The 72,089-nt window shown below is 33.3% G+C and overlaps 2 protein-coding genes across 2 annotated transcripts; both read left to right on the top strand.

Annotated features, from left to right (window-relative positions):
• The first annotated feature begins 44,369 nt into the window (after positions 1 to 44,369).
• LOC139902519 (uncharacterized) lies at positions 44,370 to 44,996 on the top strand. Its single transcript, XM_071885133.1, has one exon. The coding sequence runs from the start codon at positions 44,370 to 44,372 to the stop codon at positions 44,994 to 44,996; it is 627 nt and encodes a 208-aa protein (XP_071741234.1).
• An 8,399-nt stretch (positions 44,997 to 53,395) lies between these two features.
• Positions 53,396 to 53,991, top strand: LOC139902518 (uncharacterized). The gene is made up of 2 exons (XM_071885132.1): positions 53,396 to 53,474; positions 53,606 to 53,991. The coding sequence occupies exons 1-2, from the start codon at positions 53,396 to 53,398 to the stop codon at positions 53,989 to 53,991; spliced, it is 465 nt and encodes a 154-aa protein (XP_071741233.1).
• The last annotated feature ends 18,098 nt before the right edge of the window (positions 53,992 to 72,089 follow it).

The raw sequence follows: 72,089 nt of genomic DNA, 5'->3' as shown, positions 1-72,089 counted from the left end.
ATTTATATACATAGTATACTCGTAAATTTTTTTTTCCGTTGCGTCGAGCGTTGAGAGTTGGTTCATGTACCGGTTCCGGATTTTCGAACGTTCTTGCGTACGCTGAGATATTTTGTACTTTGCGTTTCGTAACTTGTACTCTTGTCATTTTTAGACGTTCCTTATCAATAAATTGAACCTTTTTAATTGTATCTTGTACTTTTGAGCTTTTTGGACCTTTGCGTCTTCAATTCGTTGTTTTCGCCTTTTGTCTTCGCACTTATTTAATATAAATGAATATTACATGAAAATGGAACAATTGCAACTGAAATCTTTACATATCGGAGGGATATTGATACTAAATATATGTTCATTTGGAGCACTATCAATCGCATATAAAGTGGATCCTAATTTCCTTGATTACCGAAGAATCAAATCTTATTACGAAGATTTTCTCCAAATCCCGTGAACTCTGGAAATCAATCCTATCTACGTCAAAAGATATGACGAATCTACACTTACTCATTTCACTCTTTTGTGATAACTTTACTCGTACGCTTCACTTACGCAAAATATTTTATCCATAGTACTCACTGATGATAAAACTCTAATTTTCAGCTCATATGCATCATGAAAACACACTTATCATCAGCCATGACTATCCCAATCAAATTTCGGGACGAAATTTCTTTAACGGGTAGGTACTGTAACAACCCGGAAATTTCCGACCAAATATAAACTTTATCTTTATATGATTTAATATTTCCGACACGATAAGCAAAGTCTGTAATGTGGAAATCTTAAAAACTTTGAACTATGTTCATGTAATCAATTACCCTTCGACTGCTCTTGACGATTCATGAACAATTATGTGTAAATAGATATGTATGAATATATACATATGTGTGATTATTAAATTGAGATATATTAACAAAATATTAAACGGTTTGATTGGCATGTAAATATATTAGAAAATCTATTTTATGACTTGTAAATGTTAGCAAAATATTAAACGTATAACGTTATACTTATTCGTTATAGATAAACGTCTACGTAATATTATGTGTTATGTAAAACGTGTATATATATATATAGATATATATATATATATATATATATATATATATATATATATATATATATATATATATATACAAGTATAGAGAGCTTATATATAGGTGGTTTCGAATACAATTAATAGATATAAAACGTACTATGATATGAAAGATTGTACATTTTACAATATGCCAAGATGTAAATTATTAAAGTTATTATCATTATCTTTTACTGTTATAAATTTTAGAAATTATATACAATGATTTGAGTGTCACGTCTTCTTTAAAAAGGAATATAACTTTATAAATGTCTGGAACCACTTTTGACAAATTGTTACGGAGTCATTTTAATAAGGATAAAGGTTTTAACGTTATCTTAAAATTTAGAATCTTTCTAGAAACCTTTTGACAAGTTATAAATGATAACGGTCCGTGATTTAATTAAATATAAATATATAACTTGCAACGTATAATTAAAAACGTGTTTATATTTCGAATTATTTATTAAACGATACTAGTATTTGATTATTGAATCGATTGATATTTAGATATGTTAATTAAAATAAACGTTGGCACATAAAGGAACTATATCAAATTATCTATTAAAGCGTAAACATTATATGATATAATATTTTCTATTATGGAAACGATTTTAAATTATATATATTACGTTTTGGAAATATATTTAACTTTTTGAAAAACTAAATATTATATTAGTAAATAGATATTTCTAAAATACATAAGTTTATATTTCTAAATGAGAATATATTTATATTTTACAAAGTGATAACATATAATATTAACTTAGTCATAAAACGTTTTGGGTTAAAATAATTTCTATTAATACTTTGATATATAACGAGACGATGATATATAGAAGCAAATGACCAAAACACTTAAATGATTAAGTTACACTTTGAGTGATATAGTCAATGGTGAATTAAGTCTAATTATTGATATAGGTACGTGTCGCGAAACGTAAAGTACAAGTTTTTTAAGCGTACGTAATGTTGTTTGATAAACCAGAACTGGGACATTAGTCGAGTGACAACGTACAAGTTTTTGGAACAAAAGTTGTAACATCTCGTGTTTTTCCGTTAAATTTATTTTTAATACCGTCTTTTTTTTTAGATAATATCTTTCGTTATCTAAATTCGTACCTTTCGTTGACTAACGTTCTAAATATTTCAGTTATTTGGTTATAACATCTCCCGGTTACTCTAGCGTTTTTAAAATATTCGTTCGGTTAATTCACGCACCCGATTTGAAACTCGAGGGACCAACCTTGCCAATTGACCAAAAATATGACTAAGTCAAATAGTCAAAGTATCAACTCCTCCATTCATTTCACCTCTTTCCTTCTTCATACTTGCATCTTTTTCTCTCAATCTTCAAACAAGAAATTCTCATCCAAATCCGAAACAAGAAGCAAACATCAAAATAAATTGCATATTCGTGATCCTCTCTTCATCCTCTTCGATTTGGTATCAATTTCATCTCGTTTGGGTAACATTTCTAAAACTCTAGATTTCTCAAATTCATTTTATAGACTTGAAATGGTGTTAGTTAGTGTCTATGACTCTTGTCTAGCATGAATATGTGAATTATAAGCTTGATCTTGTTGTTTTACATAAACTAGCATGAACTTGAAATGGGTTTGTTTAATTTTGAGTTTTGGATGATTAAATGTTGTTTAAATGCTAAAGTTCATGTATTAAATGTGTTACTAGCATCATTAGCTTCAATTTGATGTGTAGGTTGATTTGGAAAACATCACTAACATGATTATTGATTTTGTGATTCTTGGTTAGGGTTTGATAGCTTTTAAAATGAACTTTTGATGCTTTGAATGCCATGAAATGTTATTAGTAAGTGTTTAGTTGTATTTTATGTTTAATTACCTTCGAAACTGCCTATCGTATGTGTAGATTGGATTCCCGAGTCAAGAAATGCATTTTATGAACTTAGAACTTTAATTTTGAACGTTTAACGATCATTTGACGAGGTTTTTGTTTTGTAAATGATGTTTTTGTTTGATGAAATGTGTTTAGTTGTATTCCTCGTCAAAATACCTTTCCAACGATATAAGATACGTGTTTTGAATGTTTACGGTTCATAAGTTATGGTTGTTTGAATTTGAAATCGTTTAAGTGTTTAAAACTGCCCAGAATTGCTGAAACAGACACAGATGCGGCGCATCACCTCTGGATGCGGCGCATCAGTGACAGATACGGCGCATCTGGAAGTGATGCGGCGCATCTGATGCTGACTGCCCAAAAATTTTGATTTTCGTTTAATTCTAGCTATGCTACGCACCCCCGATTGACATGAAACTTGGCCAACATGCTCATATATGATTTCTAAGCTTAGGAAAATAGTTCGGGACCCGACCCGAACGTGTTGACTTTTTCGTTGACTTTGACCAAGTTTGACTTTTAGTCAAACTTAACCAAACACTTATGCAATCGTTCTAACGTGCTTTTATACTTGATTCTTACATGAAACTTGATAACGTGACTCCCATGCTATATATTCGAGTCGTAACGAGCCATAGGACTAATTGAACACATTTCGCCTGACCTTGTGCCGTAACCGGTTAATTTATACAACTTACTTGTTTAGGTCAAGGCTAAGCAACTTTCATGCACACGTTTACTTTGTGAAGTACTTTTATACTCGTGCACTCGAGGTGAGATCATAGTCCCATCTTTCAACAACTTTTATACTTTAAATCATGGGATGAGAAACATATACAGTTTTATACTACATACTTTTATACTTTGAACACAAGTACGGAAAACAAACATTCCACAGCGAGTTAGAACAAAAAGCCTCAATTCGATTATCATTAGTTACACTTGCAGGGTGTAAGCAAGAACTTATATTATGTGATCACATGGGCTTGACGAGCCTCATTCGGACGGTTCGCTACCGTTAGCTGATGAAATATATTTTCGAGTTTAGTGTATGTTCTAACACTACGCAACAGGGTGCAAAACAGTTAAGTCTTGATAATTGGGTGCTCACGAACATACTTTTGGAATGCAAACGATTTGGATAATCAACTATACAAAATCTTGTGGTTCAAAATACAACGTTTACAAACACCTATGATTTCACCAACGTTTTTGTTGACAGTTTTCTATATGTTTCTCAGGTTCATGAATGGCTATTTGATACATGTTTCCGCGTACACTCATACTTGCTTGGATTCAAGCATACATGCATATGCTAGTGATAGCAACTTTGGATTCAAACAAATGTTTACATACTCATGCTATTTATAGCAACCGTGATTTTAAACTAATTATGTCGCAAGTTATTTCATTTATACTTTATACTTTTGTAAACTAAACTTTGCAAGTCTTGTACGTTTCAAATGAATGCGACATAATTTTGGTCAAACGCATCTCATATAGGGACTATGACCACGCAACGGGACCCTAGTTAACGGCGCCGTCAATGGCAATTTTGTCGGGTAGTTACAAAAGTTACAAGTTACCTATGCCCGTGAATATTATATATTATATAAATAAATATATAGATTATTAATTATTAATTAATAAATATATATTATATAATAAAACCGTCGGCAGCCTTGAAATCATTGAGGATGAGTTGGAAATAGAAGGGCCGCGATCGCGGAGCAGTGTGCATGTGACCATCGCGATTGCGGAGCAACACAGTCCAGAATTTGACTATAAATATCGAACGCGTTTTTGATTCAATTCATATATCGATCTATCTCTGATCTATATTACTTCGTAAATATTTATTTCATTTATTATTATTATTATTATTAATATTATTAATATTAATCGTATTATTATTATTAGTATTATACATAAAAAAATATTACGACGAGGTTATGAACGAGTCATTTCAAAAACGATTTTTCCGAGCGGGAAAGAGCTAAGGAAATTATGGGTTATAGCTATGGAGGTTATGGGTAATGTTCGGGGGTATGCTCGTGAGTCAAATCCAGTGTTTATCATCTTCGTTGCGTGTACGTACTTTCCTGCAATATTGAATCTCAATATTGATTCGTGAGCATTCATAACTTAACTTTTATATATTATTAATGTATCCCTGACTAGTGCTCGAGTATATTTGATTATGCATGCTTGTACGTTTAATATTGTCATTAGATAGTTTATGATGAATCCTGAATTTAATACATATGCTACTAGGATAAGGTATATAATATGCATGTCATTAGAAAGCTGACGAAAAATTAATAACTTTTCATTTAGAAAGCGTATGATTTCGATTAACGGATTAAAAGATATCGTCAATTGAATTATCTATAATTGTAAGTATTATTGTTAAAATGATTATTATAATTATTATCGTTATCGTTATCGTTATCGTTATCGTTATTATCGTTATTATCGTCATTATTATTATTTTCTAATAACCAGTATTATTATTATTATTATTATTATTATTATTATTATTATTATTATTATTATTATTATTATTATTATTATTATTAACATTGATATTATAACTGAAATTATCGTTATTATTAAAAATTAACATTTTTATAAAAACTATCATTTTATTTTTTTATCATTATTATTATTAAAAATATCATTAATATTAAAATTAGCACTTTTATTAAAATTATCATTTTTAATAGAAATATCATTTTATTATAAAATATTATCATTATTATCATATTAGGATTATTGTTATTAAAAATTATCATTTTTGATAGAATTATTTTTATAACATATTATTATTATTATTATTCTTATTATGATAATTATTATATATAGTAAATATTATTATTAAGATAAATTATATTTTTACTAATATTAAAGTATCGATACTATCAATTATCATTTAAAATTTATCATTTTTATTAAAACTATCATTCTATTAAAAATTACTATTATTATTAAAAATTATCATTTTTATTAGAATATATTATCATTAAAAAGTATAGAATTTAAAACTATCGTTTTATTTAAAATTATCGTTACTATCAATTTTATTAGTATTATTAATATCATCATCATTATTATTATTAGTTATATTATATTAAAATACTTTTAATAACATTATCGTTATTATTATTATTATCATCATTATTATTATTATTACAAAATAATACAACTTTTACTCATTATTATTATTATTATCAATATTATCAAATAAATATGTGATAAAAAGATATTTTTACCACACGTAACATAATTACATTAATAATACATACTACTATATTTTTATGATATTAAGTGAACTTTATTACTTGAGATATATAAAAGTATATTTTTATCATATATAAATTTTAATATAAATTTTATTTATTAATAAATGACTTGTATTATTTACTCTAATAAAATCTGATAAATATATTTAAATATATAAAACAACTATATTTAAGTTATAAATCATTTTGAGTCAAATTGACTTTTGTCAACTTTTGCATATTAGTCTCGAGCATTAGGATTGTGATACACTATGACTTGACCTAAATTGTTAGACAGATATTGACCAACATACAAATATACATACTTAATATAGGTTCGTGAATCCAAGGCCAACCTTGCATTGTTCAGTGCCGTCATTTGCATTATTGCTACGAAATACAGTATCGTGAGTTTCATTACTCCTTTTTTAAATGCTTTTGCAATATATATTTTTGGGACTGAGAATACATGCGCTGCTTTTATAACTGTTTTACGAAATAGACACAAGTACTTGAAACTACATTCTATGGTTGAATTATTATACTGGATATCACCCTTTTAGCTTGGTAGCCTAAGAATTTGAAAACAGACCCCTAAATTGACGCGAATCCTGAAGATAGATCTATGGACTTTGACACGTCCCATCCGGGTTACGGATGCTTTATTACTTCGATTTTATATACAGATGAGTGTACCTGTATATTGAGGATATTCTAGATGCATTTGTTAATATCAGTTACCAGGTGTTCACCATATGCATGATTTTTAATTCGCAGGTTATGCGTACTATTTTGTACTCGGATTACGTGTACAATTATATATATGAAATCTTATGGTATATTAAAATGATAGAAATGAATGTTTATGATAAACTAATAAACTCACCAACCTTTTGGTTGACACTTGAAAGCATGTTTATTCTCAAGTTTGAAAGAAATCTTCCGCTGTGCATTTGCTCATTTAGAGATATTACTTGGAGTCATTCATGGCATATTTCAAAAGACGTTGCATTCAAGTCATTGAGTTCAATAAAGATTATTATTAAGAAGATAACAGATTAAGTCATTTATAGATTGGATATATTATGAAAGGGTATGCATGCCTGTCAACTTTCAATGAAATGAAAGATTGCCTTTTAAAAACGAATGTTATTGTATTCGTCCTTATGGATTAGGACGGGTCGCTTCATCACTCGGTCGATGGTCTTTCACAGACACACCCGGACGTGGGTCATACACACTCGGTCGATGGTCGAGTCGGTCGGTCGAGTGTCAGGAGACACTCAGCCGACTGTGTTTATCTGCAGAAGCTGAAGACAAAGTGACGGGTTTCACCCAAATTCATCCAATTCTTGCTCTAGAGCTCGATTACGACCTCAAAACTGACCAAATCGAAGACACTAAACATGTAGAAACATAAACCCACAAGATTTGGACTCAAACAACATCAAATCTAACCACTTTGACCCAAATTACTCACTTTGTAAAACTTTACACAAAAACCCAATTTTCTCATAGATTAAAGCATGAAAACTTGTGATTCTTACCTTGTTAGAGTCAATAAATCACGAAGAATACAAAGATGTAAAAGATTTGAGCTCAATAACAAGGATTCAAGATTAGGGTTTTGATGTAGGTGAGAGTGAAGGTACGGTGTGTTGGGAATAATCTGGAAAGTGCAAGAAATGAGCTGCACTAGTGATCATAATTGGGTTTAATCCCTACACTGTGCAACACACGGGTATTTATCAGTTATCTGATATCTTTCGTATATCATTTGACAACCAAAATGAAGTCCAAATAAAATAAAAAAACCTATTCTGTGATCCTTGTCACAAACTGGACCTAACCACATCATCAAATAATAAAAAATATTAAATAAAAATAAAAGCATATAATAATACAATACAACTTAAGGGCAATCTAGTAATCTTACAACTAGGCTCGATTGAGGATGTTACACTCGGGATGTGAATACATGTTGTTGAAACAGATTTACAACCAGACACGATGATTTAGAAACAAACTTTGTATTGCGTGACTCTACATTCCCATACACTTTTCTTTTTGGGATGAGATAACATGTTGTTTTTAAACTGCTTTACGAACTATACACGAGTATTAAAATGAATATACATATGAGTTTGATCAAAAATCCCTTAGCTTGAATATCTTAATTACATACGTAAGCTCGAATAATAGGGACGGATCCGTTAGGTCTGACAGCCTCACCCAAAGAACGGGTGCTTATTACCTCGTAACTTGTACACTTGATCAGTGTATGCTATCATAGGGTAAAGGAAGTCGCGTAGCATTTAGCTATTTGCAGGTTAAAGCTTTATATTTAAGTGCTCATAACAAATGTATAAACTTTTTTACAACACTTGGGTTGTACGCAGAAAATCTCGTGGTCTAAAATAAGGAATCATTACTCTGAATACTGTTTTTTCAGACTGTGCTTTATGCTACTTATACATGTGGTTTAAAAATATTTGAAACAGGACATAGTTGTTGTCTACAAACATTTGAAACAGGACATAGTAGTTGTCTACAAGCATTTAAAACATGACATTTTGTTGTGTACAAACTTTTGAACTACGAAACTTTTCTGGTCTATCTTTATTACTGTTGTCTATAACTCACCAACCGTTGTGTTGACCTTTTTGCATGTCTATTCTCAGATACTTATTGCTTCAGTTGTAGAAATTTGATGTTACATAGACGTCAAGCCAAGCACTGGGACCGGAGTTAACATCGCCCTTAACGGACTTTGACGGGGTGTTAAATTCGTCTTTTTACAAAAGCTTATAAGGGCCCTTTCGTCTTCACACTCTCATGAGCTATTGATCAGCCATGGTTTCTTTGATTCATCCATTAGCTTACCACTAAACAACCTGGATGCTTCTGGCGAATCTTCCACTGTTCTTCATCGCCCGACTTTATTTTTTAGTTACTCTCAAAACACTATAATGCAACTGTTGGGGGAGAATGTGGGTTAACATGGGATTATGCTTAATGACTATACTAATCTTAACCCATAACAATAAGTGTTTTGATGATGACATATGCACATAACTAAAGGTGATGGTAGACATTTTAACATAAATAAACAAGTTCACTAATCCACACTTACTCTAGCAAAAGACCAAAACCAAAGAAATCTTAAAATGAAAACTGAGGTACACGGCTAGACCCACGGTCGACCGCAGGGTCAGACCGTGGAGACTTTCACCCAAATTTATGAAATCAGGGTTGTGCCGTGGATCACCCGCAGAATCCTACTGTCTGAATTTTGATCAAAAAATGTTTGACCACTTCCGAGCATCTATAATTTATGAAACATGTTCAAACATGCTTAGGATAGTTGCCTCCTTCATTCCCAAAGGAGCTTTGGTCACTAAAACACTAGTCTTGGTTAATCACACCTAAGGACACCTTAATGACGATTAAACCTTGATTAAGGATAACACATAAGTGTTATAGGAAAACATGTACATCTAAAATGTATCTAGACATACTTAGGATGGTCACCAAGTCCCAATCAAGAGTTGCTCTTTCCTTGTACATGTGTTGGACATTAATGTATACTTATACATTAATTTCGCAAATGCCACTTTGCAAGTAAAACTTACATAGCCTTAGTTTAATGCTATGTTATCACTATATGCTTAATTCTAAGATTATTTAGTGATCTCTTGCTAGTCATTACATGAATATTACTTGACTACTTGCTATTAGTACATGTGTATTATTTGACTATGTGTTAAGTGCTAAATGATAAGTAGTTAGTTAATATGTATATGTATCAATCTTGTCTTGCTATTTGTTACAAGATGAAACTAGTATTTGGACTACTAATATGTCATAATCTAGTAAACTTAAAAGACAATGAAACATTAACACACATAGGTTTGCTTAAGTCTAAAATTAAGTTTATGAATAAGTTTAAACTTGATTTAACTTGATGTCTTGCAACATGCTTAATTGTTATTACTTGATTAATTTGTCAAGACATCATTAACACACTTAATTAATTACAAACAAGTTCAAATATGAATACTAGCATGCTTTGTGATTAAATTGGGTTTGTGTCATCAATGACATGTTGACCAACAAATAGAGATTTAGCAAATATGTTAATTACAAATAATGGATTATGACAAAACTGAGATTGCCTCAAATGATTATTGTGACAACCCGGAAATTTCCGACCAAATTTAAACTTAATCTTTATATGATTTCAATAAGATAAGCAAAGTCTGTAATATTGATTCTCAAACTTTTTGAACTAATGTTATATATTCAGTTAACCTTTGACTAATGACCGATGATTCACGAATATCTATTTGTGTGTGTATATATACATACATATATATATATATATATATATATATATATATATATATATATATATATATACACACAATAAGTTAGAATATTAATTATTCATAAATAACTTGCAGTGTGTATTTAAAAACCGATTTATGTATATTAAATAAAGATATATACATATATATATATATATATATATATATATATATATATATATATATATATATATATATATATAATTTCAAGTTATTAAGTAAACAATAGTAACATTCGTTTATTGATTCGATTGATATTTAGATAAGTTAACTAAAACGTTTAAGATGAACAAGTAAAACACTAATTTACTACAGTATTTTCGAACTGCTACAGTACCCGAAAAGCTACAGTGTTTTCGAAAATCACTATTTGCTACAGTAAAAATGACTTTGCTGCAGTAAAACACTATTTGCTACAGTTAACACTATTGCTACAGTGAAAAATATGTCGACAAGCAAGAAAACGAAACATATTGGGTGCGTACCAGCTGGCCGTGCGATCGCATGGCAAATGGGCATGAAACCCACGCGATAGCATGGGGCTTGAGATCAGGAAATGTCTATAAATTGATCGAATTCTCGCGCAGTTCTTCACACTCTATCTCTCTATCTTACTGATATACTCCGTAATTATTTATTTATTTTTATTATTTATATTATTATTATTATTATTATTATTATTATTATTATTATTTTTATTATTATTATTATTATTATTATTATTATTATTATTGTTATTATTATTATTAGGATTAATATTATTATTAATCTTATTATTGGTATTATTATTAGTAGTATTATGCATAAAATATTACGACGAGAGTATGCTCGAACGATTTCAAAACGAGTTTTCAAACGGGTTTAAGCTAAGGAAACTATGGGTTATAGCTATGGAGGTTATGGGTAATTTTCGTGGGTATTGTTCGCAAGTCAAACTTAGTGTTTATCATCTCCGTTGTGTCTACGTACTTTCCTACAATATTGAATCACAATATTGATACGTGATCATTCATATCTTATCTTTTATATATTAATAGTGTATCCATGTCTAGTGCTCGAGTATATATGTTTATGCATGCTTGTATGCTTTAATTTTGTAGTTAGATAGTTTATGATGAATTACGAAATTGATACATATGCTACTGATATAAAGTATATGATATGCATGTTTTTGGAAAGCTGGCGAAAAATTATTAACTTTTCATTTAGAAATCGCGTGATTTCGATGAACGGATTAAAAGATATGATCAACTGAATTATGTTTGACGTTAATTGAAATTGTGTTTGAAACTGTAAATTAATATTTAAACAACTTGTCTATGAGATTGATAAATTGAATTTTTAGATATTACTAATCGAGTAAATGAATTTCTATAAAAGGCACGTCTCGTTTTGGTAAACAATTGTCAAAATTGACTGTCTTATCAAGTTTTAAAGCTTTATAAACACTATAATCTAATTTTACAAGTATTGGAAAAACTATGTGAAATAATAAAATATGTTCGATTGTCATGATAATTCAAATATAATATAGCTCCTGAAAAAAATAATATTTTGAGTTTGATAAACTATAAATTCGTTCAATTATCGAGACTTATATTATGTTAATAAACATGTATAGATTTAAAGATCATATTGGGTCAGGTTGACTTTTTAGATGACTTTTGTTAACTTTTGCATGTCGGTCTCGAGCATTAGGATTGTGATACACTATGACCTGACCTAGCTTGTTAGATATGTATTGATCAACATATGTTCTCTAGGTTGAAATCTACGGTTATTTTGCATTCCGAGTTTTGGTCACATTTCGGTGAATGACCTTATGTGCTGCTAAGGTGAGTTTATAGATCCCTTTTTAATTGCTTTTTCAATATATATTTTTGGGCTGAGAATACTTGCACTTTATTTTAAAAGCAATGGATACAAGTACATACTAAATTCTACACCGAGTTTGAACCAAAAATCTCTTAGATTTGGTAACTAGTAACTGCCGGTTATAAGAACTGGTGGGCGCGACTAGTTATATATGGATCCATAGGGCTTGACATCCCCATCTATTCCAGGTATAGAAACCCTAGCCTGAACTATAAAACAGACGTATGCTATTTGAGTTTAGTACATGTTGGATTGCGTGTATTGTACATGTTGGTTGCATTTATGTTAAAACAGGGGTACTTATTATAACGTTAAAGTTTAGTTACCAGGGTGCTCAATTTTGTAGAATCTTTTGATAAACGTTTTGGATGAAACAACTGAAATCTTGTGATCCACCTTCATATACAGATTATGTGCGACATTAAAGCTATGAACTCACCAACTTTTGTGTTGACACTTTTAAGCATGTTTATTCTCAGGTTCCTAGAAGTCTTCCGCTGTTTGCTTATACGTTATACAAGCTATGTGCATGGAGTCATACATGCTTTATTCAAGAAAACTTTGCATTCACAAAATCATCACCATGTATCTTATTTGACTGTATTGTCAATGAATGTATTGTTAGAAACTATTATATACGATGATTGTCTATACGTAGAAATCATCAGACGTCGAAAACCTTGGATTTATATATTCATTTATGGTGTACCTTTTCAAAAGAATGCAATGTTTACAAAACGTATCATATAGAGGTCAAAACGTCACTATGAAATCAATGAATGATGTATTCGTCCAAATGGATTTGGACGGGTCATCACAGTTGGTATCAGAGCTTGAGGTCATAGGGAACCAGAATTTGCATTAGTGTGTTTAACTGGTAATTGTTAGGATGCATTAGTGAGTCTGGACTATGACCGTATCTGTTTTTATCGAGTTTTGCTTATCATTTTTGAATCTAGACTCGTTTTCCTGTACTTATTGCATAGATGGTATACAGACGAATTCATATCTTAACATATCTGTTACTGTTAACTTTTCCTGACATCTTCCTAAAATTTCTCCGTAATTTATGGGATTTTGGTATTATATATACATATGTAAATTATGTGTTGAAGAATACCAATCTAAGTCCTATAATCTATTTCATATCAAAAATCATTCCCCTGATTATACAAAATGGATCCCGCATCTAGTTCAAATTCTTCGGATTTCGACAGCTATTCCGATATGGATATCCACCTGAGCTCCGAAAGCAGTGTAACCGGAATGGATCAACCCATTAGCCATCATCTATTCTGGATGGATTGGGGATGGGTTTGTAGCCGACTCAGTCAATGGAGACAAGAAGAAGGCGATCCTTTCCACCCACCAAATTGCCCTATTGGCGAAGAACCTGAAGCACTTACCAGTGAACCAGTCCGAAACTCCATTTTCTCTCTCATTTCCAGAGTATCTCGCCATGATTATATATTATCTAAACTTCTAGATCTTATTCATCCGCTCGTCCGAACCAACAATCACCCCGGTGTAATAAAAGAAGTTAACGAGCTTCGCGCTCGGGTAGTGACTTTAGAGAATATGGTGCAAATGTTACAAGCACCAGCAGCATCACCGGCATCAACAGTACCACCATCATCAACACCAACAGTACCATTACCACCATCAACAACATCCACATCCCATGATTCAACATCACAAGATGTTCCACGAGCATCAACGTCATACGCACCATAGATACCAAGGAGTACCAACAACAATAACCGATGAAGTATTGATTCATTACTTCATTGGAGAAATATTCTACGGCGATTATGTAATATCTAAAGTTTTAGAGATTATATTCTAGTCCTAATCAAAAACCAGATGAGATTAATATTATGTTAACTCATTAAATCCATGATTACATATAAAGAAAATATATATGTAGGTATATTTTCATAAAGATTGTAATTAAAAATCCTTTTGTACAAACTGTTAATGGTGAGAATATTTTAACGGGTAGGTAATACCCGAGAGATATATAAATTCACAACTAATATGTTACATTCTTCGATTCTGATTCAGCAATCATCAACTATACTCACTACTTTCACAACGATATACATTATTTCATAGAAATCAAAACAACCGTTCTCATCCAAACTCAATTTCATATTCTGATTTTGACAGATCAGAATCCAAGTCAAGACTCAACAAGAGACATCACTATTAAATCTCTACATCTTTTAAAGCTATACTTTGACTTCAAAACTGTAATAGAACATCACTTCTACCCAGAAAAATATTTGTATCATTCAAAATTCTAGAACATCATATGTATATTAACAATTACAATCTGTGTTCAAACCCTTCGAAATTCCTAAAGACACTTTAAATAATGAATAATCGAGATGATGATCCAACCACATATTACCCAAAGTCTTGCACCTAAAAAACTCTCGAAACCAAAGTCATAGTTTAACACGTATCCGTGTCAGATCCTTTGGCATTTATTAGCAAAAATAACTTTTCAATCCCTTTTTTAAGGAAGACAGTTTTGTCACAGCTCCTACAAATCAACTTCAATTGTTCATTCGAATAAGCCTTATTATAACGATTACCCCTTCATCATTGTTACTGAGGAACCCTTTATATCTCGCCACATTAGCAGTAAACTTACCAATAATTTCATTGATCTTTAAGCCTCTCTGAAAAATCACTATACTTATTCATTGAAACCCTATCATGTACTCATCTGCAATTGTAATGGTAGTTACCATACCAAAAAGCTTGAATCATTATTCGCGAATCTCGCAGCAATTCTACGCCAACAGTTATATATATACATATAACGTCTACCTCCAAGACTTACATACTTCGAATGTGAAGTTTCTGAAAAACACCCTGAATTGCGAACTAGTTCTTGAAATTTTGAAAAATGCTGATGAAGCTGAAAAAACTGCAAATGACCTTAACAGCCAAAAGTTCGATGATAAAGAATAGTGTGTTGGCAAAGCTCAGAAAAAGAGAAGATTTGGTACTGAAAAAAGGATTGAGCAAACCCTGAAGGAGGCTGTGGACAAATCACAAAGACTAAACCTGCCTTCAAAGAATCCAAATGATTCAGTATCTGCTGAAGTCTTTAGCGAATACATTACTCCTGACTCTAAACCTTTACGGACAAATCTTCTTTATCATCTTTCGATATTAGAAATTCTAAGATATCATCGTATCTTTCATTATAAATATCCTCGATATTTCTGAAGATATTTTCATAACTATTCTTATCTGAAATCATTTGTCTCCTTGCGTTTTCTGTATTACATCATAAAGGAAAATGTTTAGTTTCTATATTCTGTAAACCTTCGAGTTTAAATTATGAATATTTTTGAAGTAGTGTTGGGAACTGAAGCATGAGTTAGTATAATATAATGACACTTGATCAACGTGATTATATTACAGTAAGTCATGCTGAGTTTCTAATGGAACGTGATAAAGGTTCACAGATTATATCCTCATCGTGAACCATGTTACATAACTCTTTCATTCTATTTAACCTCTAAACATATCAAGAAAATAATTTTCTTGATGATTCGGTCTTTTTCAGATATTTTGGTAATTTGACAAATCAAATCATGCTATTACCTTTCCTTTCTGCTTTGTATATTATGATCATTCGAAACTCCATACCTACGAATTCTGGACCATTATTCGCTTAACTTGAAGTCAGGAAGAAGAAAACAAAAGCATGAAGCTCCGAAATAGAAATGGGAGTATAAATTGCAGCAAATAGGAGAGAGCATTAACTGTGGATGTCAATGATTATAGAAAGACAGAAGCAAAGACATCGAAATATAAGGAAAAATATAAAACCCAACAACAACCCAAAAATTACAAACCATATATATCGATGCATATTGCAACATAAAGACACGGGAGAACTAAAAACACTATAAAACCAAGAGTATAGTAGAAGTGAATAGATTCTTCCGGCGGCAGATGAAAAAGAAGGATGACGGATATGAAAGTTAGGAGTATATCAAGAATCAGAATTGGATGGAGCATAGTGACAAATGCTTTAAAGTATGAATTGAGGGAGAAAGAATAGAAGGTGTGAGCTGTGGAAATAAGGAAACAATGAGGGTGGATTTATAGTGAAGTATCAGACAGAGCAATCGAGACAGATCAACGCATTTAACCAAAGAGGATTCTAATTTCCTTAATTACCGAAGAATCAAATCTTATTACGAAGATTTTCTCTAAATCCCTTGAACTCCGGAAATCAACCCTATCTACATCAAAAGATATGACGAAACTTTATTTTCTCATTTCACTCTTTTGCAATAGTTTCACTCGTACTCTTCACATAAATGAATTGTTTTATCCATATTACTTAATGATGATAAAACTCTAATTTTTAACTCAAATGAGTCATGAAAACATACTTATTGTCAGCCATGACCATCTCAATCAAATTTCGGGACGAAATTTCTTTAACGGGTAGGTACTGTGACAACCCGAAAATTTCCGACCAAATTTAAACTTAATCTTTATATGATTTCAACAAGATAAGAAAATTCTGTAACATTGATTCTCTAACTTTTTGAACTAATGTTATATATTCAGTTAACCTTTGACTATTGACCGACGATTCACGAACATCTATTTGTAAATAGATATATATATATATATATATATATATATATATATATATATATATATATATATATATATATATATATATATATATATATATACAACAAGTTGGAATATTAATTATTCATAAATAACTTGCAATGTGTATTTAAAAACTGATTTATGTATATTAAATAAAGATATATACATATATATAATTTCAAGTTATTTAGTAAACGATAGTAACATTCGTTTATTGATTCGATTGATATTTAGATAAGTTAACTAAAACGTTTAAGATGACCAAGTAAAACACTAATTTACTACAGTATTATCGAATTGCTACAGTACCCGAAAAGCTACAGTGTTTTCAAAAATCACTATTTGCTCCAGTAAAAATCATTTTGCTACAGTGTTTGTCGAAAAATCACTATTTGCTACAGTAAAAAATGACTTTACTACAGTAAAACACTATTTGCTACAGTGAAAAATATGTCGAAAAACAAGAAAACAAAACATATTGGGCGCGTACCAGTTGGCCATGCGATCGCATGGTAAATGGGCATGAAACTCATGCGATCGCATGGGGCTTGGGATCAGGAAATGTCTATAAATTAATCGAATTCTCGCGCAGTTCTTCACACTCTATCTCTCTATCTTACTGATATACTTTGTAATTATTTATTTATTTTATTATTTATATTATTATTATTATTATTATTATTATTATTATTATTATTATTATTATTATTATTATTATTATTATTATTAGAATTAATATTATTATTAAGGGTTTAAGCCATAAATAGGTCATATACTTTCATTTTTGTCCCAATGTAGGCTATATACCCCAAAAAATATCAATGTATGTTATATACTCTTAAAAGTTGTATCGATGTACACAAATTTAACAAGTTACCTGCTGAACCGGTAAAGTTAATTATTTAACAATTTTTTTGCATTTTATATGGCTACAAATAGGTCATATACTTTCAGTTTTGTTCCGATGTAAGATATATACTTTCAGTTTTGTTCGGATGTAGGCTATATACTTTAAGTTTTGTTCCGATGTATCACCAACGTCATTCTTCACGTTGGATGCCACATCATCGTATAGTTGTTTATCCGGTTAATAAGTTTTGTCCGTTTATATTAGTACACTTTATGAAAGTATATAGCATACAATGGTATTTTTTGGGGTATATAGCCTACATTGGGACAAAAATGAAAGTATATGGCATATTTATGGCATTAACCCTATTATTAATCTTATTATTGGTATTATTATTATTAGTATTATACATAAAATATTACGACGGGAGTATGCTCGAACGATTTCAAAACGAGTTTTCAAACGGGTTTAAGCTAAGGAAACTATGGGTTATAGCTATGGAGGTTATGGGTAATGTTCGTAGGTATTGTTCGCAAGTCAAACTTAGTGTTTATCATCTCCGTTGCGTCTACGTACTTTCCTACAATATTGAATCATAATATTGATACGTGAGCATTCATATCTTATCTTTTATATATTAATAGTGTATCCATGTCTAGCGCTCGAGTATATATGTTTATGCATGCTTGTATGCTTTAATTTTATAGTTATATAGTTTATGATGAATCACGAAATTGATACATATGCTACTGATATAAAGTATATGATATGCATGATTTTGGAAAGCTGACGAAAAATTATTAACTTTTCATTTAGAAATCGCGTGATTTCGATGAACGGATTAAAATATATGGTCAACTGAATTATGTTTGACGTTAATTGAAATTGTGTTTGAAATTGTAAATTAATATTTAAACAACTTATCTATGAGATTGATAAATTGGATTTTTAGATATTAATAATCAAGTAAATGAATTTCTATATAAGGCACATCTCGTTTTGGTAAACAATTGTCAAAATTGACTGTCTTATCAGGTTTTAAAGCTTTATAAACACTATAATCTAATTTTACAAGTATTGGAAAAACTATGTGAAATAATAAAATATGTTCGATTGTCATGATAATTCAAATATAATATAGCTCCTGAAATAAATAATATTTTGAGTTTAATAAACTATAAATTCGTTCAATTATCAAGACTTATATTATGTTAATAAACATGTATAGATTTAAAGATCATATTGGGTCAGGGTGACTTTTGAGATGACTTTTGTTAACTTTTGCATGTCGGTCTCGAGCATTAGGATTGTGATACACTATGACCTGACCTAGCTTGTTAGACATGTATTGACCAACATATGTTCTCTAGGTTGAAATCTACGGTTATTTTGCATTCCGAGTTTCGGTCACATTTCAGTGAATGACCTTATGTGCTGCTAAAGTGAGTTTATAGATCACTTTTTAATTGCTTTTGCAATATATATTTTTGGGCTGAGAATACATGCACTTTATTTTAAACGCAATGGATACAAGTACATACTAAATTCTACACCGAGTTTGAACCAAAAATCACTTAGCTTTGGTAACTAGTAACTGCCGGTTATAAGAACTGGTGGGCGTGAGTAGTTATATATGGATCCATAGGGCTTGACATCCCCGTCTGTTCCAGGTATAGAAACCCTAGCCTGAACTATAAAACAGACGTATACTATTTGAGTTTAGTACATGTTGGATTACGTGTATTGTACATGTTGGTTGCATGTATGTTAAAACAGGGGTACTTATTATAACGTTAAAGTTTAGTTACCAGGGTGCTCAATTTTGTAGAATCTTTTGATAAACGTTTCGGATGAAACAACTGAAATCTTGTGATCCACCTTTATATACAGAGTATGTGCGACATTAAAACTATGAACTCACCAACCTTTGTGTTGACACTTTTAAGCATGTTTATTCTCAGGTTCCTAGAAGTATTCCGCTGTTTTCTTATACGTTATACAAGCTATGTGCATGGAGTCATACATGCTTTATTCTAGAAAACTTTGCATTCACAAAATCATCACCATGTATCTTATTTGACTGTATTGTCAACGGATATATTGTTAGAAACTATTATATACGATGATTGTCTATACGTAGAAATCATCAGACGTCGAAAACCTTGGATTTATATATTCATTTATGGTGTATCTTTTCAAAAGAATGCAATGTTTACAAAACGTATCATATAGAGGTCAAAACCTCACTATAAAATCAATGAATGATGTATTCATCCAAATGGATTTGGGCGGGTCATCACAATTATCATGACTTGTATCCAAGAATGTTAGACTTTTCACTTTGAGCATGATAAGTCACTATCAAGACAATACATCCAAGGTAAATAGACATTTAATGCATATAGTACTTGTGTAGGATGTTGGGTATCTTTTGCAGGTGTTAAATGAAGTAAAGTGTCCAAAGAGTGATGTCCAAAACTGATTCAAACGGCTATACAACGGATAGGATTTTGGACTGGACCACGTGCGGTCGACCCACGATTGACCGTGGTCCAAGCCGCAGATGTGGCTGACTTGTTTAACTCTCCATGTAAATACCAGGGCTTGGAGAACTTTGAAGACTTGGACCTCTTGCATGCTACAACTAAAAATCATCATAGAATCACAAGAACATAACTCTTCTACATATGTTTATGATTAGCAAGAGAAGTTTTATAATCTCATAGATTATACAAGGTGTCTTTGTAAACTTACTTTCAAATTCCTATCTTTGTGAGTTTACATATTGTTGTATTAATACTTAGAATTGTCTTAGGATTGTCATCACTGAAAAGGGAGAGTCATTGTACTTTGTAATTAGAAGCATATCATAGCTTAGCTCTCATCTTCTTAAAGGGAACTAGGGGCTTGATTAATCTCATTGGGGATTAATACTTGTCCAAGGTGAAGACAAGTTGATCTAAGTTGGAGGTAATCCTTCAAGGGGATAGAAGAATTAGGTTTGTTGTCAAAGGAGAAGTACAAGGCTTGTAAATCGGATCTCCACCGGATTTGGAGAAAGGTGCTTAGTGAAGCAAAAATCCCGATTAGTGAATCGGGTAGTGATTAAGGTGGATTAGTTAACATCCACCCGAACCACTATAAATTCTTGTGTTTTTGTTCTTTACTTTACTTTTCGCATTATTACAAACATAAACACACCACACATTGGTTTGAGTTGATTGACGTGATCAAGTATTGTTAAAATCTTATTGATTATCGAAAAAATTTTAAAAATCGTATTAAATAACTATTCACCCTCCCTCTAGTTACTTACAACAACATCTATTTGAAAATCTTAATTTTCTTCTCAAACCATCTTTCGAATATGAAGATATCATTTAATATAGTGTCAATATGCCATGAGGAGCATTGTAAAGGTGAAACATCAAGGCTAAGTATACCACAAAACCACCAATTTATATTACAAGCAATCGTGAAGGTGTCAAAAAAACGTTTGTATGATGACTAGTTTTTAACAATGCCAACATACGCTTCACATGTCTTTAAAAGTCGATTTCCAATGTATTGTTAGTTGTTTCTCAGAATTGCACAAGGTATTAACTTTAATGACTCTATTCCAAAACATTTTAGATTTTTTTCAGGAACAGCCGGATGCACTCGGTCGAACTTACCATTTTCAAAAATGCACATTCTCCATCCGCCAACTGGCATATAGAACGTCTACAGATATGTTTGATAAATATTTATAAATGAGTTAAAAAATAATGTACATCTTCCTAAATAGTTTTTGTAAGTGTGTAAATGATATTGCCTCGTTTATACATGTTTTCACTCGCAATATCGGTTCATTTTTAGCGATTTTCGGTTTAAAGATTAAGGAATCATGAAGATAATTGTTATAGTTCGAGCTTTTAGATTCCTTTGAGGTGATTTGAAGAGTTAGTATGTTTTGAGGTGATTTCGGGGATATTTTCATGTAAAAATCAGAAGACCAACAAGTTTTCCAAGTCTAGAAATAACAACAGAAAAATATTGTTCGTAACAGTAAATCTCGCGACCGCAATACGTCTAAATGCGATCGCGATTATGTGGGTTGACCGTAATATTTTTCTCGCGCTCTCATTTTATTAATAGAAGATCAGATTTTGTAAAAGACCAATCTTGCGCTCGCATAAGAATGAGATGCGGTCGCGATTTTTTCGGAGTATCGTGGTCGCGAGGCCAAGAGATGCGGTCACGAGGTGCTCCAGCCGACTTCAGACTTTTACCTATTATAAATACGCGTCTTTAACTCTCTTTTTAGATGATGAGTTTTTATATTACGAACTTTTTGTCCCACAGCAGATAGGTTACGAATTTTATAGCTTTCTTTCATACTTTTCATTGGGTTTACATTATTGCAACAATTTTGGTTAGTTTTGATCTTTCAGTTACTTTTATTTAGATTCAATTTAATGGTTTCAATAGCTATCTTTTATTCTCTTGTGTTTCTTGCTTTAGTATGAGTAGCTAAATTTGTTGTATCAACTTAGATGATTGAACTGAGGTGAAGGAATGCTATCTTTATGAATTAAACGATTAGATCTCATTATTCATATATTGTTTGGCTAAGAATGACTATTATTTATGTTAATTAATTGGTTGAAATTACGGAGATTATTAACTATTCAACGAGAGTTGAATTAAGTTGTGATCTTTACTAGGTTATTGAACGTGAATAACTTAGGCCTTTGGTTAATTATATAAGGGAGACGGTATAATTAATTAACTAGTAATTAAACTGTGAGAAACCTTGATAATTGTGGAATTGTTAGGGAGACCAAAGCAATTCAAGCTAGATTAATATATTGATTAATATCTTGGTAACTAGATTAGAGAATTAGGATCAACGAGAGTCGAGCTAAGGATTTAGTTGATAATCTGTGAGAATCGGGAGATAATTACAGTGTTACCACCATTACAATTGTTTAAAAGTGGACTTAACAGCAATCCTGATCAAAGGGAATTGATTCTAAGTGGATACTTTCATCTTTATTGAATTAAGTTAATTTTAATTACCCGATGTTTTCTAAACAAAAACCCCCCATTTTTACTAGAATAATTACAAGTTAAAGTTTATGATAAAACTGCTCTATGTGGACGAATTGGTCAACATTACTTATAAATTACTCCACGATCAGGATTAGTTGCCTGTATTGTGTGATAATTATTGGGTAGTATTTGCTAGTTATTTTTAGAGTATAAAATTACACATCAGTAATCGACCTTTAAGCTACATATAATATTGGAGAAAACTGACGACAAAAGATATTGCTCGGTCGTATAGCGCACGAAGAGAAACATGATTATATAGTGACGCTTAGTAGTATATGTTGTATGCATTGGAAATGTGCATGGAAAGATCAATATACTAGGGGAGATCATTGTCATCTAACGAACATGTTTGAAGTAGTTGCTACATACGATATGTGAATATGGCATGCATTTTTGGCATGTCCAGTTCTAGCAATGATATAAATGTTTTTGATCATTTTTCGTTGTTTGATTCGTTAAAAATGACACGCATCCACCATTACTGTTTGATTTGCTTTTCTGAAGATATATATACAGACTGAGTAACTAGAGTTAAATGGTATTAGGGTCCCACTGATGAACTACCTGCTAAGTATGAGGTTCTAAGAAAGTGAACGAAAGGATGTCGAGTGCACATATGGTGTAATTCAAGGTAGGTTTTCTGTTTGAATAACTACAGCGCAATGCATGAGCGTAAACAAAGTGACAATACAAATGTATACTTTTATCATACTCTCTCCGTCCCACAATAATTGTTCCATTTGACTTTTTTGGTCTTTTGTTTACAACTTTGACTGTAATTATTTCGATTTGTATTATGCAATATTTGATGAAATTTATACTAATGCATTTGATTTTTAATTGTGTTTTTATTGGTATAATTTTCATCAAGTATTATATAACACAAAGTAAAATACATATAGTCAAAGTTCTAGACAAAAGACTCAAAAAGGTCAATTGAGACAACTATTATGAGACTGAATGAGTATTACACAACATAATAGAAAAGTATAACAACTTCATAATTTGTTCATGGGAAGAAGATATGGTTAACAAGGAAGAAAAGACCCCAATGGGATGCATTTCAAGTAGATAATATCATAAAAGATGAAATGTGAGGGATTGTGCATCAAGACTTAAGGAAATACACGATAAAGATGTATATGACTAATTACGAAAAAATCAAAATGAGGACATACGAAACCTTCCACCAACCTTTCGTACTCTACATTAGAAATCATCCACTAATTTTTATATTTCTAAAAGAATTTCTAATTATCTTATTTTTAATGATTATTTTTAATATTATATTCTTCCTATTAAATTATTGTTTTAAATTAAATAAACAAACAAATAAAATTTTATAATATAAAAATTAGAAATATGTAAGACCCTAATCTTCATTGTACAGCAGTGTAAATAGAGTACATAAAGTGTGGGAATGATTGTGCAGTTAAACAGAAGTCAGAGACGGATCTGAGCTAGGTGCGTTCAGCGCACCCTTAATAGTGCGCGTGGTGCATTAACACTGTAGCCGTGTTTCTGCTCTTTTATTCAGATATTTTGATGGGCATTTTGGTAATTGCACTTGTGGACGAGTTAAAGGTCAGTTGGTCAGTTTGTGGAGTATCATTAACTCCATTATCAACAACCTTATCCTCTTTACTTAAATTTTAGAGAGAGAGTGTGATTCTTGAGTGAGAAAGCTTAAATCCAAGAGGAAGAAGTTGTTCTCGGACCAAAGTGCGGGTATTAAAGTTGTTCATCTCCTCTCTAGCTCCGTTGTGGTTGTAGTGGTATGTTCTAACTTTAATTTCCTTACTTTGATTTTATGTAAGGGTTAGGGTTTGGGGTAAATGAGGAACATAAAACCCATATTTGGTGATTTTGGGTGTTCTTGGGTAAGATGGAGTCATGAAGACTCAATGGTGACTAACCTAGGGTCTCAAAATGTTAATTGATGTTTATGAGTCCTAATTGGTTAGTTAATTACTAGCACACCTAGTTAATTAGTAAATGGGTGTTAGATGGGTTAGTAGATAACCCGAAATGGGTGTGTTGACTTTAAATTAGTCAAAGGGCTAATGATTGACCTAATTGGGAAATATGGGTATGAAATACCCTAATTGTGTAATGGTTAGTGTTGTTGGACCTTAATCACTAGCTTTTAAGTGATTAATGATGGTCTTGACCCTTAAAGGGCGGTTTTGGTGAAAATGGGGCATTTAATGCATTTAAGTCATTAAATGCACATAAGTAAATAGTTGGTGTTTAGTCCAACAAGTTTGTTTGTTGATCAAGTACTTATTATATTAGGTACTTTGCTTTGAAGCTTGCGGAGTTATAAAGTCGTCACCAAATTGTTAAGGTGAGTGGAATAAGTATACATGTACGTATATGACGTGTTATTTGTATGAGTGGATATGTGTTGTCCAAGTTAGTGATATATGCGTTGTACACTAACGGTTTCATAGTTGGATATGTGTTGTCCAAATTTAGTGATATATGTGTTGTACACTAACGAATGTATAAATGGATATGTGTTGTCCAAATTTAGTGATATATGTGTTGTACACTAACGAATGTATAAATGGATATGTGTTGTCAAAATTAGTGATATATGTGCAGTACACTAACAATTTTATAAACGTATATGTGTTGTCCAAGGGTTAGTGATATATGTGTTGTGCACTAACGGTTGTTATGAACACCGGTGGGAAATTTGAGTACCATTCCTCTTACGATTGGTTAACCATGGTTGTGTGATTTGGATATTAGCATATTTAATTGTGAACTATATGCTATTGTTGTCGCTAGCTCATAGTTGTTGAATTGCTAGCTTAAATCTGGTATTGTGTAAGTAAATGCAAGTAGATAGGTTATATATGTATATGTATAATTATTGTATTCACTAAGCTTTGCTTACCCTCTCGTTGTTTAATTTTTTATAGGCTCCGGCGTTGACAAGGGTAAGGGCATACGGTTGGATTAGAGATCCCGCTTGTTGTTTAGGGGACGCTTTTGTGATGTGATAGCTTTTGGAGTTTGACCGAGATTTGGGTAGTTTAACCCCAAACACCATGCTCATAGTGTTGTTTGGAAATTAAACTAATGTGGTCGAAACTCATGATTTGTACGAAACTCGTAAAACGGCCGATGTGGGCCCCGTTTTGTAAAACTCATTTTATGTTTGAATCGTATGATTTGTTCATATTAGAACACGTTGTGAAAAGCATTGCGTCTAATTATGTCGGGAAGTGGGAGATCTTTAATTAAAATTTAATGATTTTGGACAGAAGCTGTTGAGGGCCTGTGCGCGCCGCGCACCCCAAGGGTTGCGCGTGGCGCACTCTACTGTAAAAAAAATAAAAATTTTGTTTCGCGTAATCGGTTGGTTATTGGTTTGGGTTGTTACAAGTGGTATCAGAGCATGGTCTAAGGGATTTAGGCGACTTGAGATAGGTGCCTAGACATAGACTTAATTGTGTATGCGCTTTATGCGGGACTTGTAGGAGACGGGTCGGACCGGAAGTTGATTAGTGTTTAGGTTTATGTGAACTAACCTTGCGCTAATTGTTTTGTGTTGTGTTAGCAATCATCAAGCAAGATATACGTTGTACTAGCAAGTTAATGCGACGTGCTCGCGTAACAATGATTAGCTACCATTGTTACGGGTTCAAATCGTGTCAAACAAGCGGTGTACGACGATTGTTGAGAAAGATGGGGTAGTGTGGTTTATATGTATAAACATAGGTGTTAAGTTTTCTCGTTCGTTGCTTAACCTTTTCCGTTTTATAGAATGAAGATGAGAAATGGACACGACACCAATGATGGAAGTACGAGTGAGGACGTTGAGTTCACGGCCAAGGTTGAGGCCATCTTTAAATGTCAAAAAGCAGAGTTTCTCGAAGATGTTAAAAAGATGTTCCTAGACACGATTGACGAGCAACTAGTCAATGTGGTAAAGGAGCAAGTTAAGGCCGTTCTTCAAGAGGATAATGTGGGGAGATGGGACTTCTTCTATAATAATTTCAAGGACTCTCAACCTCTCACCTTCGATGGTGAATGGGACCCACTTAAGAATGCCCGTTGGATCTCCGATATGGAGGGGGCTTTTCGTACATGTGAATGCCCTCTCGATAAAAAGACGAGATATGGTTGTAGCATGTTAAGGGGTGATGCTAAATTGTGGTGGGACGCGAAGATCCGACTTTATGGCGAAGAACAATGCATGAAATTCACTTGGGATGAATTCAAGAAGGAGTTTTTCGACGAATACCGAACTTCGGTAGATCTTACTAGGCTTAAGGACGAGCTACGTTCCTTGAGGCAAGGGTTAATGGATTTGAACACTCTCAAATCCGTTTTCTTGTCAAAGACCCAATTTTGCCCGGAGTATGTCGGGAATGATAAAATGTTGAACGAAGATTTTTACCGAATCTTGAACGATAACTATCAAGAAAAGATTAGTGTAAATGTACTAAAAAGCTTTGATGAATTGTTGAACATGGCAAAGGGTTTTGAGGCGCTTGTGATAATAAAGGGTGGTTTTACTTTTGGTAAGAGGAAATTCGAGAATTCGAGTCAATCAAACTTTTCAAACAAGAACAAGAAGGGTTCCGAAAGTGTAAATGGCATGAATAAGGGTGGATCCGGTGGTTATGTGGTCACTTGCTATACTTGTGGGCAAAAAGGACACATGGCTCGTGATTGTCCAAATGCGCCGAACAAAGTTACATATTACAATTGTGGTAAAGAAGGGCACAAAAGGTCCGAGTGTCCCGATTTGCACAATGATAATGTTAAGCGGCTAGAGAAGGTGGAGGGTACGGCTATGGGTCGTAATTATTTGATGACCAATGAGGAAGCCAAGCAATCTAACGAAGTTGTCTAAGGTACCTTCATGGTTAATTCTAATCCGGCAAGGAAACTATTTGATAGCGGTGCAAATTTGTCGTTTGTGTCTCCAAAATTTGTGCCTAGACTTAATAGACTGTTAGCTAAGTTAAGTCGTCCGGTAGAGGTCGAAATAGTGGACGGCAAGACGGTGCTAGTAGTTGATGTGTGTAAAAATTGTAATGTTGTGTTTGGTGCCGAAAATTTTAAAATCGATCTCATTCCGATGACTTTGAGTGATTTTGATATCGTTGTTGGTATGGATTTGCTCGATCATAATAGAGCCGATATTGCATGCCATGATAAGTTTATTAGGGTAAAGACCCCAAGTGGGGGAGCGATAATTATTCACGGCGATAAACGAAGAAGACTTGTGCCGATATGCACTTTTGCACGGGCACGTCGTTTCCTTGTTAGTGGTGGCATGGCTTTTCTTGCCCATGTTGTTGATACTCGAGATGAGCCACCATCCATTCGTGAAATTCCGGTGGTGAATGAATTTGAAAACATTTTTCCGGATGAGTTACCGGGTGTCCCGGCGGAAAGACAAGTTGAATTTCGCATTGAGTTGGTTCCAGGGGCTACCCCCATTGCTAAAACTCCTTATTGTTTAGCACCAACGGAAATGCAAGAGTTGTTAAACCAAACCCAAGAGTTGCTTGAAAAGGGTTTCATTCGACCGAGTGCTTCGCCATGGGGCGTCCGGTTTTATTCGTGAAGAAGAAGGATGGTAGTATGCGGATGTGCATCGATTATTGGGAGTTGAACAAAGTGACAATCAAGAATCGTTATCCATTGCCTAGGATTGACGATTTGTTCAACCAACTTCAAGGTGCAACGTATTTCTCTAAAATCGACCTACGGTCCGGCTATCACCAAATGCGGGTCCGTGAGGAAGACATCGAGAAAACGGCTTTTCGAACGCGTTATGGGCATTTTGAATTCGTAGTTATGCCTTTTGGTCTTACTAATGCACCAGTGGCATTCATGGATCTTATGAACCGAGTGTGCCAACCTATGTTGGACAAGTCGGTAATTGTGTTCATTGACGACATACTTGACTATTCGAAGAGTATGAAGGAACATGAACATCATTTTCGGGGTGTGTTAAAGACGTTGCGGAATGAGAAGTTGTATGCTAAATTCTCCAAATGTGAATTATGGCTAAGGGAAGTTCAATTCCTTGGCCATATTGTGAACGAAAATGGTATTCAAGTAGACCTGGTTAAGATTGAGACGGTAAAGAGTTGGGGACGACCGACTACGCCTACGAAAATCCGAAGTTTTCTCGGATTGGCCGGTTATTATCGTCGGTTTATCCAAGACTTTTCTATGATTGCTTCTCCATTGAAGAAATTGACGAGAAAGAACGTGAGGTTTAATTGGGAGAACGAGCAAGAAATTGCTTTTCAATTGTTAAAAGAGAAGTTGTGTCAAGCTCCGGTGCTTGTTTTGCCGGAAGGGGTGGAAGACATGACGGTCTATTGTGATGCTTCTTTAAATGGGCTCGGTTGTGTTCTAAAGCAAAGGGGTAAAGTCATCGCTTATGCCTCTCGACAATTAAAGGAACACGAAACGAGATATCCAACTCATGATCTTGAGTTGGCGGCGGTTGTTCATGTGTTGAAAATTTGGCGCCATTACTTGTATGGTGTCAAGTGTACGATTTATTCGAATCACAAGAGTTTGAAACATCTTTTTGATCAAAGAGATTTGAATTATCGTCAACGTAGACGGATGGATGTGGTGAAAGACTACAATTGTGAAATACTTTATCATCCAGGCAAGGCAAATGTGGTCGCAGATGCGTTAAGTCGAAAGAGTCAACATCCGGCATTACGATTGGGATTGTTACGTATGATTATTACTAACGATTTTTTGGAAAAACTTGGTGTGATTCAAATAGAGGCTTACGTTCACAACAAGCATGCGGAACGAATTGTGGGGCAATCGGAGTTCATTACTATGGGCTCGCGTGGTTTGTTGTCTTTTCAAGGAAGAGTGTGGGTGCCTAAGATGGGTGATTATCGATAAGTGCTGCTTGATGAAGCACATAAGTCAAAGTATTCCATTCATCCGGGCGCGACGAAAATGTATCTTGACTTAAGGAAAGATTATTGGTGGCCGGGCATGAAACGTGATGTTGTAAAGTATGTTGAGCAATGCGTCACGTGTTTGCAAGTTAAGGCCGAGCACCAAAAGCCGTATGGTAAGTTACAACCGTTAGAAATCCCGAAATGGAAATGGGAGCACGTTACCATGGATTTCATCACAAAGTTACCTAAAATGGCGAGAACCCAATTCGATTCGATATGGGTGATAGTTGATCGATTGACGAAGAGTGCCTTGTTTCTTCCCATTCGGGAAGCGATATCGTCGGAGACCTTGGCTAAGTTGTTTATCAAGGAAGTCATCTCTCGACACGGAGTTCCTATATCTATTATTTTGGATCGAGATACTCGATTCACATCTCGGTTTTGGGAAAAGTTTCATGAAGATATGGGCACACAATTGAAATTGAGCACGGCGTATCATCCTCAGACGGACGGTCAAACCGAACGTACGAATCAAACTCTGGAGGATATGTTACGGGCGTGAATTATTGATTTCGATGGTAGTTGGGATGAGCACTTGCCTTTAGTGGAATTCTCGTACAATAATAATTATCATACTAGTATCGGTATGCCGCCATATGAAATGCTTTATGGGCATAGATGTCGAACTCCTATTTGTTGGGGTGAAATTGGTCAAAAGGAAATCGGGAGTACCGATTTGGTTTTAGAGACGAATAGCAAGATTGATATGATTCGGGCTCATTTGAAAAAGGCTCAAGATAGACAAAAGTCGTATGCCGACAAACGTGGCGAATGATCGAATTTCAAGAAGGTGACATGGTGATGCTTAAGGTTTCGCCATGGAAGGGTATTATTCGGTTTCGAAAGCGGGGAAAGTTAGCTCCTCGGTTTAGTGGGCCATTTAAGGTTTTAGCTCGTGTCGGTGAAGTCGCGTATCGTTTGGAATTACCCGATGAGCTTGCGGGGATCCATAATACATTTCATGTTTCCCATCTCCGTAAGGTTTTAGCTCGTGTCGGTGAAGTCACGTATCGTTTGGAATTACCCGATGAGCTTGCGGGGATCCATAATACATTTCATGTTTCCCATCTCCGTAAGTGTCTTGAGGATGATTCATCGTGGGTACCATTAGACGAGATTGAGCTAAACAATAAGTTAGAGTATATTGAGGAGCTGATTGCCATACTCGATGAGCAGGTCAAAAGGTTGAGACATAAAGAGGTTAGGACTTTTAAAGTTCGATGGAGTCGTAGTAAAGGTTCCGATTTTACTTGGGAGCCCGATGAATTCGTGTTGGCTTATCTTCCCTCTTGTCATGCGGCTTGGATCGCGAGGACGCGCTCCGATTCAAGTGGGGGAGAGTTGTAAGACCCTAATCTTCATTGTACAACAGTGTAAATAGAGTACATAAAGTGTGGGAATGATTGTGCAGTTAAACAGAAGTCAGAGACGGATCTGAGCTAGGTGCGCTCAGCGCACCCTTAATAGTGCGCGTGGCGCACTGACACTGTAGCCGTGTTTCTGCTCTTTTATTCAGATATTTTGATGGGCATTTTAGTAATTGCACTTGTGGACGAGTTAAAGGCCAGTTGGTCAGTTTGTGGAGTATCATTAACTCCATTATCAACAACCTTATCCTCTTCACTTAAATTTTAGAGAGAGAGTGTGATTCTTGAGTGAGAAAGCCTAAATCCAAGAGGAAGAAGTTGTTCTCGGACCAAAGTGCGGGTATTAAAGTTGTTCATCTCCTCTCTAGCTCCGTTGTGGTTGTAGTGGTATGTTCTAACTTTAATTTCCTTACTTTGATTTTGTGTAAGGGTTAGGGTTTGGGGTAAATGAAGAACATAAAACCCATATTTGGTGATTTTGGGTGTTCTTGGGTAAGATGGAGTCATGAAGACTCAATGGTGACTAACCTAGGGTTTCAAAATGTTAATTGATGTTTATGAATCCTAATTGGTTAGTTAATTACTAGCACACCTAGTTAATTAGTAAATGGGTGTTAGATGGGTTAGTAGATAACCCGAAATGGGTGTGTTGACTTTAAATTTGTGATGACCCGGAAATTTTTGACCAAATTTAAACTTAATCTTTAACGTTTCTGACACGATAAGCAAAGTCTGTAAAGTTGAATCTCAAAATTTTTGAACTATTCAATTACCTTTCGATTGTTCTCAACGATTTTCGAACAATTATAGGTAAATAGATACATATATATACCATAACTTGAAAACGTAACAAAGTGTTGAGTATATGATATTGTGCATTAAACTTATTGGTTTGATTATCTGATTGATATATTTAGATACAGAGTTAAAAGATTATGCCAAACGATTGAATTAAAAGATAATTATTGAGTCCCTTAAGGATTATGATATTATTACGGGTCTTTGTTGAAAGGTCCACGTTGATTTGGGAAATCATTCATTCTTAACGGTATTCGGAATAAATGGTAAAGTGTTTGTTTAAATAACGTAATTTGGACACATACAATAATAAGGAATATCAACTGTTGGAATTAGATATATGAATAACTTGCGATATGTATTTTAAAACGTGTTTATTAATATCGAAAATATATATTTAACAATACGATAAAATATAATATTAACTTGGTCATAAAAACGAATTGTTATTATATATATATTAACAAATAGCGAGACGATAATTTATAGATGTAAATGATCAAAATACTCAAAAGTTTAAGATATACTTTGAGTGGTATAGTTTAGGGATAATTTAAGGCTATATTTTGACAAATGTACGTGACACGAAATGTAAAATACAAGTTTTCTCAGCGTACGAAAGGACATTTGAAAAACCGGAACTGGGACATAAGTCGAGTGATGACGTATGACTTATCGGAACAAAAATTACAAGTCAACTATGCATGTGAATTTAATATAATATATAATTAATTATATAAATTAAATATATTATATAAAATTATGTCGACAAACAAAAAGTTAAAAGTTTGTGAGCTGGATCAGAGGGCCATGCGATCGCATGGCCTTGAAGCACAAATCCCATGCGATCGCATGGGGTGCTTTTTCAGAAAAGGTTCTATAAATTGCACGATTTCAGTTCGCACACTCTTAATATTACTCCTAAGTATTTATTTATATTATTATTATTATTATTATTATTATTATTATTATTATTATTATTATTATTATTATTATTATTATTAAGATTAATATTATTATTAATCTTATTATTATTAGTATTATTAATTAGTATTATACATAAAATACTACGACGAGGTTATGAGCGTGTCACCTTCAAAATGGGTTTTCGAGCGGGATAGAGCTAAGGAAATTATGGGTAATGTTCGGGGGTATATTTATGAATCAAACCTAGTGTTTATCATCTCCGTTACGTCTACGTACTTTTCTACAATATTGAATCTCAATATTAATACGTTGAGATCTACCATTATTTGATATACCGAGTTTCGGTCACATTACGATGAACAACTTTATGTGCTGCTAAGGTGAGTTTCATTGATCCCTTTTTAATTGCTTTTGCAATATATATTTTTGGGCTGAGAATACATACACTTTATTTTAAACGCAATGGATACAAGTACATACTAAATTCTACACTGAGTTTGAACCGAAAATCCCTTAGCTTTGGTAACTGTTAACTGCCAGTTATAAGAACTGGTGGGCGCGAGTAGTAGTATATTGATCCATAGGGCTTGATATCCCCATCCGAGCTAGAGCACTAGCCTTTTAACGGACGTATGCTATTTGAGAAGCGTACACGTTGGTTTGCGTGTATTATTAAGATGATTATACAAAGGGTACAAATTATATATACGTTAAGTTTAGTTACCAGGGTGCTCAATTTCGTAGAATATTTTGATAAACGTTTCTGGATGAAACAACTGAAATCTTGTGATCCATCTTTATATACAGATTATGCGAAACATACAAACTATGAACTCACCAACCTTTATGTTGACACTTGTTAGCATGTTTATTCTCAGGTTCCCTAGAAGTCTTCCGCTGTTTGCTTATATGATAGACAAGCTATGTGCATGGAGTCTTATATGGCATATTTTTCAAGAAAACGTTGCATTCACCAATTCATCATCATGTACCTTATTTTGACTGCATTGTCAACGGAAGTACTATTGTAAACTATTATATACGGTGATTGTCTATATGTAGAAATCATCAGATATCGAAAACCTTTTATTTAAATATTCATTTATGGTGTGCCTTTTCAAAAGAATGCAATGTTTACAAAACGTATCATATATAGGTCAAATACCTCGCAATGAAATCAATTAATGACGTGTTCGTCCATATGGATTTGGAGCGATCGTCACAGTTGGTATCAGAGCGTTGGTCCTAGTAAACCAGGTCTTGCATGAGTGTGTCTAACTAATAGTTGTTAGGATGCATTAGTAAGTCTGGACTTCGACCGTGTCTGCATGTTAAAAGTTTTGCTTATCATTTCTTGTCAGAAATTACCTGCTTATCATTCATAGTCTAGACACATTTTACTGTATTGATTGCATGAATAGTGTATAGACAAAATTCATATCTTAGCGTATCTGTTACCGTAAACTTTTCCTGATATCTTCAGAAATTTTCTCCATGATTTATGGAATTTGGTATTATATATACATATGTAAATTATGTATTGAAGAATACCAAACTAAATTCTATAATCTAATTCATATAAAAAATCATCTCCCTAATTATACAAGATGGATCCTGTATCTAGTTCAAACTCTGACAGCTATTCCGATATGGATATTCATCTGAATTCCGAAGACAGTGTAACTGGAATGGATCAACCAATTAGCCATCATCTATTCTGGATGAATTGGGGATGGGTTCGTAGCTTACTTAATTATTGGAGACAAGAAGAAGGCGATCCCTTCCATCCACCACATTGCCCTCTTGGCGAAGAACCTGAAGCACTTACCGGCGAACCTGTTCGAGACACCATTTTCTCTCTCATTTCCAGAGTATCTCGTCATGACCATATACTATCTCAAATTCTGGATCTTATTCATCCGCTCGTCTGAACCGCCAATCATCCCGGTGTAGTAGAAGAAGTCAACGAGCTTCGTGCTCGGGTAGTGGCTTTGGAGAATATGGTGCAAAGGTTACAAACACCAGCAGCATCACCGGCATCAACAGTACCACCGACAACAACACCAACAGTACCATTACCACCACCAACAACATCCGCATCGCAAACCTCAACTTCACAATCTGTTCCACGAGCAACAACGTCATACGCACCGTAGTTATCAAGAAATACCAGCAACAATAACCGATGAAGTATTAACTCATTTCCCCTGAAGAAATTTTATGTATATTTAATATATATAAATTTTAAAACCATCATAAATCTTTTCGTACTAAGCTATTATGTATGAATTGAAAAAGGGTAAATACTACTCGGTTAAATTCATATTATTAATGTGCTATGATGTACATCCTTCGATAACAACTTAACCTTGTTAACTACAATCTCTGTTTCAACGCAATGAATTCCATTTCCTAATAAACCAAGTGTGTTATTCAATTACATAATTGATTCTACATTTTCATTTTCGATGTACTCAAAACTTTCCAGAAAACATCATCTATGCCTTGTAAGGTTCACAAAAATTCCCCGAGCATCAACATCCTTCACCAAGGAATAAGAATAAATAATGAAGTATTGATTTCATTAATGAGATACTCCGCGAAGATTATGTAATCTCTAATATTTTAGAGATCATTTATTTCTAAGTCAAGCCGAAAATCAAATGAGCTTAATATGATATTAACTCATTAAATCTGTATTACATCTGAAGAAAATATACATACATATATTTTCATAAAGACGGTAATAAAAATTCTTTTGTACAAAATATTAATTGTGAAATCTTTAACGGGTAGGTAATACTCGGGAAATATATAAGTTCACAATTAATATGTTACACTGTACATTCTTCAACTTTGATTAAAAAAAAAATTATTAACAATGCTCACAATGATATACAATCGTTTTCATACAAATTCAATTACATATTCTGATATTGACGGATCAGAATCCAAGTCATAACTCTGAACTAGTGAAATCATTTTTAGATCTCTACATCTTTTAAAGCTATACTTTGACTTCAAAACTGTGAAAGATCCTTTAGTATTGTTTTTACCAAAAATAACCTTGCAGTTCCTTTTCAAAGTATCCAGTATTATCAACCATTCAACCAGTCAACGACAACCTTTCAGACTTGAAACTTTGGTATATACGTTTTTGTTACCGGAGAACCTTTTATGTTCCACCACATTAGCAGTAAATTTACCAACAACTTCATTTATCCTTTACCTTTCGAAAAACCCATATACTCATTGAAACCCTATCATGTACTCATCCACATCTTGTAACAATAATTGTCATACCAACTACCGGGAATTAGCAATCAGTATTTCGAATTTCGCAGCAATTCTACGCCAACAGATATATATATATAATGTCTATCTTCTAGACTTACATACTTCGAATGTGAAGTTTCTGAAAAACATCCCAAACTATGAACTAGCCCTCCGAATTTTGGAAAAATGCTGATGAAGCAGCAAAAACTGTAAACGACCTTAACAGTCAAAAGTATGATGATTAAGAATAGTATGGTGGTAAAGCTGAGAAAAAGAGAAGGTTTAGAACTGGAAAATGGATTGAGCAGACTATGAAGGAGGCTGTGGACAAATCACAAAGACGAAATCTACCTTTAAAGAATACAAATGATTCAGTGTCTGCAGAAATCCTTAGCAAATACCTTGCTCCTTACTCTAAAACCTTTGCGGATAATATTTTTCATCATCATCTTATCTTAAATATTCTAAGATATCATCGTATCTTCCATTATAAATATCCTCCATATTTCTGAAGATATTTTTATAATTATTCTTATCTGAAATTATTCATCTCTTCGCGCTATCTGTGTTACATTATAAAAGAAACTATTTTGGTTTCTAAAATCTGAAAAATTCAAAAAATGGATGTTTGAAGTAGTGTTGGGAACTGAAGCATGAATTAGTATAATATAATGACACTTGATCAACGTGATTATATTACAGTAAGTCATGATGAGTTTCTAATGGAACGTGATAAAGGTTCACAGATCATACCCTCATCATGAACCATGTTACATAACTCTTTCATTCTATTTAACCTCTAAACATATTAAGAAAATATTTTTCTTGATGATTCGGTCTTTTTTGAGGTATTCTGGTAATTTGACAAGTCAGATTGTGCCATTACCGTTTCTTTCTTAGAACATTAATTATGTTCATTTCAAAATCCATACCTACGAATTTTGGACAATTATTCGCTTGACTTAAAGTCGGGAAGAGAAAATGAAAGCATGAAGCTCCGAAATATAATGGAAAATATAAAGCCCGAAAACAACCCCGAAATTACAAACCGTGTTGTATAGCAATGTAAAGACATGGGAGAATGAAAAACAATATAACTCCAAGGTAATAGTAGAAGAAAATAACCTCCTCTGGTGGCAGATGAAAAAGAAGAATGAATGATATGATAGCCAAGAAAATATCAAGAATCAGAACTGGATGAAGCATTTTCACAAATCTTTTGTAAGTATGAAATAAGAAAGAAGATTATAGGAGTGGTGAAAATAAATGAAACGGAAGAGGTTAATTTATAGCAAAATATCAGACATAGCAATCGAGGCAGATTACGCATTTAATCAAAGGAAATCCTAATTTCCTTAAATTCTGAAGAATCAAATCTTATTTAAATTATGAAGATTTTCTATTCCTTAAATTCCGAAAATCAATCGTTACTACATCAAGAGATAAGACGAATCTCTATTCTCCATTTCACTCTATTACGATAACTTCTCTCATACGCTTCGAGTAATCGGATTGTTTTATCCGTATTATTCAATGGTGATAAAATTCTATTTACCAACTCATATTCGTCATGAAAACATTTTTATTGCCAGCCATGACGACCTCACTCAAATTTCGGGATGAAATTTCTTTAACGGGTAGGTACTGTGATGACCCGGAAATTTTTGACCAAATTTAAACTTAATCTTTAACGTTTCCGACACGATAAGCAAAGTCTGTAAAGTTGAATCTCAAAATTTTTGAACTATTCAATTACCTTTCAATTGTTCTCAACGATTCGCGAACAATTATAGGTAAATAGATACATATATATACCATAACTTGAAAACGTAACAAAGTGTTGAGTATATGATACTGTGCATTAAACTTATTGGTTTGATTATCTGATTGATATATTTAGATACAGAGTTAAAAGATTATGCCAAACGATTGAATTAAAAGATAATTATTGAGTCCCTTAAGGATTATGATATTATTACGGGTCTCTGTTGAAAGGTCCACGTTGATTTAGGAAATCATTCATTCTTAACGGTATTCGGAATAAATGGTAAAGTGTTTGTTTAAATAACGTAATTTGGACACATACAATAATAAGGAATATCAACTGTTGGAATTAGATATATGAATAACTTGCGATATGTATTTTAAAACGTGTTTATTAATATCGAAAATATATATTTAACAATACGATAAAATATAATATTAACTTGGTCATAAAAATGAATTGTTATTATATATATATTAACAAATAGCGAGACGATGATTTATAGAAGTAAATGATCAAAATACTCGAAAGTTTAAGATATACTTTGAGTGGTATAGTTTAGGGATAATTTAAGGCTATATTTTGACAAATGTACGTGACACGAAATGTAAAATACAAGTTTTCTCAGCGTACGAAAGGACATTTGAAAAACCGGAACTGGGACATAAGTCGAGTGATGACGTACGACTTATCGGAACAAAAATTACAAGTCAACTATGCATGTGAATTTAATATAATATATAATTAATTATATAAATTAAATATATTATATATATTATATAAAATTATGTCGACAAACAAAAAGTTAAAAATTTGTGAGCTGGATCAGAGGGCCATGCGATCGCATGGCCTTGAAGCACAAATCCCATGCGATCGCATGGGGTGCTTTTTCAGAAAAGGTTCTATAAATTGCACGATTTCAGTTCTCACACTCTTAATATTACTCCTAAGTATTTATTTATATTATTATTATTATTATTATTATTATTATTATTATTATTATTATTATTATTATTATTATTATTATTATTATTATTATTATTATTATTAAGATTAATATTATTATTAATCTTATTATTATTAGTATTATTAATTAGTATTATACATAAAATACTACGACGAGGTTATGAGCGTGTCACCTTCAAAATGGGTTTTCGAGCGGGATAGAGCTAAGGAAATTATGGGTAATGTTCGGGGGTATATTTATGAATCAAACCTAGTGTTTATCATCTCCGTTACGTCTACGTACTTTTCTACAATATTGAATCTCAATATTAATACATTGAGATCTACCATTATTTGATATACCGAGTTTCGGTCACATTACGATGAACAACTTTATGTGCTGCTAAGGTGAGTTTCATTGATCCCTTTTTAATTGCTTTTGCAATATATATTTTTGGGCTGAGAATACATGCACTTTATTTTAAACGCAATGGATACAAGTACATACTAAATTCTACACTGAGTTTGAATCGAAAATCCCTTAGCTTTGGTAACTGTTAACTGCCAGTTATAAGAACTGGTGGGCGCGAGTAGTAGTATATTGATCCATAGGGCTTGATATCCCAGTTCGAGCTAGAGCACTAGCCTTTTAACGGACGTATGCTATTTGAGAAGCGTACACGTTGGTTTGCGTGTATTATTAAGATGATTATACAAAGGGTACAAATTATATATAAGTTTAGTTTAGTTACCAGGGTGCTCAATTTCGTAGAATATTTTGATAAACGTTTCTGGATGAAACAACTGAAATCTTGTGATCCATCTTTATATACAGATTATGCGAAACATACAAACTATGAACTCACCAACCTTTATGTTGACACTTGTTAGCATGTTTATTCTCAGGTTCCCTAGAAGTCTTCCACTGTTTGCTTATATGATAGACAAGCTATGTGCATGGAGTCTTATATGGCATATTTTTCAAGAAAACGTTGCATTCACCAATTCATCATCATGTACCTTATTTTGACTGCATTGTCAACGGAAGTACTATTGTAAACTATTATATACGGTGATTGTCTATATGTAGAAATCATCAGATGTCGAAAACCTTTTATTTAAATATTCATTTATGGTGTGCCTTTTCAAAAGAATGCAATGTTTACAAAACGTATCATATATAGGTCAAATACCTCGCAATGAAATCAATGAATGACGTGTTCGTCCATATGGATTTGGAGCGATCGTCACAAAATTAGTTAAAGGGCTAATGATTGACCTAATTGGGAAATATAGGTATGAAATACCCTAATTGTGTAATGGTTAGTGTTGTTGGACCTTAATCACTAGCTTTTAAGTGATTAATGATGGTCTTGACCCTTAAAGGGCGGTTTTGGTGAAAATGTGGTGTTTAATGCATTTAAGTCATTAAATGCACATAAGTAAATAGTTGGTGTTTAGTTCAACAAGTTTGTTTGTTGATCAAGTACTTATTATATTAGGTACTTTGCTTTGAAGCTTACGGAGTTATAAAGTCGTCACCAAATTGTTAAGGTGAGTGGAATAAGTATACATGTACGTATATGACGTGTTATTTGTATGAGTGGATATGTGTCGTCCAAGTTAGTGATATATGCGTTGTACACTAACGGTTTCATAGTTGGATATATGTTGTCCAAATTTAGTGATATATGTGTTGTACACTAACGAATGTATAAATGGATATGTGTTGTCCAAATTTAGTGATATATGTGTTGTACACTAACGAATGTATAAATGGATATGTGTTGTCCAAATTAGTGATATATGTGTTGTACACTAACAGTTTTATAAACGGATATGTGTTGTCCAAGGGTTAGTGATATATGTGTTGTGCACTAACGGTTGTTATGAACACCGGTGGGAAATTTGAGTACCATTCCTCTTACGATTGGTTAACCATGGTTGTGTGATTTGGATATTAGCATATTTAATTGTGAACTATATGCTATTGTTGTCGCTAGCTCATTATGTATTGGGGATATTGGTTTTTGCATGATGTTTGCATAGTTGTTGAATTGCTAGCTTAAATCCGGTATTGTGTAAGTGAATGCAAGTAGATAGGTTATATATGTATATGTATAATTATTGCATTCACTAAGCTTTGCTTACCCTCTCGTTGTTTATTTTTTTTATAGGCTCCGGCGTTGACAAGGGTAAGGGCATACGGTTGGATTAGAGATCCCGCTTGTTGTTTAGGGGATGCTTTTGTGATGTGATAGCTTTTGGAGTTTGACCGAGATTTGGATAGTTTAACCCCAAACACCATGCTCATAGTGTCATTTGGAAATTAACCTAATGTGGTCGAAACTCATGATTTGTACGGAACTCGTAAAACGGCCGATGTGGGCCCCGTTTTGTAAAACTCATTTTATGTTTGAATCGTATGATTTGTTCATATTAGAACACGTTGTGAAAAGCATTGCGTCTAATTATGTCGGGAAGTGGGAGATCTTTAATTAAAATTTGACGATTTTGGACAGAAGCTGTTGGGGGCCTGTGCGCGCCGCGCACCCCAAGGGGTGAACGTGGCGCACTCTACTGTAAAAAAAAAAAAAAAAATTTTGTTTCGCGTAATCGGTTGGTTATTGGTTTGGGTTGTTACAAAATAACATGTCACGCCAATAACAATTTTCTCAACAACCTTCCTCACTACAATCTCATTTCTACAACTTTTTCACGTCACAATCGTTCTCTCAATAAACCACACTTTCACTCCACGCTAGTGTGACCAATATATGTGTCCTATGAGGTAGTGTGCATTATCGTTGATGTGGGTTTATAAAAATTTAATTTCAATGGCTAAAAGAGACTACAAACTAATCGTGTCACACATTTATTACGATAAAGTTATCGAAGTTTCAGCTCGATCTGACTTTCAGTGATCAAAGTATTTGTGTGTTGGATCTTTGAGTTTCTCTTGGTGACTGTGTTTGTTTTTCGGGCATTGATGTTATCAATCAAGATCCGCGAAGTCACAGGAGCTAGTACGGTTTCAATGGTTGAAATAGTTATTTGCTTGTTTGATTTGTAATAGTTTCAATTAATAGGGGAAAATTTAGTTGATAATCTCAAGCAAAGGTGTGTTTGAATAACCCATTTTAGGAGCTCATATGAGCTAAAAAAAAGTAGAGTTTATGACTTTTAAGTTTTGTTTGATAATAAAAAATAGAACTTATAAAAAAGAGAGTTTAAGAAATAAGCTTTTTTCATCAAATTTAAAAAATAAACTCTTAGCTTATGATATGTTAAATTACATAACTACTCTATGAATAATTATTTAATGTATATTGTCATCTTTAGTTAATTTACAGCTATAAGCTTCATTTTTTGATAGTTTACGAAATACTTATGAAAAGTAATAAGTTTCAACTTCAAACTTAATAATGTGTGGAGATAATACGGCATTGAGAAATCTATGATGAACTCAAAAGGCTTCTTTTTCTTTAAGTTCTCTAATGAGAAAGGGATGTTGGATGTTTTAGAGAATGGGCCGTGGATGATTAGGAACACTCCTATTATTCTAAGTCGTTGGTCTCCTGATGTTTCACTTACTAAAGAGGATCTTACAAAGGTTCCGGTGTGGGTTAAGTTGTTTGATGTTCCTTTAATAGGATTTACGGAGGACGGTTTAAGTGCAATTGCATCAAAAGTTGGAATTCCCATGATGTTAGATGCGTATACTAGTGCAATGTGCATGGAGTCGTGGGGTAGACCAACGTTCGCTTGGGCAATGGTTGAGGTGTCGGCTAAAGTTGAACTTTAAGAATCATTAAGGGTGGCAACACCCAGGGTCGATGGGAATGGTAAAACTATGGATGTGGTGCATATAGAATACGAGTGGAAACCCCCGAGGTGCTCATGTTGTGAAGTTTTTGTTCATAGTGATGTTCAATGCCCAAAAAATGTGAAAGATAAAATTGTGGAAGATAAGGTTGATACTGATGGGTTCCGAGTTATCACAATTAAATCGAAGAGTATCAATATGGGTAAAAATAAACAGCAACAATGTTTTGTTATGGGCAATAATAAACCGAAAACGGTTTATAGACATGTGGGAAAAAAAGATAATATTCCTAAAGAGGGAGCTGGGCAGAAAACTAATGGGTCAAAAGATGTTGGGCCGAGTGGTCATGCTGTTACACCAAAAGTGCATTTGAGTAATACATATGCAAAGTTAACTGATTTGGATGAAGTGCAGCATGTTCCAGGAAATGTGGATATTGGATTGATCAATGAGGAAAGCGATGTGGAGTTGGATGATAATGAAACTTCTCAATTTTTGGCCGATAAAACTGAGGGGGCAAGCACTCCCGAATTGCAACGTTCCATGATTAGTCTCGCATCTTGGAATATCAGTGGGTATGAATCGCTCCCCTAAACAAAGTGAGGTTCAAGAGGTAGTCTCTAGTAATAAACTATCGATTTGTACTATTTAGAGTCACATGTGGCGATTAATAAACGTAATAAAATTTATTCGATAGTGTTTCCTCGTTGGGATTGGACATCAAATAATGTAGTTTGTGTTCGTGGTACTTGTATTATAATAGGATGGAACCCTAATGTAGTTAATCTCATGGTCTTAGCTATATCAGATCAAGCAATGCACTGCACTGCCAAATTCGGTTTATTCAAGATAATACAAAGATGTTTGTTTCATTTGTTTATGCAGCAAACAAATTTGTGCATCGCAGAGCTTTATGGCGGGAATTACTTATGCATAAGGTTTTTGTTGGAGATCACCCGTGGGTGATGATGGGGGATTTTAATGTCTCCTTAAAGATAGAGGAATCTACATCGGGTACGTCTCGGTTAACACTTCCAATGCGGGAGTTTAAGGAGTGTGTTGATCAGTTGAGAATGATGGATGTTAACCGCACCGGAATGCAGTTTACATGGAATCAACGTCCGAATGCGACAACGGGCATCCTTAAAAAGATTGATCGTATTATGGCTAACGATTTGTTTGTGCAGGAATACGCTAATGCTTATGCAACTTTTCAGCCCTACCGCAATTCTGATCATAACCCGGCAATTCTTCGAATCCCCAAAATAGACAAGTCTAAACCGAAACCTTTTCAGTTTAGTAACCATGTTACATATCATGAGGATTTTAACAATATTGTGCGTTCAGGATGGAATGAATGTATTGATGGCCACAAAATGTATAGAATTATCATGTGATTACGTCATTTAAAACACCCGATGAGGAAGCTTATGTGGTCGAAAGGCAATATACACGAGCGTGTTCGTAATACTCGTAAAGAGCTTGAAGACATTCAAATCGAGCTGGATAAACACCCAAATTCGCATGTGATTCGTTTAAAGGAAAGTGAAATGTCGAAACTGCTTAATGAAGCAGTTTTGGATGAGGAGAGGTTTTTAAAACAAAAGGCGAAGATTGAATGGTTACGTGTGGGTGATAGTAATACGGGTTACTTCCACAAAGTTGTTCAAGGAAAAATTCACAGAAGTAAAATCCATAGTGTAGTAGATTTCCATGGTCTACTTCATGAAGGAGTGGATGTTCCAGGTGCTTTTGTTAATCACTATGCGCAATTTTTGGGACAGGCTTCAAACTGTGCACATATTGCTAATCCAGAAAGTCTTTTCATCAAACAGCTTCCTGCTGAGATTGCTCTAGGAATGGTTCTGCCTGTTAGCGCTAGCGAGGTTCGAGATGCGGTGTTCAATATTGGGGATGGTAAATTGCGGGGGCCTGATGGATATTCAACTGCGTTCTTTAAAAAGTCATGGGATATTGTTGGTAATGATGTAGTCAAGGCTGTGATTGAATTTTTTTGTAAATGGTTAGATTCTGAAGGAGATTAACCACACTATTATTGCCTTACTCCCAAAGGTACAATCTCCATCAAAAGTTACTGACTTTAGGCCTATATCTTGTTGCAATGTTATATATAAGATTATTAGCAAGATTATTACTAATCGAATTAGTGATGGGTTGAATTTCATTATTAGCGATAATCAATCGGCTTTTATACCGGGGTGTCGGATTTCGGATAATATCTTGTTGACGCAAGAGTTGATGAAAAACTATCATCTTCCTCGTGGTACCCCGAGATGTGCGTTTAAAGTGGATATCCAGAAAGCGTATGATACCGTGGACTGGAATTCCCTCGAATCAATTTTGAATCATTTCGGGTTTCATAACACTATGGTTTCTTGGATAATGAAATGTGTCTCATCGACCTCATTCTCGCTAAATGTGTGTGATGACCCGGAAAATTTCGACTTATTTTGAACCAAATTCTATATAGGAATTAATATTTCCTACACGATAAGAAAAGTCTGTAAAGTTGAATCTCAAAATTTTGAAACTATTCAGATACCCTTCGATTGTTCTCAACGATTCGCGAACAATTATGTGTACATATACTATAACTTGAAAACGTAATAAAGTGTTAAGTAAATGATACTGTGCATTAAACATATTGGTTTGATTATCTGATTGCTATATTTAACTATGAAGTTAAAAGATTATGCTAAACGATTGAATTAAAAGATATTTACTATGTCCCTTAAGGATTATGATATTATTACGGGTCTCTGTTGTAAGGTCCACGTTGATTTGGGAAATCATTCATGTTTAACGGTATTCGAAATTAATGGTAAAGTGTTTGTTTAAATAACGTAATCTGGACACATACAATAATAAGGAATATTAACTGTTAGAATTGAATCTATGAACAACTTGCATCGTATATTTAGAACGTGTTTAAGTATATTGAATATATATTTATGAATATATAGCTTCAGGTTATTTGAAAACAATAATAACATTCGGTTATTGATTCAATTGATATTTAGTTATATTAATTAGAACGTTTGAGAAATAAACGATGACACATAAATGAATTACATGAATTTAAGTTTAAATGTATAAACAATATGCGATAGAACAATTTCAAATGATTTTAAAATGTATTTTAATAAATAGCGAGACAATAATTTATAGAAGTAAATGACCAAAACACTCGAAAGTTTAAGATACACTTTGAGTGATATAATTTAGGGATAATTTAAGGCTATATTTTGACAAAGGTACGTGTCCCAAAATATAAATTACAAGTTTTGTCAGCGTACGAAGGGACACTCGAAAAACCGGAACCGGAACATAAGTCGAGTGACGACGTACGACTTATCGGAACAAAAATTTCAAGTCAACTATGCACGAGAATATAATATAATATATAATTAATTAATATAAATTATATATATTATATATTAATAAATAAATATGTCGACAAACAAGAAAACAAAAGTTTGTAAGCTGGTTCAGAGGGCCATGTGATCGCATGGCCTTGAAGCACAAATACCATGCGATCGCATGGGGTACTTTTTCAGGCCAAGTCTTTATAAAGCGACCGAATTCAGTTTTTGTGATATATATTTCTTTCATCTTACACTCCGTATAACTTATTTATATTATTATTATTATTATTATTATTATTATTATTATTATTATTATTATTATTATTATTATTATTATTATTATTATTATTAAGATTAATATTATTATTAATCTTATTATTATTAGTATTATTAATATTAATTAGTATTATACATAAAATACTACGACGAGATTATGAGCGTGTCACTTTCAAAATGGTTTTCAAGCGGGATAGAGCTAAGGAAATTATGGATTATTGCCAAGGAGGTTATGGGTAATGTTCGGGGGTATATTTGTGAATCAAACCTAGTGTTTATCATCTCCGTTATGTCTACGTACTTTCCTACAATATTGAATCTCAATACTGATACGTAAGCACTCATAATTTATCTTTTATATATTAATTGTGTATCCATGTCTAGTGCTCGAGTATATATATTTATACATGCTTGTATGCTAAATTTCGTCGCTAAACAGTTTATAATGAATCACGAATTAAATACATATATTACTGGTAAAAGGTATATGATATACATGTTTTTGGAAAGCTGGCGAAAAATCAATGACTTTTCATTTAGATATCGAATAGTTTCGATGAACGGATTAAAAGATATGATCAACTGAATTATGATTGATGATAATTGAAATTGCTTTTGAATCTACAATTAAGATTTAAACAACTTGTTTACAAGATTGATAAAATGGATTTTTAAATATTACCAGCCGTGTAAATGAATCCTTATATAAGGTACGTCTCATTTGTTGAACTATTGTCAAAATTGACTTTTTGAAACAACTTTGGATAACTTTTGTATGTCGATATCGAGCATTAGGATTATGATACACTATGACCTGACCTAGTTTGATAGACATTTATTGACCAACATATGTTCTCTTGGTTGAGATCTATGATTATTTGATATTCCGAGTTTCAGTCACATTTTGGTGAACGACTTTATATGCTGCTGAGGTGAGTTTCATTGCTCCCTTTTTAATTGCTTTTGCAATATATTTTTGGGCTGAGAATACATGCAATTTATTTTAAACGCAATGGATACAAGTACATACTTAATTCTACACTGAGTTTAAACCGAAAATCCCTTAGCTTTGGTAACTAGTAACTGCCAGTACATAGGATGTGGACTGGTGGGCGCGAATAATAGTATATGGATCCATAAGGCTTGACATCCCCGTCTGAGCTAGAGCACTATCCTTTTAACGGACGTGTATTATTTGAGTTTAGGACACGTTGGTTTGCGTGTATTAAAATGAATGGGGTATTTATCATTATAACGTTAAAGTTTAGTTACCAGGGTGCTCTGTTATGTAGAATCTATTGATAAACGTTTCTGGATGAAACAACTGAAATCTTGTGATCCAATTTTATATACAGATTATGCGAAACACTAAAACTATGAACTCACCAACCTTTGTGTTGACACTTGTTAGCATGTTTGTTCTCAGGTTCCCGAGAAATCTTCCGCTGTTTGCTTATATGCTAGACAAGCTATGTGCATGGAGTCTTACATGACATATTTTTCAAGGAAACGTTGCATTCACCAAATCATCACTATGTATCTTATTTTGACTGCATTGTCAACGGAAGTACTATTGTAAACTATTATTTACGGTGATTGTCTATATGTAGAAATCATCAGATGTCGAAAACCCTTGATTTAAATATTCATTTATGGTGTGCCTTTTTAAAAGAATGCAATGTTTACAAAACGTATCATATAGAGGTCAAATACCTCGCAATGAAATCAATGAATGACGTATTGTCCATATGGATTTGGAGCGATCGTCACAGTTGGTATCAGAGCGTTGGTCCTAGTGAACCAGGTCTTGCATAAGTGTGTCTAACTGATAGTTGTTAGTATGCATTAGTAAGTCTGGACTTCGACTGTGTCTGCATGTCAAAAGTTTTGCTTATAATTTCTTGTCAGAAATTACATGTCTATCATCTTAAGTCTAAACGCGTCTTATTGCATTGATTGCATAGATAGTGTATAGACAAAATTCATATCTTGGCATATCTATTACAGTAAACTTTGACTGCCATCTTTCGAAAATTTCTCCGTAATTTACGGGATTTTAGTATTATATATACATATGTAAATTATGTATTGAAGAGTACCAATCTAATCTATTTCATATCAAAAATTATCTATCTAATTATACAGGATGGATCCCGTATCTAGTTCAAATTCCTTAAATTCCGACAGCTATTCCGATATGGATATTCACTTGAACTCTGAAGAAAGTGTAACCGGAATGGATCAACCAATCAGCCATCACCTATTCTGGATGAATTGGGGATGGGTTCGTAGTCTACTTAATCATTGGAGACAAGAAGAAGGTGATCCCTTCCATCCACCACATTGCCCTCTTGGCGAAGAACCTGAAGCACTTACCGGTGAACCTGTTCGAGACACCATTTTCTCTCTCATTTCCAGAGTATCTCGTTACGATAATATAATATCTCAAATTCTGGATCTTATTCATCCGCTCGTCCGAACCGCCAATCATCCCGGTGTAGTAGAAGAAGTCAACAAGCTTCGCACTCGGGTAGTGGCTTTGGAGAATATGGTGCAAAGGTTACAAGCACCAGCAGCATCACCGGCATCAACAGTACCACCGACAACAACACCAACAGTACCATTACCACCACCAACAACATCCGCATCGCAAACCTCAACTTCACAATCTATTCCACGAGCATCAACATCCTTCACCGAGGAATATCAATAAGAATAAATAATGAAGTGTTGATTTCATTAGTAAAAAAAAAAAAAAAAAAACTCCGCAAAGATTATGTAATATTTAATGTTTTAGAGGTTAATCATTTCTAAGTCAAGCCGAAAATCAAATGAGCTTAATATGATATTAACTCATTAAATCCGTATTACATCTGAAGAAATATACATACATATATTTTCATAAAGACTGTAATGAAAATTCTTTTGTACAAAATATTACTTGTGAAATCTTTAACGGGTAGGTAATTCCCGGGAAATATATAAGTTCACAATAAATTTGTTATACTGTACATTCTTCAACTTTGATTCAAAAAAAAATATTAACTATGCTCACAACGATATACAATCGTTTCCATAAAAATTCAATTACATATTCTGATATTGACGGATCAGAATCCAAGTCAAGATTTAACGGGTGACATCATTCTTAGATCTCTACATCTTTCAAAGCTATACTTTGACTTCAAAAATGCGAAAGATCCTTTAGCATTGTTATTACTGAAAATAATATTGCAATCCTTTTTCAAAGTATCCAGTTTTACTACACTTTCAACCAGTCAACTTTGACTTTTCAGATTAACCTTATTATAACCTTGACATATACGTTCTTGTTACTGGGGAACCTTTCATGTTCCACCACATTAGCAGTAAATTTACCAACAACTTTATTAATCCTTGACCTTTCGAAAAATCCTTATACTCATTGAAACCCTATCATGTACTCATCCACATCTTGTAACAATAATTGCTATACCAACCACCGAGAATTAGCAATCAGTATTTTGAATCTCGCAGCATTTTCTACGACAACAGTTATATATAGATAACATTTATCTTCTAGACTTACATACTTCGAATGTGAAGTTTCTGAAAAACATCCCAAACTATGAACTAGTTCTCTGAAATTGGAAAAATGCCGATGAAGCAGCAAAAACTGTAAACGACCTTAACAGTCAAAAGTTTGATGATAAAGAATAGTATGGTGGTAAAGCTGAGAAAAAGAGAAGGTTTGGAACTGAAAAACGGATTGAGTAAAGTATGAAAGAGGCTGTGGATAAATCACAAAGACTGAACCTGCCTTCAAAGAATCCAAATGATTCAGTGACTGCTGAAACTATTAGTAAGAACCTTACTTCTTATTCTAAACCTTCACAGACAGATTTTCCGCATCATCCTCTGATATTAGAAATTCTAAGATATCATCGTATCTTTCATTATAAATATCCTCCATATTTCTGAAGATATTTCCATAATTATTCTTATCCGAAATCATTTATCTCTTCGCACCATCTGTATTATATCATAAAAGAAACTATTTTAATTTCTAAATTCTGAAACCTTCAAGTTTAAAATATGAATGTTTTTGAAGTAGTGTTGGGAACTGAAGCATGAGTTAGTATAATATAATGACACTTGATCAACTTGATTATATTACAGTAAGTCATGCTGAGTTTTTAAATGGGACATAACGATTCACAGACCATAACGTCATCATGTGCCATGATTACACGACTCTTGTATTCTATTTAATCTTTAAAATATCAAGAAAATATTTCTTGATGATTCGGTCTTTTCCAGGATATTCTGGTAATTTGACAAATCAAGATCGTGCCATTATGATTACCTTCTCAGAACATTAATTATGTTCATCCAAAACTCCATACCTACGAATTCTGGACCATTACAAGAGATGCCAAATCGCAAGAAGAAGAAACGAAGGGACAAAGCTCCGAAATAGAAATTGAAGTATAAATCGCAGCAAATAGGAGGGAGTATTAACTGTGAATGATAATAATTATAGAAGACAGAAGTAGGGACATTGAAATATAAGGGGAGATATAAAGCCCGATAACAAACCCGAAATTACAAACCGTGTATATCAATGCGTATAGCAATATAAAGACACGGGAGAATGAAAAACACTATAACCCCAAGGTAATGGTAGAAGAAAATAACTTCCTATGGTGGTAGATGAAAAAGAAGAATGACGGATACGAAAGTTATGAGTATATCAAGAATCAGAACTGGGTGAAGCATTTCACAATCTTTTGGAAGTATGAAATGAGGAAGAAGATGTAGGAGTGGTGAAAATAATGAAACGAAAGTGGTTAATTTATAGCAAAATATCCGACATAGCAATCGAGGCAGACTACACATTTAATCAAAGAAAATCCTAATTTCCGCAAATTTTGCAGAATCAAATCTTATTTAGATAATGAAGATTTTCTATTCCTTAAATTCTGGAAATCAATCGTTACTACATTAAGAGATAAGATGAATCTCTATTTTCCATTTCACTCTATTACGAAAACTTCTCTCAAACGCTTCGAGTAATTGGATTGTTTTATCCATATTATTCAACGGTGATAAAATTCTATTTATCGACTCAAATACGTCATAAAAACATTTTTATTGTTAGCCATGACAACCTCACTCAAATTTCGGGACGAAATTTCTTTGACAGGTGGGTACTGTGATGACCCGGAAAATTTCAACTTATTTTGAACCAAATTCTATATAGGAATTAATATTTCCGACACGATAAGCAAAGTCTGTAAAGTTGAATCTCCATTACGTCTACGTACTTTTCTACAATAGTGAATCTCAATACTGATACGTAAGCACTCATAATTTATCTTTTATATATTAATTGTGTATCCATGTCTAGTGCTCGAGTATATATATTTATACATGCTTGTATGCTAAATTTCGTTGCTAAACAGTTTATAATGAATCACGAATTAAATACATATATTACTGGTAAAAGGTATATGATATACATGTTTTTGGAAAGCTGGCGAAAAATCAATGACTTTTCATTTAGATATCGAATAGTTTCGATGAATGGATTAAAAGATATGATCAACTGAATTATGATTGATGATAATTGAAATTGCTTTTGAATCTGCAATTAAGATTTAAACAACTTGTTTACAAGATTGATAAAATGGATTTTTAAATATTACCAGCCGTGTAAATGAATCCTTATATAAGGTACATCTCATTTGTTGAACTATTGTCAAAATTGACTTTTTGAAACAACTTTGGATAACTTTTGTATGTCGATATCGAGCATTAGGATTATGATACACTATGACCTGACCTAGCTTGATAGACATTTATTGACCAACATATGTTCTCTTGGTTGAGATCTACGATTATTTGATATTCCGAGTTTCAGTCACATTTTGGTGAACGACTTTATATACTGCTGAGGTGAGTTTCATTGCTCCCTTTTTAATTGCTTTTGCAATATATTTTTGGGCTGAGAATACATGCAATTTATTTTAAACGCAATGAATACAAGTACATACTTAATTCTACACTGAGTTTAAACCAAAAATCCCTTAGCTTTGGTAACTAGTAACTGCCAGTACATAGGATGTGGACTGGTGGGCGCGAATAACAGTATATGGATCCATAGGGCTTGACATCCCTGTCCGAGCTAGAGCGCTATCCTTTTAACGGACGTGTGTTATTTGAGTTTAGGACACGTTGGTTTGCGTGTATTAAAACGAATGGGGTATTTATCATTATAACGTTAAAGTTTAGTTACCAGGGTGCTCTGTTATGTAGAATCTATTGATAAATGATTCTGGATGAAACAACTAAAATCTAGTGATCCAATTTTATATACAGATTATGCGAAACACTAAAACTATGAACTCACCAACCTTTGTGTTGACACTTGTTAGCATGTTTATTCTCAGGTTCCCTAGAAGTCTTCCGCTGTTTGCTTATATGCTAGACAAGCTATGTGCATGGAGTCTTACATGACATATTTTTCAAGGAAACGTTGCATTCACCAAATCATCACTATGTATCTTATTTTGACTGCATTGTCAACGGAAGTACTATTGTAAACTATTATTTACGGTGATTGTCTATATGTAGAAATCATCAGATGTCGAAAACCCTTGATTTAAATATTCATTTATGGTGTGCCTTTTCAAAAGAATGCAATGTTTACAAAACGTATCATATAGAGGTCAAATACCTCGCAATGAAATCAATGAATGACGTATTGTCCATATGGATTTGGAGCGATCGTCATAATGTGAATGGGGAATTGCAGGGTTTTTTCCAAGGCAAACGGGTTTGCGTCAGGGAGACCCGTTGTCGCCTTATTTGTTTACTATGGTAATGGAAGTATTAACTCTAATGCTGAAAAGGGGGGGTGAACGCGTCTGATAATTTTTGGTTTCATCCAAAATGTGAGAAACTGGAAATTATCAACCTTTGTTTCGCTGATGATCTTTTTTTGTTTTCAGGTGCTAATGTTGAATCTGTAAGTATTATTTCTAATGCGATTGAGGAGTTTAAATCATGTTCGGGGCTTGTTCCTAGTATGCCAAAAAGTACAGCGTTTTTTGCAAATTGTACTCCAATCGTTAAAGACCAGATTCTTGCTCTAATGTCGTTTGAGGAGGGTATTTTACCTATTATTTACTTAGGTGTCCCGCTTGTTTCATCGAGACTTATGTATCGGGATTGTCAAGTGCTTGTTGAAAAAGTAAAACATAAACTAGATGACTGGAAGAATAAATTCCTTTCATTCGCGGGGAGAGTACAACTTATCATATCGGTTTTGACCTTGATGCAAGTGTATTGGTCGTCGGTTTTCATTCTTCCGGATTCCATTATTAAAGACATCTAAAAACTTATGAGGGGTTTCTTGTGGTGTCAAGGCACTATGAAAAGAGGCAAAGCAAAAGTCAAATGGGATGATGTGTGCTTACCGAAAGACGAAGGCGGTTTAGGTATCAAGAGGTTAAAGGGTTGGAACGTGGCGTTAATGTCTTATCATTTGTGGAGTCTCATAACCCATAAGCAATCACTTTGGGTCAAGTGGGTCCATGAATATAGGTTACATTCGAAAAACATATGGGAGATATCGGTTCAGCCTAATGACAGTTGCGGGTGGCGAAAACTACTGCATATTCGCGATGTTATTAGGCCTCACATTATACCCCAGATTGGTAGTGGAAACTCCTGTTCAGCGTGGTATGATACTTGGAGTGACGTTGGCCCATTGGCACATATTGTCTCTTATAGAGACATCCGAGCAGCGGGTTTTACTCAAAATACAAGGGTGCATGAGATTGTTAATAATGTTGGATGGAGATGGCCAAGTTAATGGATGCAGAAGTATCATATTCTAAATGTTATTCAAATTCCGTGTATTAATGGCGAGAATGATAAAATTCTATAGAGGGATGCAGATGGAAATTTGAGAAATTTTTCGGTTAGTATTGCTTGGCAGACTATTCGACCAAGATCAAATTCGGTTCCATGGTACTCGATGATATGGTATGCACATTGTATTCCTCGGCACGCGTTTGTCTCATGGTTGTTTGTTAAAGAAAAGCTTAAAACTCAGGATAAAGTGCAGCCATCGGAGAACAAGGATGGGAATACCTTGAGTTGTGTGTTTTGTGAACAGCAGCCTGATAATCAGTCACATTTATTTTTTGAATGTTCATTTCCAAAGCGTGTTTGGTTGAAGATATTGCATTGCATCGATGGGTTAAATCATGTTCAAGACTGGAAGGAATTTATTCAAAGGATAAGCCCAATGGCAGATCGAAAGCTAGCCAATATTGTGGTAGCAAAGCTTATGTTCTCAGCAGCTATTTATTTCTTATGGATGGAAAGGAATAATCGCTGTTTCAAGGGGAAGAAGCGTACGGAGGATCAGCTTTTCGATTTGGTGTTTTCTACGTTTAGAATGAAGTTGATGACTTTGAAGTTCAAGGAGTCGAGCAAGGTGCAGCTGTTGAAAGATAGATGGAAGATTCCATAAGCCTCGTCGTTTTTGTTTATGTTTTGTTGGTTTTGGGTGTGTGAGGCTATGTTAGTCGTGGGTCGTTGGTAGTGGGTATCTGTTGCTTGCTACCATTTCTCGTTCCTCATTGTACATATCTTTTTATTTATAAACATTACCGGGTGATACCCTTTACCCAAAAAAAAAAAAAAAAAAAAAAAAAAAACTTAATAATTAAGCTCTAGCTACCATCCAGCTAGTTTTGTTTCAGCTTCAATTTTAATAAATAAGCTCTAGCTACCGGCTCTAGCTAGTTTCACTCAAACACACCTTAAAATCGTAGATTCTATACTGTCTAGAAGCTCGAACCTACTCGTATTTTACGTGTCTGCACTCCTCGGAATGCCAAATCCTAGTCACCTTGGTTTTCCTTGACAGATAAGCAAATTCCTTCTTTTTCGAAGAACGAATTTGAGTGAGGACCACTTGTTTAGTTAGCGACGCTGTCACTTTACTCGTTCTATTTGCCTGTAATCTCAAATCTGCATAGAAGTTCGTTTCTATAATATTGATAAGAAAATTGTGATACAGAATTACGAGTATTAATTTAATATTATTTTTCATCAATCAACTAAAACTGTATATTAAAGGGTTAAGTTGTGGTGTATAATGCATAGTTTGATATTATTATTATTATTATTATTATTATTATTATTATTATTATTATTATTATTATTATTATTATTATTATTATTATTATTATTATTCAATATAACAATATTAAATATAGCCTTTTAAATGTACAACTCGTCCCATATCAGACAGAGGAAATAAGTTTGAAACCATTACAAGTTATGAGTATGACGTAGTAGCCAACTAATATCTCATACTAGTTGAAATCTAGAGAAATTTGGTAATTAGTTCGTTGCTTTATCTTTCGGGACCGTTACTCTAGTGACGAATTCATGATGAAAACTCAAAGGGATCCTAAATTTATTTTTCAAAACTAACTATATATTAATAGTAGTCAACTGGTTGTTTAATTAAGAAAAATTAAAAATATATGAGATCGTATAGGTAAATTTAGTGATGTCAAATACTATTTAAAGACTAGATGGTAAAAAAAATTCAAAGTTGTGGGACCATAAGATCCCACTCCTATATATGTAGATTCGCCCATGTTGTTACATATGATATCAGTCATATCCTAGCCTAACGTCCTCCTCGTCAGAAGTTTGTTTTTTAAGCAAAAATAACGAAAATTTATATGCAAATGAAACGTTGTCGAATAGAAAACGTCTTCAACCAAAAGACAGAAGAGATGAACCGATAAGGCTCGTATCTAGAAAATAGCTGGCAAACTAAATATTTATACCGAGCCTCATCTACATTTGAACAACCAAAACGACCTAAAAGAGGTAACAAACCGAAAAACTAAACAATCATCAAAACTAACATCAAACCGCAAGATCGAGTGAAAAAAAAAAAGTACAAATCCTTAGTCATTCATTAGTTTTAGTGTTGACTTGACACAAATATTAATAATCAATAATTCCGGTGCTTACATGATATGGAGTGTTCTACTAATACTTTACTTTTACACAATATGTTTTACAGTTTATTTATAAGGATACAAGTCGTAAATTGCATAGTTTTCTTTGTGATCTCAAACTCGTTTTGGTTCATGTGTAATTTCTTTCTCATCATCATGAAACATATACAATATCCCAACGGCCCAACTGATCAACTTTTAATAAGATATAATTAGTATAGTAGCTAAATTATTTGGTAAGATGATTAATTTCTGGTCAAATAGCAAATAAACAATAGTATAGGGAAGGCCTTATAGAAAGGTAATGGCCAAGTGAAAATCCTATCCAATCATTAGATGGATTTTTATATACCGTCTATATGGTATATGAATATGATTATTAATAGTTTTATGTGTTACACAGAAATTGTTCAAACTAGTATTTGATAAGGTTGGTATTAATATTTTATCAAAAGTATATAATACAATTACAATCGAAAAATCATTTAGTCCTAATAATGTTTCTATCAAAAACATTAGTATTGAATACTAATGTGAGATTGTACATTGCACGACGATTGTATAAGATAGTATTCAATAACATTGTGATATTTATTAAATGTATAATACAAGTACAATAAAAAACCGTTTATTACTAATAACATTTGTATCGAAAAAATCGTTTATTACCCGCATAGATTATGAGCCCCTTTATGTAGCAGGTTGCTTATGTAAAAATATAAATATGGTAGCCTTTAATTATTAATATATTAAATTTAATGAATAATAATTAAAACTTGAAGTCGATATATTAGATTTAAATATATTGACGTGTCAATCTAGTATATACTTATATGGTTATTGATGTTACTACGTTCCCTAATAAAACTCATAATTCACATAATTAATTAAATACGAGTTGTATTTTCGTGATAATGTTCAATATTTGCTGAATAAAGTTTAGTTTTTTGTGATAATAGGTTTCAAATATTTGATTATTATTTATTATCTATTATTTTGAAACGCATGTGTAATTCTATAAAAGTTTGTGAATATCTTTGAATTTCATGATAAGTATGGTAGGTAAATTTCAATCTATAAAAAATTTAATTGAGAAATATTATTTAATTCATTTTAATTGAGAAAATGACCTGTGTTTATATTTAATTCAGTTTAATTAAGAAATTAACAAATGTGCAAATTTTATTCAGATTAATTGAGAAATTGACGTGTGGAATTATTGACACACGCTTTATATATAGATAGTGTAGTGACCCGAACTTTTCCATGTTTATATATATTAAATGAAATTGATATTTATATGATTAAGTGTTTTCAACATGTTAAGCAATCAAACTTGTTAAGACTTGACTAATTTAAATAGGTTTTATATAGACAATTGACCACCCAAGTTGACCGGTGATTCACGAACGTTAAAACTTGTAAAAACTATATGATGTCATATATATGGATATATATATATATATAGTTAACATGGTATTATGATAAGTAAACATATCATTAAGTATATTAACAATGAACTACATATGTAAAAACAAAACTACTAACTTAATGATTTCGAAACGAGACATATATGTAACGATTATCGTTGTAACGGCATTTAATTGTATATATATCATATTAAGATATATTAATATATCATAATATCATGATAATGTAATAATTTAACATCTCATTTGATATAATAAACAATGGGTTAACAACACTTAACAGGATCGTTAACCTAAAGGCTTCAAAACAACATTTACATGTAACGACTAACGATGACTTAACGACTCAGTTAAAATGTATATACATGTAGTGTTTTAATATGTATTTATACACTTTTGAAAGACTTCAAGAAACTTATCAAAATACTTCTACTTAACAAAAATGCTTACAACTACATCCTCGTTCAGTTTCATCAACAATTCTACTCGTATGCACCCGTATTCGTACTCATACAATACACAGCTTTTAGATGTATGTACTATTGGTATGTACACTCTAATGATCAGCTCTTAGCAGCTCATGTGAGTCACCTAATACATGTGGGAACCATCATTTGGCAACTAGCATGAAATATCTCATAAAATTATAAAAATATTAGTAATCGTTCATGACTTATTTACATGTAAACAAAATTACACATCCTTTATATCTAATCCATATACCAACGACTAAAAACACCTACAAACACTTTCATTCATCAATTTTCTTCATCAAATTGATCTCTCTCAAGTTCTATCTTCAAATTCTAAGTGTTCTTCATAAATTCTATAAGTTCTAGTTTCATAAAATCAAGAATACTTCCAAGTTTGCTAGCTTACTTCCAATCTTGTGAAGTGATCATCCAACCTCAAGAAATCTTTCTTATTTACAGTAAGATATCTTTCTAATACAAGGTAATACTCATATTCAAACTTTGATTCAATTTCTATAACTCTAACAATCTTATTTCGAGTGGAAATCTTACTTGAACTTGTTTTCGTGTCATGATTCTGCTTCAAGAACTTTCAAGCCATCCAAGGATCCTTTGAAGCTAGATATATTTTTCTCATTTCCAGTGGGTTTATCCACAAAACCTGAGGTAGTAATGATGTTCATAACATCATTCGATTCATATATATAAAACTACCTTATTCGAAGGTTTAAACTTGTAATCACTAGAACATAGTTTAGTTAATTCTAAACTTGTTCGCAAACAAAAGTTAATCCTTCTAACTTGACTTTTAAAATCAACTTAACACATGTTCTATATCTATATGATATGCTAACTTAATGATTTAAAACCTGAAAACACGAAAAACACCGTAAAACTGGATATACGCCGTCGTAGTAACACCGCGGGCTGTTTTGGGTTAGTTAATTAAAAACTATGATAAACTTTGATTTAAAAGTTGTTCTTCTGGGAAAATGATTTTTCTTATGAACATGAAACTATATCCAAAAATCATGATTAAACTCAAAATGGAAGTATGTTTTTCAAAATGGTCATCTACACGTCGTTCTTTCGACTGAAATGACTACTTTTACAAAAACGACTTGTAACCGATATTTTCGACTATAAACTTATAAAATTTCTGTATATATTTATAAACTTAAGTTCAATATGAAACCATAGCAATTAGATTCACTCAAAACGGATTTAAAACGAAGAAATTATGGGTAAAACAAGATTGGATATTTTTACTTGTTGTAGCTACGTAAAAATTGGTAACAAATCTATACAAATCATATTCTAGCTAACTTATATTGTATTATACATGTATTCTAATATATTATGTAATCTTGGGATACCATAGACACGTATGTAAATGTTTTGACATATCATATCGACCCATCTATATATATTATTTGGAACAACCATGGACACTCTATATGCAGTAATGTTGGAGTTAGCTATACAGGGTTGAGGTTGATTCCAAAAATATATATACTTTGAGTTGTGATCTAGCCTGAGACGTGTATACACTGGGTCGTGGATTGGGTCAAGATAATATATATCAATTTATTTCTGTACATCTAACTATGGACAACTAGTTGTAGGTTACTAACGAGGACAGCTGACTGAAAATATTTAAAACATTAAAACGTATTAAAAAATGTGGTAAATATATTTTGAACATACTTTGATATATATGTACATATTTGTTATAGGTTCGTGAATCGACCAGTGGCCAAGTCTTACTTCCCGACGAAGTAAAAATCTGTGAAAGTGAGTTATAGTCCCACTTTTAAAATCTAATATTTTGGGATGAGAATACATGCAGTTTTATAAATGTTTTACAAAATAGACACAAGTACGCAAAACTACATTCTATGGTTGGATTATTAAACCGAATATCGCCCTTCAAGTCTGGTAGCCTAAGAATTAGGGAAATGACCCCTAATTGACGCGAATCCTAAAGATAGATCTATTGGGCTTAACAACCTCCATTCAGGTTATGGATGGTTTAGTACTTCGAGATTATTATACAGACGAGAGGTTCTGTTTTGGGGATATTCTATGCATTAAGTTAACGTCGGTTACCAGGTGTTCAACATATGAATAATTTTTATCTCTATGCAGTTTGCGAAATGCCTGATAAGAGATGTGTTATAAAAATGAAATCTTGTGGTCTATTATTATGATTTAATAATATGTAGGTTAAACCTATAACTCACCAACAATTTTGTTGACGTTTTAAGCATGTTTATTCTTAGGTGATTATTAAGTGCTTTCGCTGTTGCATACTAAATTAAGGACAAGATTTGGAGTCCATGCTTGAATAATATTGTTTAAAAACTGCATTCGAAGACTTATGTTGATGTGTAATATTATTGTAAACCATTATGTAATGGTCGTGTGAAAAACGCTATATTTTAGATTATCATTATTTGATAATCGTCGTAATATTTTAAAGGTTATGGTTTGTTTTAAAATCGAATTCAGTCTTTAAAAAACGTCTCATATAGAGGTCAAAACCTCGCGACGAAATCAATTAATATGGAACGTTTATAATCAATATGAACGGGACATTTCAGTTGGTATCAGAGCGTTGGTCTTAGAGAACCAGAAATTTGCATTAGTGTGTCTTATCGAGTTTGTTAGGATACATTAGTGAGTCTGGACTTCGACCGTTTTTTCTTTAAAAACGATTGCTTAACACTTTTGTTGGAAATTATATATTATTAACATGTAAATATTATGTGATATATTAACCTCTTAATGTGTTTGATATTGTGTGATAGATGTCTACCACTAGTACAAATCCCATCGACTCACCTAATAATAATGAAGAGTCGAATATAATTTGGGAAGATTCACAAATTCCCGAAGAGGAACCGGAAGAAGAGGAACCGGAAGAAGAGGAACCGGAAGAAGAGGAACCGGAAGAAGAGGAATCAGAAGAGGAGGAATCAGAAGAGGAGGAACCGGAAGAAGAAGTGGTTCCGGAAGAATAAATATTGATACCTATAGTAAATCGATTAAATAAAAGAAAATCCTCAACCAACGGACCAAAGTTAATAATGGTCAATGGTGTTTCCGCCGAGGAAGCAAAATATTGGGAAGATTATCAATTTTCTGATGAATCGGATCCCGATGAGGATTTCGATGATGTTATAGAAATTACCTCGACCCAATTTAATAAAGTGAAAGAAAATAATAAGGGAAAAGGTAAAAAAATAGAGAAACCCGATTCCAACCCCGATGAACTTTATATGTATCGGCAATATTCGTATTTCCTAAAATGTAACAATGACCCGGGAACCTCTAAACTACCAGGTTTTTCTAAACCATTGTAGAAAATGACAGCTCGTATTAGGGGAGCATCATATATCCCTAGGAAATTAGCAAAACGAACCAAGTCCGAAGAAGAAGAAACGAGTAATTCGGATTAAAGAGTTGTAATCATGTTGTATAATATATGTAATATAGTGTGCTTGTACTTTTATGTTTTATGTAAAAATTGCTTGTATTGTTTGTTAATTATCTTTTACGAATCTAATCCTTGTCTATTTTACTGTATAAAAACAAAATAGACGTTAAGAGTAGACAACCGAATATTTTAGAAGACCTACCAGAGGATATGATTGAGGAAATCTTGTCTAGAGTTGGTCAGAATTCATCAGCACATTTAGTTATGGTGAAATTAACTTGTCAAACATTTGAAAGACTTTCCAGAAATGCCTTAGTTTATAAAAGGCTTTCCTTTGATAGGTGGGGTATATCACATTGGGGAGACCGTACGTTACGCCGTGTTTTCTTTAAAGCGTTAAATGCGGGGAACCCAAATGCAATTTTACGCTACGGGTTAAGAACCTATTTTGACTCAACATATCCCAACATAGGATTTCGTGAGTTAGAAAGAGCTTCTAACATGCAACATAAAGAAGCATGTTATGCTTATGGGTTAATAATGTTCGCTTCTCATCAAATTGAGAAAAAGAACATTGGGTTGCAACTTTTAAATAAAACATTTCCACAAGTGATGGACTCGGTAGTTGAGATGAGAAACAAGGTTTTTAGATTATTACGGGGCTGTTGAAAATTACGAAACCCTCGTCCTTTTGACGACATTACAACATGCTGTCTTGTCAACGGTCACAACGGTTATGTTCCACAAGACCAAGGATGGGAAGTAGTCATAGTAAAACCAGAATGCATGACTTGTTTCTGGATGTATGAATTACGTGTCTTTATTGCCTTTGTTGAACGACTTGCGTATTAACTAGAATTGTCTTTGCAACTGTTTTGTATCAGAGTTTTTATGTGCTATATTTCATGCTATATGTAAAATAGCGGTATTGTAAGTTTGCAAAATATTGTATAAAAGTTTGAATGTGAAATATTATTATAATCAGTTTTCATATAGAATTGTAGTAGTTGAATTGTATGTTAGCTACTAAGTATGAACTTAACGGGTAGGTATTACCCGAATTAAAACTTATAAAACGCTAATATGAAGAAAAAGCTTTTATAAATGAGTTCATATTATGCTACGGAATACTATTGACTACTCTTAATATTCTATATGATTAACTTAATTCTTTTGGCTATTTTTGAAGGAAATGTCACCGACTACTCGTCAGAACTTGAACATGAGTGAGGAAGACTTCCGTGCTTTCCTTGCAGCAAATATAGCCACAGTACAGGCTGCAATGCAAAACAACAATAACTCAGGGTCTAGCAGTGGAGTTAACTTCACAGAAAACCGTGTAGGATGCTCCTACAAGGCTTTCACTGCCTGTAAACCTCTGGAATTCGATGGAACTGAAGGACCAGTCGGACTGAAACGATGGACCGAAAAGGTTGAATCTGTGTTTGCTATAAGCAAATGTGCTGAGGAAGATAAGGTAAAGTACGCCACGCATACCTTCACAGGTACTGCGTTAACATGGTGGAATACCTATCTCGAACAAGTGGGACAAGATGCTACTTACGCACTACCGTGGTCAGCATTCAAACACTTAATGAACGAGCAGTACCGTCCCAGAAACGAGGTCAATAAGCTCAAGGTAGAGCTTAGAGGGTTACGAACACAAGGGTTTGATATTACCACGTACGAACGACGATTCACAGAGTTGTGCTTATTGTGTCCGGGAGCGTTCGAAGATGAAGAAGAGAAAATCGACGCATTTGTAAAAGGGTTACCGGAAAGGATCCAAGAGGATATAAGTTCACACGAGCTCACCTCCATACAAAAGGCAAGTCGAATGGCTCATAAACTTATAAATCAAATTGAGGAAAGGATTAAAGAACGGGCGGCCGAAGAAGCCAATACGAAACAAGTCAAGAGGAAATGGGAAGAAACCAGTGACAAGGTTCACTATTTCAATAATCAACCCAACAATCATAACTACAATCGCACCAATTTTTGCAACAATAAACGCAACAACAACAACCACCCCAGCAACAGCTACAATAACCGTTTCAACAACAATAACAACCGCAACAACAACAATCCCAACAATAACAACAAGAGGCAGAAATTCTGCCAGAGATGTGAAGGAAACCATCCAACTGGGCTCTGTACAGCAGTGTGTACTAAGTGTAATAGAAAGGGCCATGGTGCAACAAAGTGTGAAATCTACGGATCAATGGCTAAGGGAACAAATAATGCCTGAACAAGTTATGCAGACATTACCTGTTTCGAATGCGGGAAGAAGGGCCATTACAAAAAATATGTGTCCAAATTAGGGGGATAATAATGGGCAAGGCTGAGGAAGAGTCTTCAACATTAATGCGGTTGAAGCGCAGGAAGACCCGGAGCTTGTTGCGGGTACGTTTCTTATTGACAATACATCTGCTTATGTTTTATTTGATTCGGGTGCGGATAGAAGCTATATGAGTAAGGATTTCTGTGCTAAATTAAGTTGTCCATTGACGCCTTTGGATAATAAGTTTATACTAGAATTAGCAAACGGTAAATTAATTGCAGTAGATAATATATGTCGGAATCGAGAAATTAAACTGGTTAGCGAAACATTTAAGATTGATTTGATACCAGTAGAGTTAGGGAGTATTGATGTGATAATCGGCATGGACTGGTTGAAAGAGGGGAAAGCAGAGATCGTATGTTACAAAAATGCAATTCGCATTGTACGAGAAGAAGGAAAACTCTTAATGGTGTACGGAGAAAAGAGCAACGCGAAGCTAAATCTTATTAGTTATTTGAAGGCGCAAAAGTTAATAAGAAAGGGTTGCTATGCTGTTCTAGCACACGTCGAGAAAGTACAAACTGAAGAAAAGAGCATCAATGATGTTCCCGTCGCAAAAGAATTTCCCGATGTATTTTCGAAAGAATTACCGGGATTACCTCCACACCGATCCGTTGAATTTCAAATAGATCTTGTACCGGGAGCTGCACCAATAGCTCGTGCTCCATACAGACTCGCACCCAGTGAAATGAAGGAACTTCAAAGCCAATTACAAGAACTTCTAGAGCGTAGTTTCATACAACCAAGTACATCACCATGGGGAGCTCCTGTTTTGTTTGTCAAAAAGAAGGATGGTACATTCAGGTTGTGTATCGACTACCGAGAGTTGAACAAACTTACCATCAAGAACCGTTACCCACTACCGAGAATCGACGACTTATTTGATCAATTACAAGGCTCGTCAGTTTATTCGAAGATTGATTTACGTTCTGGGTATCATCAAATGCGGGTGAAGGAGGACGATATTCCGAAGACTGCTTTCAGAACGCTTTACGGTCATTATGAGTTTATGGTTATGCCGTTTGGATTGACTAACGCACCAGCTGTGTTCATGGATCTCATGAACCGTGTGTGTAGGCCATATCTCGACAAGTTTGTCATTGTTTTCATTGATGACATACTTATCTACTCAAAGAATGATCAAGAGCACGAAGAACATTTGAGAAAAGTGCTAGAGTTGTTGAGGAAAGAAAAACTGTACGCTAAGTTTTCAAAGTGTGCATTTTGGTTGGAAGAAGTTCAATTCCTCGGTCACATAGTGAACAAAGAAGGTATTCAGGTGGATCCGGCAAAGATTGAGACCGTTGAAAAGTGGGAAACCCCTAAAACTCCAAAGCATATACGCGAATTTTTAGGACTGGCTGGTTACTACAGAAGATTCATCCAAGATTTTTCCAAAATAGCAAAACCCTTGACTGCATTAACGCATAAAGGGAAGAAATTTGAATGGAAGGATGAACAAGAAAAAGCATTTCGATTGTTGAAGAAAAAGTTAACTACGGCACCTATATTGTCATTGCCTGAAGGGAATGATGATTTTGTGATATATTGTGACGCCTCAAAGCAAGGACTCGGTTGTGTATTAATGCAACGAACGAAGGTAATTGCTTATGCGTCTAGACAATTGAAGATTCACGAGCAAAATTATACTACACACGATTTGGAATTAGGCGATGTTGTTTTTGCATTAAAGACTTGGAGGCACTACTTATATGGGGTCAAAAGTATTATATATACCGACCACAAAAGTCTTCAACATATATTTAATCAGAAGCAACTGAACATGAGGCAGCGCAGGTGGATTGAATTGTTGAATGATTACGACTTTGAGATTCGTTACCACCCGGGGAAGGCGAATGTGGTAGCCGACGCTTTGAGTAGAAAGGACAGAGAACCCATTCAAGTAAAAGCTATGAATATAATGACTCACAATAACCTTACTACTCAAATAAAGGAGGCGCAACAAGGATTTTTAAAAGAGGGAAATTTAAAGGATGAAATACCCAAAGGATCGGAGAAGCATCTTAATATTCGGGAAGACAGAACCCGGTATAGGGCTGAAAGAATTTGGGTACCAAAATTTGGAGATATGAGAGAAATGGTACTTAGAGAAGCTCATAAAACCAGATACTCAATACATCCTGGAACGGGGAAGATGTACAAAGATCTCAAGAAACATTTTTGGTGGCCAGGTATGAAAGTCGATGTTGCTAAATACGTAGGGGAATGTTTGACATGTTCTAAGGTCAAAGCTGAGTATCAGAAACCACCAGGTCTTCTTCAACAACTCAAAATCCCGGAATGGAAATGGGAAAACATTACCATGGATTTCATCACTAAATTGCCAAGGACTGCAAGTGATTTTGATACTATTTGGGTAATAGTTGATCGTCTCACCAAATCAGCACACTTCCTGCCAATAAGAGAAGATGACAAGATGGAGAAGTTAGCACGACTGTATTTGAAGGAAGTCGTCTCCAGACATGGAATACCAATCTCTATTATCTCTGATAGGGATGGCAGATTTGTTTCAAGGTTTTGGCAAACATTACAACAAGCATTGGGAACTCGTCTAGACATGAGTACTGCCTATCATCCACAAACCAATGGGTAGAGCGAAAGGACGATACAAACTCTTGAAGACATGCTACAAGCATGTGTTATTGATTTTGAAAACGGTTGGGATCGACATCTACCATTAGCAGAATTTTCCTACAACAACAGTTACCACTCGATTATCGAAATGGCACCGTTCGAAGAACTTTATGGTAGAAAGTGCAGATCTCCAATTTGTTGGAATGAATTGGGGGATAGACAGATTACGGGTCCGGAGATAATCCAAGAAACTACAGAGAAAATCATCCAAATTCAACAATGGTTGAAAACCGCTCAGAGTCGACAAAAGAGCTACGCGGACCTTAAAAGGAAAGATATAGAATTTGAAATTGGGGAGATGGTGTGATGACCCAGAAATTTCCGATCAAATTTAAACTTAAATCTTTATATGTTTCTGACACGATAAGCAAAAGTTGTTAAGTTAAATCTCAAGAATTTTAAAAACTGTTTCATATGTTCAATTGACCTTCGACTGTTCCCGACGATTCACGAACCATTATTTGTTAATGGATATGTATACATACAATAAAGGTAATTATAAATAATAATAGGAAATAATAAGAATTTAATCATTTGAATTAAGAATATAAAGTAATATACAAGTTAATAAAGTGGTTATTAAATTAAAATTATATATAAGTATATGTGATCTCTATAAAGAAGTATTATGGTATTAGAATATATATAAAAGATATAAATATTATATGTATTATATATATATATATATATATATATATATATATATATATATATATATATATATTATTAGATATTATATAATTAGTAATATGCAATACTAATATATTAAATTCTAAAAAATATAGTTATTATATTACTTTCATTATTATTTATAATAATATTAGGATATAAATATGAAATTTGACATATATAAATTGTTATATTATTATTATTATTATTAGAAGTAATATTATTATTATTATCATTAATAACATTAATATTATTAAAAATAGAATTTTTATTATGAATAATATTATTATTAATATGTTTATTAAAATTATCATTTTTGTTATTATTAATATCATCATATTATAAATGTATTATTATTACTATTTTGGAAATAATACTATGAATAATATTTATTATCATAGTTACTTATATGATTATTAAAAATATAAAAAAAAGTATTATTATTATTAATATAAATTAATTATAGAATAAACTTGTGCATATTTTCTTTCAAATCTGCACATCACAATCCAATTTATATTCCTGTCTCTAATACTAGCTATCAATCGAAATCAAGTCACCAATACAACCAAATTCAGTTACGCATCTCACTCAAGGTTGTACGAATTGGAATCTCAACAAATCTGCTTTTTTTTTCTTCTTCTTTACTGATTGAAAGTTGTTGATTCATGAAAGTACATTGTAGTTTTATATCACCTTGTCCTAACATGCAAACTATCTTCTACTTCTTGTTTCTATCCCCACGAATCTTTAGTTATTCAAAATCCTTCTTTGTTTCATATAATTTTTTTTTGGTGAATCAAACGCCACCACCTTGTTTCTTCTCCGTCGCCACCCTTAACCACAAAACCAACATCTAACACCACCTTGTGTTCTAACTTTTGATCGTGAACTACACCATGTAAAACCCAACACCACCGGTTACCCCTGCAACCATCACTACCCGTCACCTCACTCTTTCTCTCTCATTCTCACTCATTTTTGTACCGGGTTCTATTTCAAACAAACCATCAACCAAGTATCATGTCCATCAACTTTCTAATCATTACGGCTGCAACCTGCTGCTCCCTTCCTATTCCTACTCGGACCCAACAAGAACCAAACACAAATTATTGAATGTATACTGCTACAACTGCTTCCTGTTATGTTCGAACAAATAAACCATCAAGAACACCTACTACATACGAATGAACAACCACAATCACCCTCATTAAACCCACTTGCAACGAAAACCCACCAAGTACAACCCATAGCCCACAAATCCACTGTCTTCTACTACTGTCTTGTCGATGACTCAAACCTGTACAAACTAAACTCACTCAAAATTATTTAAAACACCACCACTGCATTACTATTATGATGCCGCTGCAAATCATGATTTGTCTTCTCTTTTGCTCGATGCTTCGGTTATAACAAAGATATCCATGAGATTATGTTTGTTAGTGGTAGGACAAGTGCAACTAGTGGCTTGATAAAGTGGTGGACAACATTTAGTAAGTACACCCACCCACTTGTTAAAGTGGTAGGATTGTTATTCATTTTTTTTTTCCATCGAACTGTGCAAATGATTGGTCAAATAGACTTAAATATTATGGGGCTTTGATTTAAAAATTGCAAATATGGAACATATAGCACAGCATGAGGTATGGCAATCTTGAGGCTATTTAGGTTCGTATAAGTATATATATAAATATAAAACACATTAAAGGATTGAACTTCTTTTATTTTAGGCTTGGGCTGTAATTTTTACTTTGATAAAATGAGCTGTAAAGATATAGATAGCAACTAGTTCTATTTTTGTCATAAATTCCAAAACGTGATTTTATAAAATAATGATGATGGAGTAACGAATTAGATTAGGATAATTGAGGATTTGATTTGATGATGATATTAAGATTTACAACTTAGATGATGATAATTGATGATGAAAATGATTAGAGTTATGTTAGATGATAGGGAAAAACATAGATGATGATGAATTGAGATAGTTAATTAAGAAGAAGAAGAACAAACAATTATATAGGTTAAGTAGATTTAATCTGGGATTAAAACAGAAATGAACTAGTAGTTGGATGGTTGAGGTGTGAGTTGCTTATCAAGAGGTCGTGAGTTCGAAACCATTAAGCTGCAGAAATAATTTTTTTTTTTGAGTGTTGCTCTGTTGGGCCATGCTTCTGTTGGGCCATACTCGTGTTGGGCTAAAACTGGTACATAAACAGTTTTGTGGATTAAATATTTAAGTGTACTGGATGTTACAAGGGGGTAACTAGTAGAGAAATGGTTTGGATTGGAGTTGGGATATTGAGAGGTCGCAGGTTCGAGTCCCATCTCGGGCAGTTTAATTTGTTTTAATACTACAAAGGTATAATTTAATATTATTATTATTATTATTATTATTATTATTATTATTATTATCATCATTATTTTAATATTATTATAATTAGTATTTTACAAACGAAAGATATCTATATAAAAATATATTTATAACATAAGTATATGAATATTACATAATATTATGCTTTTAATATATTAACTAATATAATATTATTTATATTGATATAACATTAATTAAATTATATATCATATAAGTATTATAACAAATTATAAGTATTAATATCATTATATATAAAGATATTAATCTTATTACATTATAAAATATATATAACCTTAATGGACTTCATATATATGTATTGATATATATATATACCTGATATAGGTTCGTGAATCTGAGGCCAACCCTATACTTGTTCAATGTCGTTCTATGTATTTTTACTACAAAATACAGTATGGTGAGTTTCATTTGATTCCCTTTTTACTCTTTACATTTTTGGGACTGAGAATACATGCGCTTTTATAAATGTTTGACGCAATAGACACAAGTACCTTAACTGCATTCTATGATAGAATTATCTGGGATTGGGGTTGATTATTATGACACGCATTAGCCCCCAGTTTCCGTTAGAGCGTATGAGCTCCCGAGCCGGGTGGATGGTTTATTATTTATGACATTTTGGCACCGGTTGTCCTATATTTTATAAACATGTGTTCAGCCGTGGGGTGTAAAGACCGGCACAGAGGTTCTATATTTTGAAGGCACATGTATTCAGTCGTAGGGTGAAAGACCGGCACAGATGGTTACTATTATATTTTAAATCCTCACCAGGTGTTCTTCATATGAAAGATATTTTTTTTGTGCAGTTGGAATGGGACTTCTGCACGTTTTATAATATTTAAAATCTTGTGGTCTATTAAAATGATGAAAATGAAATGATTACTATAAATTGATGAACTCACCAACCTTTTGGTTGACACTTGAAAGCAAGTTTATTCTCAGGTTTGAAAGAAATCTTCCGCTGTGCATTAGCTCATTTAAAGAATTTTACTTGAAGTCATTCATGACATATTTCAAAAGACGTTGCATTCGAGTCATTGAAGTTCATTAGAGATTATTAAGTAAATGACGGATTAGGTCATTTATACTTGGATATTATGAAATGGTATGCATACCTGTCAACTTTCGATGTAATGAAAGTTTGTCTTTTAAAAACGAATGCAATGTTTGTAAAATGTATCATTTAGAGGTCAAGTACCTCGCGATGTAATCAACTATTATGAATCGTTTATAATAGAGAAGGACTTCGTATAGATGGATTAGGACGGGGCATTAAAGATGGTCATGCTTAAGGTTTCACCTTGGAAAGGCGTTGTTCGATTTAGTAAACGGGGGAAACTAAATCCAAGATACATTGGACCATTCAAGATTTTAGATCGTGTCGGACCAGTAGCCTACCGACTTGAATTACCTCAACCACTCGCCAATGTACATAATACCTTTCACGTCTCGAATCTGAAGAAGTGCTTAGCTAAAGAAGATCTCACTATTCCTTTAGACGAAATTAAAATCAATGAAAAACTACAATTCATTGAAGAACCCGTCGAGATAATGGATCGTGAGGTTAAAAGGCTCAAGCAAAACAAGATACCAATTGTTAAGGTTTGATGGAATGCTCGTAGAGGACCCGAGTTCACCTGGGAACGAGAAGATCAGATGAAGAAGAAATACCCGCACTTATTTCCAGAAGATACGTCAACACCTCCAACTGCTTAAAATTTCGGGACGAAATTTATTTAACGGGTAGGTACTGTAGTGATCCGAACTTTTCCATGTTTATATATATTAAATGAAATTTATATTTATATGATTAAGTGTTTCCAACATGTTAAGCAATCAAACTTGTTAAGACTTGATTAATTTAAATAGGTTTTATATAGACAATTGACCACCCAAGTTGACCGGTGATTTACGAACGTTAAAACTTGTAAAAACTATATGATGTCATATATATGGATATATATATATATATATATTTAACATGGTATTATGATAAGTAAACATATCATTAAGTATATTAACAATGAACTACATATGTAA

Source organism: Rutidosis leptorrhynchoides, chromosome 3, assembly GCF_046630445.1.
Source record: "Rutidosis leptorrhynchoides isolate AG116_Rl617_1_P2 chromosome 3, CSIRO_AGI_Rlap_v1, whole genome shotgun sequence".
Taxonomy (NCBI): Eukaryota; Viridiplantae; Streptophyta; class Magnoliopsida; order Asterales; family Asteraceae; genus Rutidosis; species Rutidosis leptorrhynchoides.
This window is presented reverse-complemented; position numbering and strand designations above follow the sequence as displayed.

Excerpts from the sequence above, each read along its gene's own strand:
- LOC139902519 (XM_071885133.1), top strand. The coding sequence starts at position 44,370 with ATGAGGAAGCTTATGTGGTCGAAAGGCAATATACACGAGCGTGTTCGT.
- LOC139902518 (XM_071885132.1), top strand. The coding sequence starts at position 53,396 with ATGGGGAATTGCAGGGTTTTTTCCAAGGCAAACGGGTTTGCGTCAGGG. Across the intron at positions 53,475-53,605 it reads CGCCTTATTTGTTTACTATG|GTGCTAATGTTGAATCTGTA; the intron begins GTAATGGAAGTA and ends TTTTGTTTTCAG.